Source organism: Oncorhynchus masou, chromosome 26, assembly GCF_036934945.1.
Source record: "Oncorhynchus masou masou isolate Uvic2021 chromosome 26, UVic_Omas_1.1, whole genome shotgun sequence".
Taxonomy (NCBI): domain Eukaryota; kingdom Metazoa; phylum Chordata; class Actinopteri; order Salmoniformes; family Salmonidae; genus Oncorhynchus; species Oncorhynchus masou.
This window is the reverse complement of record NC_088237.1, coordinates 20,771,568-20,841,560: the sequence shown is the minus strand read 5'-3', so window position 1 is coordinate 20,841,560 and position 69,993 is coordinate 20,771,568. Positions and strand designations below refer to the sequence as shown.

Here is a 69,993-nt window from a genome sequence, read left to right as displayed (position 1 = left end):
GATGGTGGAAGGAATTGGAGGAAAATAATAAGGGTAGGGTCAAAGGATCATGACATGAAAGAAAGAGAGAATAGAAAAATGTATGATTTTTAAAAATGTATGTATGAAAATAATAATAGAGGTGTTCCAGGATCAATTCAAAGGTGTGCAGACTCATTTTAGTTAGATTTTTACCAAGAGCTTGGAATCTCCCCAAATCAATATTCATAGGGCATGGGGTGAGTCTAGTACTGTCACAAAGGTTACTGTCACAAAATGGTGAAAACTGAGCATGTTTTATACAAGTGCCAGGTGAAGTGGGACATTAATGCATTTCTAATGACAAAATGTTGTCCCACTTCATCTACTAACTAGCCTGTAGTGTCCCACTGTAAACGCTATGGCCACATAGCCAGGAGTAGCCTACCAGCTTTTCCTATCAGGCCGCCGATACAGATCTGTATAGGGATCTACCTGTAATTTACCAACATCAACATATTCGGTAATTTGGGTACTTAACAGGTAATCTATGGTAACTGGTAATTTAGGACTATACTTGAATAACTATTTAAAAATGTATTCATATGTAGTATTCCATTTTTATTAATTTGTCCATATTGTGGGGCTTCTAGTGGATAGACCATATGTTCAAGAAAATATAGCCTAATTAGGCTAATGAAAAAAGCATGAACAATGGCATTATTTTCTATTAACTCTTCCAAGTGTTGACTTTTTCCACATCTGCCACCAGTTTGGCGCCAAAACATTTACAACAAAGCAATCAAATAATTGTGTAAAAACATATAAAGGATATTTCATGCTAAACCCTCATGTTAAACGCCAATGTTATTAGTAAACTGGTGGTTTATTTAAGTGATAATGCCCGAGAAGCCGGTATTTGAACATTTTTGCAATGAAACGAAATGTCCTCAATTAAATCACTCGCTTTCATTACATCCCAAACTTCGCAAATAGGGGTGATGGCATTTGGTGATAGTGGCATTGCTTTGCTAATAAACAACTACAACTCCCAGAGTCAATTGCTTTAACCTGGCGGTGATTGGCTTGTAAAGAGACAGGAAATTGTGAGGTGAAATTTGGGGACGCGGGAAACTCTTGACAAGTTTACAGGGATGTTGGATATGGGTAATAATTTTACTGCATGAACTCCAACCAGGTAACATTACTCAGTATGCTTGCAGTAACAAAATATGAACTTTCAACAACTAAACACTACCCTTGAGTTTCCACGAGAGCTACACTGTTGTGGTCAGTTGAGTTAGCTAGCACTGCTGCAGAGGAAGGAAGGCAAAGAGACAATTTGCACAATGCACCGCTAACGTTAGTTTGTCAAGAGTCACCTTGTTCTGTAACTGTCTCTTTATCTCTATTACAGGCCAAACTACTTTAAGTCACACACTTTACGGTTCGGTGTGTGTCTAAAAGGAGCCTAAACGATGGCAGCACAACGTCAGCACCTAGGGTATGAGGATGGAAAGTTGCAGCGCGTGATGGAGAGGTTGCCTTGCAGAGATGTCCAGGCGAGCATGCTGCTGGCGTTGATGGGAGAGGTCTGTGTCTGATTTGAAACATTGTAACATCATGTTCCTTACTGTAAACAGTTAAATAAATAAAACAACCACAGAGGGATGCTATGTTAGTTAGCTGGCTATGACTATCCAACACTGGAACTCTTCCAAGTCAAGGTAAGCTTTATGTTTTACTCATTTATTGCCACCGGGGGCATCAGTTTAACTGCTAAACTGCTTAAATTGTACTGCATGATTGTAGCAGGTTTACTAACTTGTTAGTTCTATTAGCTATGTTGACTGTGATGTTACTTAGATAATATGGTGAAACAGATGCAGGCTGTGTGTAGCGGTTATGTCATGGTTTGAATTTTTCTCGGCATGGTCTCAGACAGCTGATTTTTGCATTGAAGTCCACAAGCAAAAGGAAAATGTGAGAGGAGGAGTGCATGTAGATGCAAGAAGGAATACAACGTAGCTGCTATGAAAGTGAACTATGTTTAAGTGTGATCAGGGGTGTATTCATTCCGATGATTCTGTTGAAAAATGTTTCTTAAATGGATGGAAACGGAAGAAACAGGTATAAACATACATGCATTTGTCCAATAGAAACTCTTGTTTGGACTAATGATTACACCCTAGTTCAAAGAGCTAGATGCAATATTGATTGTGTCACTGTCTGTCACCTCAATTTTTTCTCTTGAACTGTGTGCATCTACGTTGTAAACTTTAATTCATAGACTAGATTGTAGCAACCTCATGATGGGTAATGGGATCATTTTAGTATCATGTAGTAGCCTAAACCTATCGATGTTACATTGAACTGGGTAAATGGAATATGAATGACAAACATCCAAAATGCTGTAATAGAAATAAGGCCATGCTCATAAATCGCCCTCCATCTTAAACACCACCCATTGGCGCTATTAAATAATACATTTAAAATGTATTCTTGCCCAAATATGTGAATCATTGTATTGACACTTTAATACATTTTGTGCCTACAGCCAGAGCAATGCAGCTACCCTTCCATTTTCATTTATGGTCATCGTGCCACAGGAAAAAGCCATGTGATACACACATTGCTGAAGGAACTGGAGCTTCCCTATGCCACAGTGAGCTGTGTGGAATGTGTCTCTGTAGGACTGCTGTTTGAGCAGGTTCTCCTCTCCCTTTTTGGCTCCGACTCTGCCTCCCTACTGTCCCGCAGTCCCTCCCTGTCAGACTTCGTACGAGTCTACAAACAACTGTGTGTCCAGGCCTCAGCCAAGCAGACACGATACATTGTGAGTAAAAATCATCCTCACCTGTGATAATCCACTTCTTTTAAAAATTGCATCCTCAGTTACAATGCAGATTCTCTTTCCGATGAAGTATAACGTGAATTGTTATAAAGCATAATTTGTGGTATATTATGTATTATGAAACAGTTACAGTGACCTCTGCTGTGTGTATCTGGGTAGGTGCTGGACCGGGCTGAGCTCCTTAGAGATATGGAAGCCAATCTCCTCCCTGCCTTCTTGCGCCTTCAGGAACTGGTAAGAGTCATGTCACCTGTTGAGCATACTACTTCATTAAGTTGCAGACAGACTGAGTGATGGATGGTGAACTAGTGCAGAACGGTCCCTTTTTGATAGATAACCTTGAATTGAATGTTTCAAGGAGGCACTCGAATAAGTGCTTTGAAAGGCAGAGATAAGGAAGAATTATGTTTTTGTTTAGTTTTTAAAGCTGAATGCCGCCTGTTTTTATCTTGGTAGAAGTGTTTTTAACAGCTGTGTGAGTGGCATGTAGCGAATGCAGTTACGGTGACCGATGCACCTTTTGAGGTGATAATCAGAAGCAGTATTATAATGTGAAGTGTTGGGAGAATGCACTTGGACAGCTGTCTTCATAACTGTCCTCCCTCTTTAGTTTACTCAGGTTTGAAGGAGGACAACACATCCCCTTGCATTGATGTTGTAAAGGTGTTGTTGACTACCAACATAGTTGTATTCTTTGTGAATCCACAATGCAATGTCATAATCTGATATTGTACCTCTACGTAACAGACACACGGTTTCTCTGGCAGGTTGAGGACAATGTGATCTGATCCTGTACCTCTACGTAACAGACACGGTTTCTCTGGCAGGTTGAGGACAATGTGATCTGATCCTGTACCTCTACGTAACAGACACGGTTTCTCTGGCAGGTTGAGGACAATGTGATCTGATCCTGTACCTCTACGTAACAGACACGGTTTCTCTGGCAGGTTGAGGACAATGTGATCTGATCCTGTACCTCTACGTAACAGACACGGTTTCTCTGGCAGGTTGAGGACAATGTGATCTGATCCTGTACCTCTACGTAACAGACACATGGTTTCTCTGGCAGGTTGAGGACAATGTGATCTGATCCTGTACCTCTACGTAACAGACACGGTTTCTCTGGCAGGTTGAGGACAATGTGATCTGATCCTGTACCTCTACGTAACAGACACATGGTTTCTCTGGCAGGTTGAGGACAATGTGATCTGATCCTGATCTGATCCTGTACCTCTACGTAACAGACACTGTTTCTCTGGCAGGTTGAGGACAATGTGATCTGATCCTGTACCTCTACGTAACAGACACTGTTTCTCTGGCAGGTTGAGGACAATGTGATCTGATCCTGTACCTCTACGTAACAGACACTGTTTCTCTGGCAGGTTGAGGACAATGTGATCTGATCCTGTACCTCTACGTAACAGACACATGGTTTCTCTGGCAGGTTGAGGACAATGTGATCTGATCCTGTACCTCTACGTAACAGACACACGGTTTCTCTGGCAGGTTGAGGACAATGTGATCTGATCCTGTACCTCTACGTAACAGACACTGTTTCTCTGGCAGGTTGAGGACAATGTGATCTGATCCTGTACCTCTACGTAACAGACACGGTTTCTCTGGCAGGTTGAGGACAATGTGACCGTGATCATGCTCAGTGAGATAGTATGGGATAAGTTCCGACCCAACACTGGCTGTTTTGAACCACTGCTGCTCCACTTCCCTGACTACAGTAAAGGTACAGCTGTCAACAGACAAGCATCTATGGCCTTAGCATTGAATTAGGTACAGGTGGATTAGTGGCAGTGGAGGCTGCTGAGGGGAGGACGGCTCATAATAATGGCTGGAACGGTGCAAATGGAATGGCATCAAACACCTAGAAACCATGTGTATTTGATGTATTTGATACCATGTATTTGATACCATTCCACCTATTCTGCTCCAGTCATTACCACAAGACTGTTCTCCCCAATTAAAGTGTCACCAACCTCCTCTTTGAACCTGTGGTTTTGCACCAACACATGAGAAGTGACTGACAGAGCACAGCAAACAAAGGCATCCGGTCGAGAAAATTAACACTTAGGATTTAATCAATGTTTGAAAGAATGTCTGTCTGAGTTCCTGTACATAAAATGACTACAATCATGTATGAGGGAATCTTTGTGTGTGACTTCATTTGAGGTAGGCATTGACTGTGTGTATGTTTTCCCTGTGCAGGGGAGCTGCAGCAGATCCTGTCTGAGGACAGCCACCCATCCTACTCCCCAGAGCTCTACTCAGCCTTCATCAACATCCTACTGGGAGTCTTCTACTCCGTCTGCAGGGACCTCCGAGAGCTCAGACACCTGGTCAGTTACACACTGCATAAGTAGTCAGGCACACTCATAGTAACACTGAACTCTAACACACATGCTCACACATTCAGACCACACTCAGTAAGGACACAGACACACTCAAAGTAACTCTCAACTAGCTGTTAACACGCTCCGTCATAATACGCTCTGACAGCCCAGTCAAAGAACTAGCCCTTGCACCTATCTCTAGATGTGTCTTGATGCCCCCTTGTAAGTCTGAAAAAAATGTATGGCTTGCACACTTATCCCAGTCCTATAATATGTATTCTGGGGGCTTAAAGAAGTGCCAATAGGTTGGTGCAAGGGGTTAATTTCAGATTAGGCAACAGTTTGCTCTGAACTTTACACACACTCTCCGTGCTACCCTTTGAGGACTCAGTATGAGTTTGTTTCCAGGCTATCCATCACTATTTTATTTAGTCCACTTGAGTTACTACTTCTAAGGATTGGGATTTTCTTTGATATGCAGAATTGTAATAATGATCCTACCTTGGCTGACATGTTGTTTACAACATGTACAGACATCATAGTCTGTACTTGATGTCCTTTCATATTTTTAATTCTCTTTTCAAACAGGCTGCCCTCAATTTCTCTAAATTCATTGAACCTTTGGAGCAAGGCAAAGGTAATATATTCATATTTCTAGAACAGTAACCACATCAATATTTCAATTACTTTGCTGTCTTCCCTTAGTGTCTCTCTGTACTTTAATTTGACGATGGATTCCTTTCATGTCATCCTCTCTCTAGCTTGTCTCTCAGATTATCAATGTTTAAATTCCAACCTTTATTTTCTCTGCCCTCAGTGAAAGAGAGTGACACTCACAAACTGTGGAGGAACATCGAGCCTCATCTGAAGAAGGCCATGCAGACGGTGTACCTGCGAGAGGTGTCCAGGTCTGTCTGTGTACATCTGCCTCAGCCAAAGATGATCGAGTCCCATTGATTTAGCTTCCGTGACCAACCTCCTCCTCTCATGGACTGACGACAGACTGCCTTAATTCCGTTTGCCGGCTTTTATTACACAACAGTGGCTCAGTGCTGCTGGCTCTGTAATAGTGGTGTCTCCCCTGACTTGGTCATGTCTCTCTTCTTCTCAGTGTGCAGTGGGAGCAACAGCTGCAGATGGGGGAGAAGGAGGCAGGAGCTGTGAGAGGTAGGCAAGGAGAAGTGTGGACACACAGATACGCATGCACTGAGAACAATACCGGTGGAAATAACCTAGTTAGAATCTAGTGACCAAGACCAGTTCACACACTCCCAGACCCCAGCGATCTCTTCATTTGTGTTGCTGCTTGTCCCCAGCCTGAGAGGGAGTTCAGGGGAGTGGACCTTCTAAACTACCCCTATGTTTATCCCTGAATGGAGGGCCCACTCCAGACTCATTGGTACTAGATACCCAGACAGTGAAAACAACAGCAGATGTTTCTCTCATCTCCTATCCACAAGCCATCTGTAGATGATGCTGTTGTACATGTTTCCCAGGTAAAGACATTGAGAGCTTCCTCTGCCTTTCTCAGGTCTGTCTGCTCATGCCCATGTGGAGTTGCCTTACTACTCCAAGTTCCTGCTGATAGCTGCATACCTGGCCTCCTACAACCCTGCTCGCACTGACAAACGCTTCTTCATCAAGGTACCTGTTCTCTCCTCAGCACCGGAACCACCTCCTCACCATCTCAAAAGCTAGACACGTTGGAATAGGAGTCCATTGTTAAACATCAATGCCACCTGCTATTTGCCAACTCTGTTTGCCTGCTATTTTGTTAGTTATTGGTGATTATATGATTCTCTCTTGCCCAACAGCACCATGGCAAAATAAAAAAGACCAACTTTTTGAAGAAACATGAAAAGGTGATTGTCTTTAGCTAAAGCTGTTGTACTATTCTTTAGGTTTGGTCAATGAGATGTTCTACCTAGTGAATTCACCTCCCTCCCATTCAGACCAGTAATCACCTGCTGGGGCCCAAGCCATTCCCTCTGGACCGTCTTCTGGCCATCTTCTACAGTGTGGTGGACAGCAGAGTGGCCCCCACCGCCAGTGTTTTCTGTCAGGTCAGCTGAGACACTCAGGCTTTCTGCAGTGTCATCCAAGGGATAATTAAAAAATATATACAGTGGGGCAAAAAAAGTATTTAGTCAGCCACCAATTGTGCAAGTTCTCCCACTTAAAAATGAGAGAGGCCTGTAATGTTCATCATAGGTACACTTCAACTATGACAGACAAAATGAGAAAAAAAATCCAGAAAATCACATTGTAGGATTTTTAATATTTTATTTGCAAGTTATGGTGGAAAATAAGAATTTGGTCAATAAAGTTAATCTCAACACTTTGTTATATACCCTTTGTTGGCAATGACAGAGGTCAAACGTTTTCTGTAAGTCTTCACAAGGTTTTCATGCACTATTGCTGGTATTTTGGCTCATTCCTCCATGCAGATCTCCTCTAGAGCAGTGATGTGGGCAACACGGACTTTCAACTCCCTCCAAAGATTTTCTATGGGGTTGAGATCTGGAGACTGACTAGGCCACTCCAGGACCTTGAAATGCTTCTTACGAAGCCACTCCTTCGTTGCCCGGGCGGTGTGTTTGGGATCATTGTCATGCTGAACGACCCAGCCTCGTTTCATCTTCAATGCCCTTGCTGATGGAAGGAGGTTTTCACTCAATCTCACGATACATGGCCCCATTCATTCTTTCCGTTACAAGGATCAGTAGTCCTGGTCCCTTTGCAGAAAAACAGCCCCAAAGCATGATGTTTCCACCCCCATGCTTCACAGTAGATATGGTGTTCTTTGGATGCAACTCTGCATTCTTTGTCCTCCAAACACGATGAGTTGAGTTTTTACCAAAAAGTTACATTTTCGTTTCATCTGACCATATGACATTCTCCCAATCTTCTTCTGGATCATTCAAATGCTCTTTTGTAAACTTCAGACGGGCCTGGGCATGTACTGGCTTAAGCAGGGGGACACGTCTGGCACTGCAGGATTTGAGTCCCTGGCGGCGTAGTGTGTTACTGATGGTAGGCTTTGTTACTTTGGTCCCAGCTCTCTGCAGTTCATTCACTAGGTCTCCCCTGTGTGGTTCTGGGATTTTTGCTCACCGTTCTTGTGATAATTTTTACCCCACGGGGTGAGAGCCCCAGATCGAGGGAGATTATCAGTGGTCTTGTATGTCTTCCATTTCCTAATAATTGTTCCCACAGTTGATTTCTTCAAACCAAGCTGCTTACCTATTGCAGATTCAGTCTTCCCAGCCTGGTGCAGGTCTACAATTTTGTTTCTGGTGTCCTTTGACAGCTCTTTGGTCTTGGCCATAGTGGAGTTTGACTGTTTGAGGCTGTGGACAGGTATCTTTTATACTTATAACAAGTTCAAACAGGTGCCATTAATACAGGTAACAAGTGGAGGACAGAGGGGCCTGTGAAAGCCAGAAATCTTGCTTGTTTGTAGGTGACCAAATACTTACTTTCCACCATAATTTGCAAATAAATTCAATAAAAATCCTACAATGTGATTTTCTGGATTTCTTTTTTCATTTTGTCTGTCATAGTTGAAGTGTACCTATGATGAAAAATACAGGCCTCATCTTTTTAAGTGGGAGAACTTGCACAATTGGTGACTGACTAAATACTTTTTTGCCCCACTGTATTTAACCTTTTATTTTGACAGGGAGTCATGCTGAGATCAAGGACTCCTACAAATGAGCCCTGTATCAAACATATACATCAATATACACTATAGACATTAATATTCATGAAAAGTAAAACGCACTCATATATACTGAACAAAAATATAAATGCAACATTCAACGATTTTGCAGAGTTTCAGTTCATATAAGGAAATCAATCAATTGAAATATATTCATTAGGCCCTTATCTATGGATCTCACATGACTGGGAAGGGGAGTGGCCATGGGAGGGCATAAGCCCACCCTCTTGGGAGCTGGGCCCACCCACTGGTGACCCAGGCCTGGCCAATCAGAATGAGTTTTCCCCCAAAAAGGGCTTTATTACATATTGAAATAATCCCCGGTACCCCCCCTCATAATCCTGCAGGTGAAGAAGCCGGATGTGGAGGTCCTGGGCATGAAAGATTTATGGAACATTTCTAGGATCTTTTATTTCAGCTCATGAAACCAACACTTTACATGTTGAGTCTTATATTTTTGTTCAGTATAAAACAAACTCATTCTTCAGTGGAAAAGGTCCTCAATCAGTCCTCTGACTCTGAACTGGGATTATGGAAAATGATGTAGCAATGTTATTTTGTGGAACTCCTGGAATAGTCATGTGATGGTAGTATTAGTGTATGATTGGATGGTTCTTATTCTAATTCACCAGCTGGCCCTTTGGCTAGATTATTTCAACCCCTGAACTGCTCTTGAATTGATGTGTGGTATGGGCTTAATGTGATGTGATTTTAAAATGATTTGATCTCCAGTCAGAAATCTCTATTTGTGTAAAGCCAAATGAAATATGGTTGACAAGCCCGCCCCCCCCCAGATCTCCTCCCTGGTGACCCTTCAGCTGTTGAATCAGGTGGGCCACGATGACCAGCTGGATGCGCCCAAGTACAAATGTGCCGTCTCTCTGGACTTCATCCTCACCATCTCCAGGTGTGTATGTTACTGTTGTCTTTACTGCAGGGCTCTCCAACCCTGTTCCTAGGGACATACCCTCCTGTAGGTGTTCGCTCCAACCCCAGTTGTAACTGACCTCTTTCGGGTCATAAACCAGCTAACTATTAGAACCTGGTGTGCTTGATTGGGGTTGGAGGGAACCTACAGGAGGGTGGCTCTCCAGGAACATGGTTGGAGGGAACCTACAGGAGGGTAGCTCTCCAGGAACATGGTTGGAGGGAACCTACAGGAGGGTAGCTCTCCAGGAACATGGTTGGAGGGAACCTACAGGAGGGTAGCTCACCAGTGACAGGGTTGGAGGGAACCTATAGGAGGGTGGCTCTCCAGAAACAGGGTTGGAGGGAACCCACAGGAGGGTGGCTCTCCAGGAACAGGGTTGGAGGGAACCTACAGGAGGGTGGCTCTCCAGGAACAGGGTTGGAGGGAACCTACAGGAGGGTAGCTCTCCAGGAACAGGGTTGGAGGGAACCTCCAGGAACAGGGTTGGAGGGAACCTATAGGAGGGTGGCTCTCCAGGAACAGGGTTGGAGTGAACCTACAGGAGGGTAGCTCTCCAGGAACAGGGTTGGAGGGAACCTACAGGAGGGTGGCTCTCCAGGAACAGGGTTGGAGGGAACCTACAGGAGGGTGGCTCTCCAGGAACAGGGTTGGAGGGAACCTACAGGAGGGTAGCTCTCCAGGAACAGGGTTGGAGGGAACCTACAGGAGGGTGGCTCTCCAGGAACAGGGTTGGAGGGAACCTACAGGAGGGTGGCTCTCCAGGAACAGGGTCAGAGAGCCCTGCTTTAGTGTATTCACCACAAATCTGTTTTACTGCTAGACATTTCTATTTTTAGAATATCAGATGCTGACTTTTGTGACCCACTGCTCTTAATTTCCAGGACTGTGAGCTTTGACATGGTAAAGTACCTGTATGACTTCCTCTAGCCATGGTGGTTTAAGGGAGAGGAATTCAGCTGGACTCTGATGGAATGGAATGTACTGGTGGACATTGCACAAACATGAGCAGAAAGGTGGGAGATGCCTTGGTTGTCTGGACTCCTCACTGTGTGTGCACTGTGCAGGACCAGAGGACTATGGAATCATTAGGCCTATGCTTTACTGCCCCCTGATGACTGACTGGAACCACTGTCAGACACCAGCATCTGCAGCATTGTGAATGTTCTGCGTTGTGAATGTGCCTATTGATTCCCTAGCTACACCTGTTTGATTGTGGTAAACAAACAATGGAGAACATTCATATTTTACTGGATTCACAGGAGCCCTTGGATACCTTGGGGTTGTGGTGGACTTCAATATTATTTTTCAATTAAATGTCCCAAAATAAAATGGCCCTGTTAACAAAGGTTTCATAATTGTGACAGGATTCTGTTCTCTCCATGGTCTGACAACTACAGCTACGCACAATAAGAACCTGGTAGAATACTTCTTTTAAGGTACAAAATGTAGGGTATATAATCTAATATTTCTACGTTTCCTTCTTTCTGACTCTAGATCTTGCGTTCCCATGAAGTCAAATTGTCCCATGAATTGCTCTGTTGCCGTAAATGGCTGTGCTGATAGTATGAAATAAGGTTGGCACAATAATCGTGTAAATAACAATTATGGATAATAACCATGAACACAAAATAAACATCTTGTAATGTTTATTTTAGGGGGGTCCACTTTATTTAGTAGATATAGACAAGTTTACCCAATAGCAGTTTTTTATTTTTACATGAGGGTAATGTTAGTCATCGTTTTACGAGCAGAACGGCATGGTCGAGAGGAGAATCTTTCCAAATGTTCTAAGTGGTCAAACCCATTCATTTTTGAAACGTGGTTGTCACCAAAGCTGTGTTGTATTCATTAGGTATGTCATGGCTATTTTCAAAGATTTAGTTTAATACATTAAAAGCGCGAAACATTTTTTTTAACAAAGATGACTGACAATATCCATGGCCGTTTTCATGACAATTAATTGTTACCCAAAATTCCATAGTGGTCAAAGCCCCATGTACTACATAGTCTCTCAGATTCCCTTTAAGCTGTATGTGGGAGGGATCTGAGCTGAAGCACTAGATAGTAGCAGTACACTGTCTCATTGGTCCCGTCAAGCTCAGTTGGTAGAGCATGGCACTTGCAACGCCAGGGTTGTGGGTTCAATTCCTGCGGGGGACAACTATGAAAATGTATGGACTCACTAATGTAAGAAGCTCTGGATAAGAGCATCTGCTAAATGACTAAAATGTCAAATGATCAGCTCTCCATGATGGTTGACATCCTTCCTGATAACAGTGGTGCATTGATTTAGTATATGTGGTTAGTGGTGTGTTATAGGCTGCAGTTGTAGATTATTAATGCTTTCTGGGTTGACAGTTTCCATATTCCTGGGTACTTGTTTATTTGTCACTAGCCATTCCTGCCCCAGTGAATCCCATAACTGATGACAATTATCATCATCATCCTGTGAGCAGTGGATCAACCAGTTCAGCACTGTCTGTCTGCAGAGGTAAAGCCAGTATAGTCAGATCCACAGGGGAGTTTTGGTGGTTTTGGTGGTTTTAGGTCCTCACCCTGACTGACTGTGACCTCTACTCCTTTTTATTTGGTTTGGGTGTTTTCTATGTATCAGCCGGCATATTTATTGATATTTTACAAAATGTTCATGTCGTTTTTAAACATCCTGCTGACTGTCAGACTGCCCTGGTCAGTGTCCCTCCTTCCAGATTCGTTCAGATCCATGTAAGTGCTGCGTAACCTTTTTGTAGTGCTTTATGGATGTGTGTTACCATGGAAATGGGTCATGGTTGTCATGGCAACCATACTGGCACAGTCTGCCTTGTGACTCACCTCCCTGTCTCCTTAATTATGCCACAGAGGCTGTAATGTCTGTTAGGCATTTTGATTTCTAAAACAATAGTGAGCAATTAAAGATGTGGAGTGTGATGAAAATACAACAGATTTCAATCTTTATTTGACTACTTTAAACTAGAGCAATTTTTGGGTAAAACAAGGTTAGTGGGCTATGGATCTATATAAAGGTAATTCTAATGCCATCTAGGTGAGCGCATTGGTCATTCATGTATGTCTCACACACTCACAGAAACACAAACAAATGTGCACAATTTATTTTTTACACTTTACTGTCTGGTAGGGAAAACATTAGAATGTAGTTGTGTTAAGATATTCCTTCAAATTAATGTCCTGAAAATGCTGACTTTAATTTCCTAACAACTGGGGCAGTGCAATGTAAAAACATACTGGTCTTATTTTTTTACAAAGTGCATTTTGTGACAAGTATCTAAGTTATTTAGATCCCTAACTTGTGGAAGAACCTGTTTCCTGAGTAACTGGAACGTTTAGTCATGGCACAGAATGAACTTGGGTTCTAGTCATATTTGAGCTGACAACTGACTGTACTGGGAGGAAAGTGGGTGAATTATAACTTCCTCCAATAGAACCCGGATGCACAGTCATAGAGAGGAACCACTCAACTGAATAACTGAGTTTGGTCCAAAAGATCGTTTGAGCCGTCATTATCGATGTGGTTTGGAAATGATAATTTCCCTACAGGAATCTGCCTCTGAGGTGGGTGAGGGATTTAAAAAATATATATTTATTTTTTGTCAGGAATGCATGGGTTATAATGGGTAATCACCACCTTGGGTAGTCACCACTCCCCTCCACCCTCTTTATCCTCCACCCTCCTTATGTTATGACCTAGTTGGGTCTCCGGTTCAGCTGACGGTGTGAGAAATCTCTCATCATGCAGACCTCTCTCAGATTTAGATCATGCACAAGGGCACTAACCAGCCAGCGATGGTTGACTGAGTTATTTGTATGCAGGCAAAGGGAATTTTTCATCGTCATTCAACCTCTTGTGAATTCTGACAAAGAATGCATTCAAAGCATGGCCCTTCAGCATTGCTAAGATAAAGATTGTCTTTATACAAATCTGGGCTAGATCTTTTGAGGGCTCATAGCTCAGTTCCTATGTGGCCCTTCGGAAGTCTATTACGATGGAGGCTTCTGAGGGTAGACTCTAAACACTGTGCCTCCGATTGTGGATCATGGCGACTATGTGAGTGAGATCCAAGGTCTTCATCATTACTTCCATGAAGTCTTCGTCAGTGTGAGCCCCTGCCACAAACTCCTCCAAAGACAGCTCCCCTGATGGGTAGAAGGTAGAAGACAAGGTCAAGAGATTGTTAGCCTGAAATGGAAAGGGACATAACTCGCAACCCTACAAGTCTGTGACAAAAAAAGAAGTGGACACTCGCCATCTCCATTGACGTCTATCTTGTCAAACACCCGGTTGGTGAACTCCTCTGCATCAACTTCCTGGTTTTCGTTCCCATTGATTGCACGGATAGCCTGAAGAAGAGAAAAGGAGCGAGTTAGCCTGCATGTCTTTGTGTGATACAGATTCCATTGCACAGCACTGCCTATCTGGACTGGTCTCTATACCTTTATGATGTTTAGCAGCTCACTTCGATCAATGCACCCGTTGCCGTCCACATCATACAGTTTAAAGTACCAGCGGAGCTTATGTTCCATTTTACCTCGCATCACCAGGCTCAGAGCAGCCACATACTCCAAGAAGTCTATGTAGCCATCCTGTAAAAAGGAAAGCGTGTTAGTTGTAACGTCTCTTTTTACCATCTCAGATTATCTCAGTTATCTCCTCAAGATGTAGGTGATCATGTTCTGCTTAGATGATGCAGGGATGATAACTATGTATAATCGCTGGGGGATTATCTCCACACTGATCTGTGCCAAGGCCGTGGGAAGACATACAGATGTAGGATCTTAATTTGATCACCATGTTGCAGGTTAACTTTCCTGCAATGAAAGACATATTAAAACCTGTAGTGTATTTGAGGTTTAAACATTTCTGACTTGATTTTCTCTTTGTAAAAAATGTATCAACCCCTTCAAAAAATGTCCATTTAATTATAATCCACATAATAATTCACTTTTCCTGTTGCTATAGGATTATTTTCCTGCTGTAGAAAACTGGCTCACATTAAGATCCTACAAAATTACTTGGCAGCATTAGTGCCCTCTGGGTCAACCCAAATGAGTCGCACTTCGCTCAGCTTTACACTGACACCATCACTTCACTATGCCTGCGTTTTCACCGGCAGCCCAATTCTGATCCTTTTTTCACTAATTGGTCTCTGACCAATCAGATCAGTTCTGAAAGAGCTGATGTGATTGGTCTCCGACCAAAAAATAAATAAATGGTCACATACACATGGTTAGAAGATGTTAATGCGAGTGTAGCGAAATGCTTGTGCTTCTAGCTCTGACCATGCAGTAATATCTAATAAGTAATCTAACCTAACAATTTCGCAACACCTACGTTATACACACAAGTGTAAAGGAATGATTTAAGAATATGTACAGATAAATATATGGATGAGCGATGGCCGAACTGCATAGGTAAGATGAAGTAGATGGTATAGAGTTCAGTATATACATATGAGATGAGTAATGTAGGTATGTAAACATATAAAGTGGCATTGTTTTAAAGTGACTAGTGATACATTTTTTACATCCCATTTTGAATTATTAAAGTGGCTAGAGATTTGAGTCAGTATATTGGCTGCAGCCACTCAATGTTAGTGATGGCTGTTTAACAGTCTGATGGCCTTGAGATAGAAGCTGTTTTTCAGTCTCTCGGTCCCCACTTTGATGCACCTGTACTGACCTCGCCTTCTGGATGATAGCGGGGTGAACAGGCAGTGGCTCGGGTGGTTGTTGTCCTTTGATCTTTTTGGCCTTCCTGTGACATCGGGTGGTGTAGGTGTCCTGGAGGGCAGGTAGTTTGCCCCCGGTGATGCGTGTGCAGACCTCACTATCCTCTGGAGCCTTAGATGTGGGCGGAGCAGTTGCCATTCCAGGCGGTGATACAGCCTGACAGGATGCTCTCGATTGTAAAAGTTTGCGTGTTTTTGGTGATAAGCCAAATTTCTTCAGCCTCCTGGGGTTGAAAAGGCGCTGCTGCGCCTTCTTCACCACGCTCTCTGTGTGGGTGGACCATTTCAGTTTGTCCGTGATGTGTACGCAGAGGAACTTCAAACTTTCTACCTTCTCCACTACTCTCCCGTCGATGTGGATAGGGGGGTGCTCCCACTGCTGTTTCCTGAAGTCCACGATCATCTCCTTTGTATTGTTGACATTGAGTGTGAGGTTATTTTCCTGACACCACACTCCTAGGACCCTCGTCTCGTTGTTGTTGGTAATCAAGCCTATCACTGTAGTGTCGTCTGCAAACTTGATGATTGAGTTGGTGTGCATGGTTACGCAGTCATGGGGGAACAGGGAGTACAGGAGAGGGCTGAGAACGCACCCTTGTGGGGCCCCAGTGTTGAGGATTAGCGGGGTGGAGATGTTGTTTCTTACCCTCACCACCTGGGGGCGTCCCGTCAAAGTCCAGGACCTAGTTGTACAGGGCGGGGTCGAGACCCAGGGTCTCGAGCTTAATGACGAGTTTGGAGGGTACTATGGTGTTAAATGCTGAGCTGTAGTCGATGAACAGCATTCTTACATAGGTATTCCTGTTGTCCAGATGGGTATGGGCAGTGTGATTGCGTCGTCTGTGGACCTATTGTGGTGGTAAGCAAATTGGAGTGGGTCTAGGGTGTCAGGTAAGGTGGAGGTGATATGATCCTTGACTAGTCTCTCGAAGCACTTCATGATGACGGAAATGAGTGCTACGGGGTGATAGTCATTTAGCTCAGTTACCTTCGCTTTCTTGGTAACAGAAACAATGGTGGCCCTCTTGAAGCATGTGGGAACAGCAGACTGTGATAAGGATTGATTGAATATGTCCGTAAACACACCAGCCAGCTGGTCTTCTCATGCTCTGAGGACGCGGCTAGGGACGCCGTATGGGCCGGCAGCCTTGCGAGAGTTAACACGTTTAAATGATTTACTCACGTTGGCTGCGGTGAAGGAGAGCCCGCAGGTTTTGGTAGCGGGCCATGCCAGTGGCACTGTATTGTCCTCAAAGCGAGCAAAGAAGCTGTTTAGTTTGTCTGGGAGCAAGACATCGTGGTCCGCCTGACAGGGTTGGTTTTCTTTTTGTAGTCCGTGATTGACTGTAGACCCTGCCACATACCTCTCGTGTCTGAGCCTTTGAATTGCGACTCTACAATCAGATCAGCTCTGAAAAAGAGCTGATGTAATTGGTCAAAAAAATACCAGTTAGTGGAAAAAAGATCAGAAATGGTTAAAGCCAGCTGACGTGCACAATCTAAGATTGTCATACTGCACTTCTTAATTAGCATCCAGGATTCTAACAACCCGTTTTGTAACATAATTGCCAGCCTTGTTCACTGCACTGTCCTGAAGATCTGAAAATAGTAGTTAGTCACTTAGTTCTGTCCCCAGGGAATAGTACCATGGTTTCCAACCTCCCCAGCTACACCCAGAAAACTACTAGCTACTGACAAAAATGGGAAACTCAAAACACATAAAAGTCTAATCTGGCACACAGCTCTTGAGATCTGGACATTCCTTAGGGTTCAATGTGATAAAATGGAGATTCAAGTAATTTCTTTGAAGTGAACATTCAATATTCTGATCAGTGTAACCAACTGTTCACATGCATCATGTTCTGTCATTAAACTTTCACATAAGCTATCACTAATTAAAATCAGCTGTCTCTGATGCTGAAATAATTTAAAAGAGAAAAATAGTAGATAAACTCAGACCGCAGAGATATTGACAACTTGTCTCAAAATAATCCTCGTACTAAATCGCATATGAATCCAATCCCAGCCTATTATAATATTATAATCAAAGGTGACAGGGTTACTAAATATAGTTGTGTAAATTGAGCCTTAGTACTTGTGAGATGATTAGCTTCTTCAAACTCATCTGGAAGACTAGTCTAAACAAAACCCGTGTATTCAAGAGATTCCCTATGTTTAACTGGATTTTTTTTTGGTTTAAGATGCACACTTTTTAAAATGTACTTTAGCTTTTGGAAAATGGAGAACTAGGGGTCTTATTTGAGTAGAGGCATTATGGCATTACTATATATTTCGGTGCACTTGTAATTAGTGCATATATTTTTTACAATGCAGCCAATCATATCCTTATACATACCTCTGTTGGTAAGGTGTCCCCTTTACCATTTTGAGTGTGCCTGAGGCGTTCCTACTTTGACATATACATGTAAAGCCCATTTTAGCCTATAGCATCCCCTTTGCAAGCAGCCTCGGTTCAATGAATGCCGCATCGTCTTACCTTGTTCATATCGAACGTGCGGAACATCTGCTCGATGTAGGCGTTGGCTTCAGCATCCAGTCCCCGGAGCCCAAAGAACTGCTTGAACTCATGCAGGGTGAGCTGACCCGAAGGACACTCAGTCATGAACTTCTTATACCAGAGGTGCTTCTCCACAGCCTGGAGATCTTCCACGGTGGATCCTGTAGAGTTACCCATGTCTGTACAGTCGACTGACTTTTGATGGCTGGAGCCTATAGAAGTGTCGAAAGACGGGGTTAGCGGTCGCCTTAAGAGCCCTATTGGTCTACTGTGAAGCGAGGGTATCGCTCTTCACAGTCACACAACGATGGGACCTGGGGAGGAGGTGGGCACAGGCTGGGGCTTTTGAATCAGGTCGGACTGGCCACACCCTATTGTGTTTTCCCTGTCTCTAATTGGCTGTAACCCAGGAGCAGCAGCTGATAAAGGGCTTAAGGTCCCATTGGAGGAAAGGAGGACTGTACACTGTCCACCAACCATGGGGACAGGGACGCTGACTTACACCTTGGTATTCTCCTCTCAAACTGATAAGTACCATTTAAAGGCCCAGTGCAATCAAAACGTGATATATACATATATTTCCACACTGAAGTTGGAATAATACTGTGAAAATGATAATGCCTTTTTAGTGTAAGAGCTGTTTGAAAAGGCTGCCTGAAATTTCAGCCTGTTTTGGCGGGATGTTTTGGCCTGCCTGGTAACATCACCAAGCTGTAAATTATTTAATAGACCAATAAGAAAGAGTTGAAAATCTTATTTTCAGTTTTCCCCTCCCCACTCAGGCCACTCCCAGACAGTCTTGCTTGAGAGCGATTTTTGTTTATTTTTGACAACTTTAATTGAAAACAGTCACAGTAAGGTACTTAATTGTTACTTAGAAATTATTTGATATTGAGATACTAATTGCAGATTGGACCTTTCAATTTTTGGGGGATGTCTGTACTAAACTACTTATATTTCGAATGCGAAGGCAGGACAGCAATATGGTCCAATTTACGTACCTATCACTATAAAGCGCTGTCATCCCTGCTGCCTCTGATCAGGCAGACTCACTAAGCAAATGCTGTTTCTAAATTATGTCTGAGTGTTGGCATGTGCCATCTGGTTTTCTTAACCGAAGGAATTTGATATATAGCATTTACTTTCACTCAAGAATGACACTTTTAGTACTTTTTCCACCACTGTAAATGCACTGCAGCATCATTAGTCATACATATGAACATATGCATTGCTTCTCTGGATCAGCAATTGTAAAGTAAATGCAACTGCTTCTGGAAACTGTTTTCATTGAAGACTGAGCTCTTCTTAGGGCTGCAATCCCGTTACTGGGATTGATATGACAACAGCCAGTGAAAGTGCAGAGCGCCAAATTCAAACAGAAATCTCATAATTAAAATTCCTCAAAAGTAATCTTGTTGTTAATCCCACCAAAGTGTCCGATTTGAAATAGGCTTTACAGCAAAAGCACCACAAACGATTGTTAGGTCACCATCAAGTCATAGAAAAATTCAGCCATTTTTCCAGCCAAAGAGAGGAGTCACAAAAAGCACAAATAGAGATGAAAATTAATCACTAACCTTTTGATGATCTTCATCAGATGACACTCATAGGACTTCATGTTACACAATACATATGTTTTGTTCGATAAAGTGCATATTTATATAAAAAAATCTCAGTATACATTGGCATGTTACGTTCACTAGTTCCAAAAACATCTGGTGATATTGCAGAGAGCCACATCATTTTACAGAAATACTCATAAATGTCGATGAAAATACAATTGTTAGACATGGAAATATAGATACACTTCTCCTTAATGCCACCGCGGTGTCAGATTTCTAAAATACCGTACGGAAAAAGCAAACCATGCAATAATCTGAGTATAGCTTTCAGACAACAAAGCAGCCAAAAAGATATCCGCCATATTGGGTGGTCAACATTATTCATAAATAGCATTATAAATATTCCCTTACCTTTGATCTTCATCAGAATGCACTCCCAGGAATCCCAGTTCCACATTAAATGTTTGATTTAGTTCGATAATGTCCATTTATTTCCAAAGAGCTACTTTTGTTAGCATGTAGGTAGTTCCGGTTGGAGCGAGCGGCCGCATCTACACTTCGGTCCTCAGGTAGTATAACTTTTTATAACTTTTCATTACATTTCGTTATAGTACAACGGTTTGATTTGTCTAATCTTAGCAACTTCTTCTTAGCCAGCTACATAGCCGTCTTTGTATCAACGACAATTGCATAATTATCGTATTTCGTCGTCCTAACGTATCTGCCCAGCAGCTAGCTAAGCAGCTAGCTAACATCCACTGTCCACTAGCACTGTAGAAACTATTACACTCAACTGAACGACTCGATTAGCGTAGTGTCAGCTAGCTACATAGTTGTCTTCGTATCCAAGATAATTGTGCAGTTTAGAGTGTGTAGACTTAGAGTGATTATTTTAATTTACCGAGGTTAGCTAGCCAGCTATTTGTCGTCCTTAACGTAGGAAATGCTGCTAGCTAGCTAGCCAACAGCTAGCCAACCTCTACCGAATTGAACTCCAACTACCCGGTCAACATTCCGCGTCGTTCCACAGGTAGTATCACATTTTCATTTCACTTCATTACAGTACAACGGTTTGATTTGTTTGATCGTAGCTAGCCAGCTACATAGCCGTCTTTGTATCTAAGACAATTGTGTAGTCTAGAGCGATTTTCTAGGTTAGCTGGCCAGCTATTGTCGTTCTTCTAACGTAGCTAGCCAGCTAGCCCCGAATAGCAGCACTGTAGTAACTATTACAGTACAACGGTTTGTTTTGTTTGATCGTAGCTAGCTAGCTACATAGCCGTCTTTGTATCTAAGACAATTGTGTAGCCTAGAGCGATTTTCTAGGTTAGCTGGCCAGCTATTGTCGTTCTTCTAACGTAGCTAGCCAGCTAGCCCCCGAATAGCAGCACTGTAGTAACTATTACAGTACAACGGTTTGTTTTGTTTGATCGTAGCTAGCTAGCTACATAGCCGTCTTTGTATCTAAGACAATTGTGTAGCCTAGAGCGATTTTCTAGGTTAGCCAGCCAGCTATTGTCGTTCTTTTAAAGTAACGGAACGCAATCAACCTTGCTAGCTAGCCAGCTAGCCCCCGAATAGCAGCACTGTAGAAACTATTACACTCGACGGAACGACTTGATTAGTGTAGTGTCAACATCGCAGCCACTACCAGCTAGCCTACTCCAGCAGTACTGTTTCTTTTCAATCATTTTAGTCAATAAGATTCTTGCTACGTAAGCTTAACTTTCTGAACATTCGAGACGTGTAGTCCACTTGTCATTCCAATCTCCTTTGCATTAGCGTAGCCTCTTCTGTACCCTGTTAACTATGTGTCTATCTATCCCTGTTCTCTCCTCTCTGCACAGACCATACAAACGCTCCACACCGCGTACATATGGCCGCGGCCACCTAATCTGGTGGTCCCAGCGCGCACGACCCACGTGGAGTTCCTGGTCTCCGGTAGCCTCTGGAACTGCCGATCTGCGGCCAACAAGGCAGAGTTCATCTCAGCCTATGCCTCCCTCCAGTCCCTCGACTTCCTGGCACTGACGGAAACATGGATCACCACAGATAACACTGCTACTCCTACTGCTCTCTCTTCGTCCGCCCACGTGTTCTCGCACACCCCGAGAGCTTCTGGTCAGCGGGGTGGTGGCACCGGGATCCTCATCTCTCCCAAGTGGTCATTCTCTCTCTCTCCCCTTACCCATCTATCTATCGCCTCCTTTGAATTCCATGCTGTCACAGTTACCAGCCCTTTCAAGCTTAACATTCTTATCATTTATCGCCCTCCAGGTTCCCTCGGAGAGTTCATCAATGAGCTTGATGCCTTGATAAGCTCCTTTCCTGAGGACGGCTCACCTCTCACAGTCCTGGGCGACTTTAACCTCCCCACGTCTACCTTTGACTCATTCCTCTCTGCCTCCTTCTTTCCACTCCTCTCCTCTTTTGACCTCACCCTCTCACCTTCCCCCCCTACTCACAAGGCAGGCAATACGCTCGACCTCATCTTTACTAGATGCTGTTCTTCCACTAACCTCACTGCAACTCCCCTCCAAGTCTGCAACTCAACTCCCCTCCACTGCCCCTACTCGGATGGTATCGCGCCGTCCCAACCTTCGCTCTCTCTCCCCCGCTACTCTTTCCTCTTCCATCCTTTCATCTCTTCCCTCTGCTCATACCTTCTCCAACCTTTCTCCTGACTCTGCCTCCTCAACCCTCCTCTCTTCCCTTTCTGCATCCTTTGACTCTCTATGTCCCCTATCCTCCAGGCCGGCTCGGTCCTCCCCTCCCGCTCCGTGGCTCGATGACTCATTGCGAGCTCACAGAACAGAGCTCCGGGCAGCCGAGCGGAAATGGAGGAAAACTCGCCTCCCTGCGGACCTGGCATCCTTTCACTCCCTCCTCTCTACATTTTCCTCCTCTGTCTCTGCTGCTAAAGCCACTTTCTACCACTCTAAATTCCAAGCATCTGCCTCTAACCCTAGGAAGCTCTTTGCCACCTTCTCCTCCCTCCTGAATCCTCCTCCCCCTCCCCCCTCCTCCCTCTCTGCAGATGACTTCGTCAACCATTTTGAAAAGAAGGTCGACGACATCCGATCCTCGTTTGCTAAGTCAAACGACACCGCTGGTTCTGCTCACACTGCCCTACCCTGTGCTCTGACCTCTTTCTCCCCTCTCTCTCCAGATGAAATCTCGCTTCTTGTGACGGCCGGCCGCCCAACAACCTGCCCGCTCGACCCTATCCCCTCCTCTCTCCTCCAGACCATTTCCGGGGACCTTCTCCCTTACCTCACCTCGCTCATCAACTCATCCCTGACCGCTGGCTACGTCCCTTCCGTCTTCAAGAGAGCGAGAGTTGCACCCCTTCTGAAGAAACCTACACTCGATCCCTCCGATGTCAACAACTACAGACCAGTATCCCTTCTTTCTTTTCTCTCCAAAACTCTTGAACGTGCCGTCCTTGGCCAGCTCTCCCGCTATCTCTCTCAGAATGACCTTCTTGATCCAAATCAGTCAGGTTTCAAGACTAGTCATTCAACTGAGACTGCTCTTCTCTGCATCACGGAGGCGCTCCGCACTGCTAAAGCTAACTCTCTCTCCTCTGCTCTCATCCTTCTAGACCTATCGGCTGCCTTCGATACTGTGAACCATCAGATCCTCCTCTCCACCCTATCCGAGTTGGGCATCTCCGGCGCGGCCCACGCTTGGATTGCGTCCTACCTGACAGGTCGCTCCTACCAGGTGGCGTGGCGAGAATCTGTCTCCTCGCCACGCGCTCTCACCACTGGTGTCCCCCAGGGCTCTGTTCTAGGCCCTCTCCTATTCTCGCTATACACCAAGTCACTTGGCTCTGTCATAACCTCACATGGTCTCTCCTATCATTGCTATGCAGACGACACACAATTAATCTTCTCCTTTCCCCCTTCTGATGACCAGGTGGCGAATCGCATCTCTGCATGTCTGGCAGACATATCAGTGTGGATGACGGATCACCACCTCAAGCTGAACCTCGGCAAGACGGAGCTGCTCTTCCTCCCGGGGAAGGACTGCCCGTTCCATGATCTCGCCATCACGGTTGACAACTCCATTGTGTCCTCCTCCCAGAGCGCTAAGAACCTTGGCGTGATCCTGGACAACACCCTGTCGTTCTCAACCAACATCATGGCGGTGGCCCGTTCCTGTAGGTTCATGCTCTACAACATCCGCAGAGTACGACCCTGCCTCACACAGGAAGCGGCGCAGGTCCTAATCCAGGCACTTGTCATCTCCCGTCTGGATTACTGCAACTCGCTGCTGGCTGGGCTCCCTGCCTGTGCCATTAAACCCCTACAACTCATCCAGAACGCCGCAGCCCGTCTGGTGTTCAACCTTCCCAAGTTCTCTCACGTCACCCCGCTCCTCCGCTCTCTCCACTGGCTTCCAGTTGAAGCTCGCATCCGCTACAAGACCATGGTGCTTGCCTACGGAGCTGTGAGGGGAACGGCACCGCAGTACCTCCAGGCTCTGATCAGGCCCTACACCCAAGCAAGGGCACTGCGTTCATCCACCTCTGGCCTGCTCGCCTCCCTACCATTGAGGAAGTACAGTTCCCGCTCAGCCCAGTCAAAACTGTTCGCTGCTCTGGCCCCCAATGGTGGAACAAACTCCCTCACGACGCCAGGACAGCGGAGTCAATCACCACCTTCCGGAGACACCTGAAACCCCACCTCTTCAAGGAATACCTAGGATAGGATAAGTAATCCTTCTCACCCCCCCTTAATGATTTAGATGCACTATTGTAAAGTGGCTGTTCCACTGGATGTCAGAAGGTGAATTCACCAATTTGTAAGTCGCTCTGGATAAGAGCGTCTGCTAAATGACTTAAATGTAAATGTAAATGTTTGGTAAACAAATCCAAGGTCATGAAGCGCGTTCCCTAGTTGCAGACGAAATGTCAAAAAGTTCCGTTCCTGTCTGTAGAAACATGTCAAACAATGTATGGAATCAATCTTTAGGATGTTTTTAACATAAAACGTTAATAATGTTCCAACCGGAGAATTCCATTGTCTTCAGAAGTGCGATGGAACAGAGCTCTCTCTCATGTGAACGTACATGGTCAGAGCATGGTCAGCTCATGGCAGACCTGACTCATTCCTCTCATTCGGTCCCACTTCACAGTAGAATCCTCAAAGTTTCTAAATACGGTTGACATCTAGTGGAAGCCTTAGGAAGTGCAACAACCAATATCCCACTGTGTATTCAATTGGGGCTGGGTTATAAATCGACCAACCTCAGATTTCCCACTTCCTGTTTGGATTTCTTCTCAGGTTTTTGCCTGACATATGAGTTCTGTTATACTCACAGACATCATTCAAACAGTTTTAGAATCTTCAGAGTGTTTTCTATCCAATATTACTAATAACATGCATATATTAGCAACTGGGACTGAGGAGCAGGCAATTTACTCTGGGCACCTTTCATCCAAGCTACTCATTACTGCCCCTGCAGCCATAAGAAGATTTATTAAAACAGCAACGACAGACTGTAGTTCTTAGGGGGACAAAGTTCTCTAACAATCTGGAATCATTTCATGTTATCTCACATATTTGCAAGCCTACATCAATCATGATCATGTGTCTATGTGGCATTTGACTGGAAAGGGAAGAAAATAGTGAAGAATGTCACAGTTCTGTTTTTAGTTTGGTTTATTGAGATTCCTTCACATTCATAGACCAAGTAGGACCAGGTCATTAATCAGTTCATTGTGACCACAAGACAATGCTTTCTGCAAGCATAAACTATCTGTATTACAGTGCCAGACTTTGATTCTCCATACAGTGCAACAGTAACATTGACACCAGACAAGAAGTGAATTTAGCATAATGCACAATAAAGTACTTCAACTGTGGTGCTTAGGCCCACATAGAACATTGTGGCACATCCTACAGTCAGAAGTGTCTGACTTAGACTACAGTACAGAGTACTGGCAGTACATTCAACAAGCCTCGTAACCACGCCAGCCCAGGACTTCCAAATCCGGCTTCTTCAACTGTGAGATCGTCTGAGACCAGCCACCCGGACAGCTGATGAAACTGAGTATTTCTGTCTGGAATAAAGCCTTTTTGTGAGGAAAAACTCATTCTGATTGGTTGGGCCTGGCTCCGCCCCTGCCCACTCATGTGAAATCCATAGATTAGAGCCTAATTTATTTAAATTGCCTGATTTCCTTATGAACTGTAACTCATTAAAATGGTTAATTGTTACATTTTGCATTCATATTTTTGTTCAGTATACAACAAAGAAGTTACTGCAAATACTTTTTTCCCCTCACACATCATTGCATGTGAGATAGAACAGCAGAATGTGTACTGCAATTTTGTTTATCACGCTGCTCACCTCTGGAACACAGGAACTGTGGTGCCGTTTCCCCTAACGCGGATTCCATCTTTAAAGGCTGTATCTAGACCAGGGGTGTCAAACTCATTCCATGGGTGGCCGAGTGTCTGCAGGTTTCTGTTTTTTCCTTTCAATAGAGCCGTAAACAACCAGGTGAGGGGAGTTTGTTACTCGCTGGTGACCTTAATTCCTCTATTGAGTACAAGGGAGGAGCGAAAACCCGCAGACACTCATTCATCCATGGAATGAGTTTGACACCTGTGGTATACACTGAGTATACAAAACATTAAGGATACCTGCTTTTTCCATGACATAGACTGACAAGGTGAATCCTGGTGAAAGCTATGATCCCTAATTGATGTCACTTGTTAAATCCCCTTCAATCAATGTAGATTAAGGGGAGGAGACCAGTTAAAGAAGTATTTTTAAGCCTTGAGATGGATTGTGTATGTGTGCCATTCAGAGGGCGAATGGGCAAGACAAAATATTTAAGTGCCTTTGAATGGGGTATGGTCGTAGGTGCCAGGCACACCAGTTTGTGTCAAGAACTGCAACGCTGCTGGGTTTTTCACACTACAGTTTTCTGTGTAACAAGAAGGATCCACCCAAAGGACATCCAGCTAACTTGACACAACTGTGCGAAGCGTTGGCATCCCTGTGGATGTTTTCAACACCTTGAAGAGTCCATGCCCCGGCGAATTAAGTCTGTTCTGAGGTCAAAAGGGGGGGGGGTGCAACTCAATATTAGGAAGGTGTTCCTAATGTTTGGTATACTCGGTGTATATGAGTGATTAAAATAGTGATTTAAGTACAGACAACCAACACATTTCCAACTGTAGGGATTATTGTTGGCATGATTTTGAACACAATGCACAAATAATACAATAATAAAAGGAAACACGCACATAGATAAAGACAATTCTGTATCCGTTCAACTCAATAGTGGTTAGAATTACTGATAGACAGTATAATGCAGGAATGGGAATAGTCTTGAGACCGACTGAACATAAATGTAATCGATTAGATTTGGTTCTGGGTGCCGAGATTAGAATGTGAAAGACCCATTCCCTGTCCGGTGGCCCTGGAAGCATACTTCTCAGTTATTTACAGTCACATGAATAGCTGGCTGTGGGACAAAATAGCTGCTTAGTTAGACCCCTATCCTGTGCATCCTATACATGTTACAAATGAAGGTTCATAGGTGGGTAGTGTAGTTGAATTGACGTTATCCCCTTTAGAAAAGTGTTATAATACCAGAGATGTCTTTAATGAGTGAGAGTGTGTTTAATGCCCAATTCTTCCCCTCCTGTTAGTTGTTTTGGAGAAGCTTTCCTTGAACATTATTCTAGCAGTTTATGATATGAAAATTCAAACATGTAACTTTCATATTGTCATTACAGTACAAGGAATACACATGCAACAGATACATGCATATACTGTAAAACACTAGACTGTTAGTAAGGAATTAAACAATGAAATGAATGACCTCAGTCAGGTGCTATTTCCATTCTACTTCAACTCTCACCACTGTTGGACTTCATTTTCCCAAAAGAGCAGTGAGATCTTCCGATTTGATGTATTGAGCAGGCTGTCCGGTTAGTGCTAAGGTTAAAACCCTCAATTAAATCATTAAGACTTCTTCAAGTTTAAAGAGACTTGACATGTTTACTCTGGTCACCCTGATTTTGTGTCAGGGCTGGGGCAGATCTGCTTGGCAACCCCTCCACCGCCCCTTCTACGCCACCAATGCAGGTGTCTGTAGATAGAGTCAAAGACGGACACGGTGTACCGTGCAAACAGCGTGGTCCACTTTAGCATCTGCACGAACCAGTTCACAGAGCGACTCACAAAGGTCACAAACACTGTGGTGTAGTGTGCAAGTAGGAGAAGGCTTCGTCCAAGTTGTCTTCCATTGTTGATAATCAGATTGACTCGTGGGTCATGACCCGGCCCCATACTATTAAATTCAGTTGTGTGGTTACAAATGAAAATGGTTAAGAAGGTTAATCATGGTATAAAAAGACCAAAACATTATCTTGTAAAAAAAAAAGAGCGTTTTGGCGCATGTTGCACACATCTCTTGAAAAATGGTAAACGGTCGGAATTTACAGACATCCCCTTACTGTTGTGCAATCCTCCACTGGCCAATCGATGCTCTGCAAGTTTTGTTTCCGGGATGTTTGGTGATGTGGCTATGCACAGAAATACAGCAGAGGATATTCTTCAAATAAAAAGCAGAAACCGGTACTGAGAAGCACTCATACAGGTTTGTCCCTCGTTCTTTCAACTATCAGTACACCATTCCCAGAGTTGCAGTTTAGAACAGCTGCCACACGCTCCAAAAAAACAAGGCACAGCGATATATTTAGCCAATTACTGTTATCCTTGTTAGCCAGCTAGCTAGCTGCTTGTCTACGTGCACTGAAAAGCTAACTCGTTCGCTGTTTTTATACAAGCGCAACCAATACAGCATCATAATTCCGATTTATGTATATACATCAAATACTCTTACTATGGTTGGAGACAGCACTGTCAAACTGTTCAGAAAGTAAGCCATCCATTTCTCCCTATAATCTTTGCTGTTCAGGAGTAGTGGGCAAAACGAAATGACGCAGCCGCAGTCGAATGGCCCTATTGTTCGGTAGAGTTCGGCTCTTCCGGTGACACTCGAACCTCGAGACCCTCTGCACGAACTATCTGGGTCACAAAACAATAACAGTAATGCCCGTTAATGTATGTTGCCACAGGTATATTATTGGCACAAAGGATGATTGAATGCAGTGGCGGTCGGTGCCGTGTAAAACGAGGGAGGATGATACTTTTTTTATGAGCATGGCCTTATTTCTATTACAGCATATTGGATGACTGTCATTCACATTCCGTTCACCCAGCTCAAATCAAATTGTATTTGTCACATACACATGGTTAGCAGATGTTAATGCAAGTGTAGCGTAATGCTTGTGCTTAGTTAGTTCCGACCATGCAGTAATATCTAATAAGTAATAGAACCTAACAATTTCACAACAACTAATAAGAATATGTACACATACATTTATGAATGAGTGATGGCCGAACGGCATAGGCAAGATGCAGTAGATGGTATAGAGTACAGTATATACATATGAGATGAGTAATGTAGGGTATGTAAACATATAAAGTGGCTAATGATACATTTATTACATACATTTTTCCATTATTAAAGTGGCTGGAGTTGAGTCAGTATGTTGGCAGCAGCCACTCAATGTTAGTGATGGCTGTTTAACAGTCTGATGGCCTTGAGATAGAAGCTGTTTTTCAGTCACTCGGTCCCCGCTTTGATGCACCTGTACTGACCTCGCCTTCTGGATGATAGTGGGGTGAACAGGCAGTGGCTCGGGTGGTTGTTGTCCTTGATGATGGCAGGTAGTTTGCCCCCAGTGATGCGTTGTGCAGACCTCACTACCCCCTGGAGAGCCTTACGGTTGTGGGCGGAGCAGTTGCCGTACCAGGCGGTGATACAGCCCGACAGGATTCTCTCGATTGTGCATCTGTAAAAGTTTGTGAGTGCTTTTGGTGACAAGCCTAATTTCTTCAGCCTCCTGAGGTTGAAGAGGCCCTGCTGCGCCTTCTGCGCCACGCTGTCTGTGCGGGTGGACCAATTCAGTTTGTCCGTGATGTGTACTCCGGGGAACTTAACTTACTACACTCTCCACTACTGTCCGGTCGATGTGGATAGGGGGGTGCTCCCTCTGCTGTTTCCTGAAGTCCACAATCATCTCCTTTGTTTTGTTGACATCGAGTGTGAGGTTATTGTCAACAAAACAAAGGAGGCTGAAGACATTTTACAGATGCACAATCTAGAGCATCCTGTCAGGCTGTATCACCGCAATGCAACATCTATAGGTTTAGGCTACTACATGATACTCTAATTTTCCCGATACCCATTGTGAGGTTGCTACAACCTAGCTTACGAATGAAAGTTTACAAGGTAGAGAATCAAGGTGACAGACAGTGACACATTCAATACCGCCTTCCATACTTTTGCCTGCCTCGAGCTAATCTAGGGAGTAATCATTATTCCAACAGTTAAAAATGTGAATTTTATTGGACAAATTCAGGTATTCCTATCCAAGTTTTGCTCCATTTAAGAACCGGTGGGCCCGGTGGCAATTAATAATTATATATATAAAAAAATATTTTAAAAAGCTTACCTTGACTTGGAAGAAATCCAGTGTTGGTTAGCCATAGCCAGCTAGCTAACATAGCATCCCTCTTTGTTTGAGCTAGGTGTTTGAGTACATTAAACTAGCTAGCTGCATGCGCTAGCTTAGTAAATGAAAGTAACAAAATAAAATACAACAAAATATCTCTCTCGCTTTTCCTTATTTTTTTAATAAATTATTTTGTTCAACTATTGTCTTTCTCTATGGTCTTTCTCTCTCTTTGAGTCAACTACTCACCACATTTTATGCAGTGCTAGCTAGCGGTAGCTTATGCTTTTAGTACTAGATTCATTCTCTGATCCTTTGATTGCATGGACAACATGTCAGTAATGCTGTGATAGGTTTCTAGGATGTCCTCTGGAAGTTGTCATTATTACTGTGTAAGTATGGAAGGGGGTGAGAACCATTAGCCTCCTAGGTTTTGTATTGAAGTCAATGTACCCAGAGGAGGACAGAAGCTAGCTGTCCTCCAGCTACACCATGGTGCTAACATACAGAGTGCTGCTGAGGCTACTGTCGACCTTCATTGCAAATGGTGTGTTTTCATCAATTATTGGTGACGTGAATATATTTAGTATAGTTTGATCGAAAAGGGATAACTTTTTTTATATTTCACTACTTTTTATGAAATTCACTGAGGATGGTCCTCCGAGGGGCCTCCACTGATTGACTGTCTAGGAACCCTCATTCTATGATTTCACTGGTCTCAATTGTTCTCTTCCACTGCACTTATTGACATTATTTGAGTCAATCTATGTTTTTGTCTTAAAATAAATTCTTTACACAGAAATGTGAATCATAACATAAAAGAGGCGCTAACGTTGTAAATGCATCATAATGCAAACTCCATGGAGATTTTTTTTGATCCAGTTTCTGTATAATCACTTTGTGACAACTGCTGATGTAAAAATGCCTTTATAAATAATGATTGATTGAGATAGAACCCTCAATGTCAAAACTCTGTCTTGTACCACCAGTTTCGGCTACATGCTCAGCCGGCTGTCCCAGGGCTTTACCAACGTCCTGCAGGAGCTGTCTGGGGACGAGCCCCCCGATGGAGCCCCTCAGGTAAGAGAGACTCCCTCAACCCCTCACAAGCTTACATAACATGGCACATGTTTTCTGTCCTGGGCCCATATTTATCAATTGTGTGAGTTGTCGTGCTTAACTAGGATCAGCTCCTCTCTGTCCATAATAATCGGTCCATTGTGATCTAAAAGGCAAAACTGATCAGCACTCTAACACATGGTCCCCCAAACTCGGTTCTAGGGTCCCCCTGGGTGCACGTTTTGGTTTTTGTTCTAGCACTACACAGCTGATTCAAATAACCAATCACCATCATCACCAGTTTACAATTGGCTCATTCATCCCCCACCTTTCCCCTGTAACTATTCCGCAGGTTGTTGCTGTAAATGAGAACGTGTTCTCAGTCAACTTACCTGGTAAAATAACGGATACATTTATAAAAAAAAAATATATTTTTAAAAATCATCATGCTTTGATTATTTGAATCAGCTGTGTTGTGCTAGGGTAAAAACCTAAATGTGCACCCAGGGGGAGGGGGACCCCAGGACCCAGTTTTATAAACCCTGCTCTAACGGATCACCGTTGCAGGCCTTAATGTTCTCCAAGTCCCCATATTTGTGTCCACTCTTCTTCTTTGTGGCCCTTTTGCAGGATATGTTGGTCCCCCAACTCCCCCCTGGAGATGCCCCCGGAGCCCCTGAGGAGTCTGGGCCTGGGGTGGAGGAGGAGCCCCTGGAAAGGCTGGCCCATCTGGAGCAGCTGACAGTGCATCTCAAGGAGGTGGTCAGAGATAAGGACAGCCAGCTGACCACCTTCGAAAAGCAGCTCAAGGTGAGGCCTGAGTACAGGTGGGTGTGTTGGCCTGCATGTGTTGTTTTGACTGTGTGTGTGTGTGTGTGTGTGTGTGTGTGTGTGTGTGTGTGTGTGTGTGTGTGTGTGTGTGTGTGTGTGTGTGTGTGTGTGCGTGTGCGTGCGCCTATGTGTATTGCTATGACTTTGTATGCGTGTGTGTGAGACATGAATGCAGTGGTTTTATATCGATGTGCCCTCAATGTATAGCTTAGATTTTCTTTCTGTCCTGTGTGGGTTGGGATCATGAAATATTCATATTTGATGCACTTCTTGTCAAATAAAGATTGTCGTCAGAAATCTACTGAGATTATGCTGTTGTTGCTGGACCACAAGTTTCGATGCTGCCTTTGTTGGTGTGTTTACAGAGTGAAAGGGAGACAGCGGAGGCACGCTTCACTAAACTGAAGCTGCAAGCCAAAACCAAGATGGCTGCTCTGAACAAACAAATTGCTGACCTCAAAGGGCTGGAGGGAACAGCAGTAAGTCCTTTAGCTGAGTTCAAATAAATCCATGTTCAATAAGCATAGTTCTGATGTGTATTTTAGCTGTAATGTATAGAGTTAAAATGTTGTAGATTCTTTACAGCCAGTTTGGTCTACACTAGACTATTTTGTCATCAATAACATTTTGAAATGCTTGTCTATTTCCTGAAGAGCTCTCCAGACAGCTCCTTCACCAGCTCAGCTCCTGCTGTGGAGGAGGAACTCCAGGAGCTGAGGAAGCAGCTCAGTGAGGTCTCGACCTCAGCGAAGAACCTCGAGGAGCGTCTCCAGATGTCCGAACAGGCCCTGTGTGAAAAGGAAGCCGTACACACGGAGCAGGTGCCAGTATCGTTGTCACTCAAACCATTTTCAATGAAAATGTTCCAGATTGTTTAAAAGGGGCCCGTCAGCTCACTGCAGAGATGTGTCATGCATCTAGGTTCGTGTGCTTCAGGCAGTTGTCTGTGAAAAGGACGTGCGTTTCCAGGAGCAGATCCAGAAGCATGAGGACGAGCTGCTGAGGGTCACAGTACAGAGCCAGAACGACGCTGAGCTGCAGCAGGTACAAACTTCATTCTCTGACTCTACACTCCCTCACACAGGCCAGGTCCTATACACTGTTTTTAGCCTGTACCCAAGCCTTTAGTGTGTGTGTGTTGCTAGGCTCTACGTGCAGCCCAGCGGCGTTGTGAGGAGCAGGAGGAAGCCATGCGGTCACGCTGCCAGGTGCTGGAGATGCTGCAGGGGGAGCTGAACAATGCCGACCAGCAGAAACAGGTACAGACACGCTCTACTGTCCTGGTCAGTGTAGAGCCATAGTGGGAATGGTGTTTTCTCAATGAAGGCCCCACATTAGAATAACAATGCAACCTGACTGACCCTTTGTGCAAAATGATCCCATCTGAAGAGACTGACACAGAGTACTGTATTACATTATTCACCAAGGTACTAGTGTGACAGCAGAGTGACACTGACTGAATAAGTACATTTGTTGATTGACAAATTGCATGTTACATAAGGGCTGAGGAGTAGACGCATTTCTCATCTAAATGCAAAATCACTGCTTTACTGGCACAGCCGAGCAGTTCTCATTGTAGACTCTACCGTCCCCGCCTTCATCTGTCTTTATTCTCTCTCTCTCTCCTTATCTCTCTCTTTCTCTCTGTCTCTCTATCTTTCTGCCTCTCTGTCCCTCTCTGCCTCTCTCTCTCTTCCTCGCTTTCTCTCTCTTCCTCGCTTTCTCTCTCTTCCTCTCTCTCGCTGCCTCTCTATCTCGTTCCCTCTCACTCTGCCTCCTTCTCTCTCTCTCTCTGCCTCCTTCTCTCTGCAGATCCTCACGGCTCAGTTCCGCCAGATGGAGCAGGAGCTGGCTGAGGCTAGCAGGCAGAGGGAGGAGGAGAGACAGCAGTGGGCTGGGTGGTCCAGCCAGGCCCAGGCAGAGCTGGTGGCCCTTCGAGCCAACCTGGAGGCCTCCGAGCGGGACAGAGTAGCCCAGCTAGCCAACCTGGAGGCCTCCGAGCGGGACAGAGCAGCCCAGCTAGCCAGTCTGGAGGCCTCCGAGCGGGACAGAGCAGCCCAGCTAGCCATTCTGGAGGCTTCAGAGAGAGACAGATCAACCCAGATGGAGGACCTGACAGTGAAACTGGAGTGGGCCACTCGAGAGCGGGAGGAAGTGACCAACAGAGAAGTAGCCAGGTTGGAGAAGGAGCTTGCTGCCTTAAGAGAGGAGTATGGAGAGGGGCAAAGGGCAGGAGAGGCCCTGGCTGAGTTGTTGACAGGCCTGCGCTCTCTGGCTGGAGAGGGGGCCGAGGAGGACATCCCTGTTCCCACCGACCCGGCCCTGTGCCTGGGTACACTGGAGGCCCAGCTGGAGAGGCTGAGGGTGGAGCAGAGGGAGAGCGAGGAACGCTGCGCCCAGGTCACCCACACCATGGAGACATTGCAAGGTAAGGGAACCGAATCCACTATCAAGCATTCATGATACCCTAACAAGCGGCTTGCTTGCAGCATATTTAATAATTTTGTTTTTCTTTCAGAACAACTGGATAAGCGCACCGCAGAAGGCGAAGAGGCAGTTGCTAGGATACAACAGCTGGAGCAGCAAATTGGAATGGTGAGTAGTCAGACGCACTAAATTAATTTAGGAGATTGTTACAACTACTAAATGAATGAAGGTAACACATGTTGTAAGCTTGTTTTGAATCCTGTAATAACAAGAAAATAAACATGAAAATGTACTTTGGGAGAAATAGCTTAAATGGTTTATTATCTGTGAACCCCAAATTACCAGACTCTTCAGTCTGTTGTACCCATTGCTAGATTCTCTAATGTTCTTTGTCTATTCTGTCTAACAGAAATCTCATAATTAAATTTTCTCAAACATACAAGTATTAAGCACCATTTTAAAGATAAAATTCCCGTTAATCCAACCACAGTGTCCGATTTCAAAAATGCTTTTCGGCGAAAGCAGAACATATCATTTTGTTAGGTCAGAAACTAGTCACAGAAAGCATACAGCGATTTTCCAAGCAAAGAGAGGAGTCACAAAAAGCAGAATATTGATAAAATGAATCAGTCACCTTTGATATTCTTCATCAGATGACACTCCCTGGACAACATGTTACACAATACATGTATGTTTTGTTCAATCAAGTTCATATTTATATCCAAAAACCTCAGTATACATTTGGCTTTGCCTCCAAAACATCCCGTGAATTTGCACAGAGCCACATCAAATCATAGAAATACTCAAAATAAACATTAATAAAAGACACAAGTGTTAGTCACAGATTTAAAGATATACTTCTCCTTAATGCAACCGCTGTGTCAGATTTTTAAACAACTTTACGGAAAAAGCAAACCATGCAATAGTCTGAGTACGGCGCTCAGACGACATACACAACCTAAGAATATATCCGCCATGTTGGAGTCAACATAAGTCAGAAATAGCATTATAAATATTCACTTACCTTTGATCTTCATCAGAATGCACTCCCAGGAATCCCAGTTCCCCAATAAATGTTTGATTTGTTCCATAAAGTCCATCATTTATGTCCAAATTCCTCCTTTTGTTAGGGTGTTTAGTAAACAAATCGAAACTAACGAGGCGCGGGCAAGTCCAGTGGAAATGTCGGATGAAAATTCCAAAAAGTTATATTACTGGTCGTAGAAACAAATCAAACAATGTATATAATAAATCTTTAGGATGTTTTATCATAAATGTTTAATAATGTACCAACCAGAAAATTAATTTGTCTATAGAAAAGCAATGGAACGAGAGGTAATTTTCTCATGACTGCACGTCACGAGACCGAGGCTGCTGGCAAACCTCTGACTCATTCCCATTCTCATTCCCCCTTTACAGTTGATGGCTGAAACAATGTTCTAAAGACTGTTGACATCTAGTGGAAGCCTTAGGAAGTGCAAGATGGCCCATATCCCACTGTATATTCAATAGGGGCTGAGTTGAAAACCTACAAACCTCAGATTTCACACATCCTGGTTTGGATTTTTCTCTTAGGTTTTTGCCTGTCATATGAGTTCTGTTATACTCACAGATATCATTCAAACAGTTTTAGAAACTTCAGAGTGTTTTCTATCCAATACTACTAATAATATGCATATATTAGCATCTGGGACTGAGTAGGAGGCAGTTTACTCTGGGCACGCTTTTCATCCAAACGTGAAAATGCCCCCTATCCATAAGAAGTTAGGGATGTCCTTTTGGTGATGGACCATTCTTCGTGCACATGTTAAACTGTTGAGTGTGAAAAACCCAGCAGCGTTGCAGTTTTTGACACAAACCGCTGTGTCTGACACCTACTACCATATCCTGTTCAAAGGCACTTAAATATTTTGTCTTGCCCATTCACCCTCTGAATGGTACACATACACAATCCATGTCTCAATTGCCTCAAGGCTTAAAAATCCTTCTTGAACCTGTTTCCTCCTTGTCCTCTACACTGATTGAAGTGGATTTAACAAGAGACATCAATAAGGGATCTTTCACCTGGAATCACCTGGTCAGTCTCTGTCATGGAAAGAGCATGTTCTTAATGTTTTGTACACTCAGTGTATATTTAAGCAATAAGGCATGCGGAGGTGTGGTATTTGGCCAATATACCACGACTAAGGGCTGTTCTTATGCACGACTCAACGCGGAGTGCCTCGACACAGCCCTTAGCCGTGGTATATTGGCCATATATCACCAACCCCTGAGGTGGCTTATTGCTATTAAAACCTGGTTACCAATGTAATTAGAGCAGTAAAATTAAATGTTTTGTCATAGCCATGGTATAAGGTCTGATATACCACGGCTGTCATCCAATCAGCATTCAGGGCTCGACCCACCCAGTTTATAATTGGCATTGTGTTTTAGGTTATTGTCCTGCTGAAAGGTGAATCTGTCTCTGTTGGAAAGAAGACTGAACCAGGTTTTCTTCTTGGATTTTACCAGTGCTTAGCTCTCTTCCATTTTTATCCTAAAATACTCCCTTGTCCTTGCTCATGACAAGCATACACATAAGATGATGCCACCATGTTTGAAAATATGAAGAGAGGTACTCAGTGATGTGTTGTGTTTGATTTGCCCCAAACGCAACCATTTGTATTCAGGACAAAAAGTTCATTTACTTTGCCACAATTTTTGCAGTTTTACTTTAATGCCTTATTGCAAACAGACATGTTTTGAAATATTTGTATTCTGTACAGGATTCCTTCTTTTCACTCTGTTATATAGGTTAGTATTGTGGAGTAACTACAATGTTGTTGATCCATCCTCAGTTTTCTCCTATCACAGCCATTAAACTTTAACTGTTTTAAAGTCACCATTGGCCTCATGGTGAAATCCCTGAGTGGTTTCCTTCCTCTGCGGCAACTAAGTTAGGAAGGATGCCTAAATCTTTGTAGTGACTGGGTGTATTGATTCACCATCCAAAGTGTAATTAATAACTTCACCATGCTGAAAGGGATATTCAATGTCTGCTTTTACAATGTTTATCCATCTACCAATAGGTTCCCTTCTCTGCAAGGCATTGGAAAGCTCTCTGGTCTTTGTAATTGAATCTGTGTTTGAAATTCAATGCTTGGCTGAGGGGTAATTATATGTGTGGGATACAGCGATGAGGTAATCATTCAAAGACCATGTTAACCACTATTATTGCACACAGAGTGAGTCCATGATAACTTATTATGTGACTTGTTAAGCACATTTTTACTCCTGAACTTAGTTAGGCTTGCCATAACAAAGGGGTTGAATACTTATTGACTCAAGACTTTTCAGCTCTTAATTTTTAAATAATTAGAAAAATGTCTAAAAACATAATTCCACTTTGACATGATGGGGTATTGTGTGTCATCCTGTGACACAACATTTCCATTTGAATAAATGTTTAATTCAGGCTGTATCACAACAAAATGTGGAATAAATCAAGGGGTGTGAATACATTTCTGAAGGCACTGTATGTTCAATCTAATTGTTAGACAATCCCCTTTCCAATCAGAATTGCTGACAGTGCGTAGTCACAATAGAAAATGACAAACCCCCCAATAGACATTTGTGCTGTATGTGTGTACAGTCTGATAAAAAACTATCTATTGGTGTGCTGTTATTTCACTGTGCTGTGAGGATTTCCCAGTCAGCACATTGAGTGTCACACATGCTTATTCATGTGGGGAAGTCTCTCTGGTCTCTGCCCTGACTACTGGGGCAGGTCAGTCGGCCACGATCGATCTCAGAGGGGACAGCCTGAGGCACAGAGACAGCGGTTGGGTTTAATAATGCTGAGGCAGAATGTCCTCCTGTCATTTGGGTCAAGGCAATGCTAATCGCCTCTCCACTGATCCTCTGTTATGACTGCAGCCGTGGGCTGACCTTCACACCCAGGCTCATCATAACTACAGTGTAACTATTGTGTAACTACACTACAGCTGTGTGGAACTGTTAACTCACTTCATTTTGAATGTAGTCCCACTTCAATGGGATTTATCTATTATTAAGTCATAAGGTTTACACCCTCTGTGTGTTCAGAAATAACTCTGGCGTTTGTTTTTCACGCCTAGGCTGCTCGCGAGTCATTGGTCCAGTGTGTGACTGACCCGGCTGTGGAAGACGTAACTGATGCTGAAAAGGGTAAGGAGACCTATTTTAAGATGTGTGTTTTTATTCTCTGAATCTGAAAGCCAACCACCAGGACCAGTCATACATCTGAAAGCCAACCACCAGGACCAGTCATACATCTGAAAGCCAACCACCAGGACCAGTCATACATCTGAAAGCCAACCACCAGGACCAGTCATACATCTGAAAGCCAACCACCAGGACCAGTCATACATCTGAAAGCCAACCACCAGGACCAGTCATACATCTGAAAGCCAACCACCAGGACCAGTCATACATCTGAAAGTCAACCGCCAGGACTTTGACCAGTCATACATCTGAAAGCCAACCGCCAGGACCAGTCATACATCTGAAAGCCAACCACCAGGACCAGTCATGCATCCTGCCAGCACCACACACACCCTCTATTGATGTGTTTGCATAGGATTGGACACTGTGCTGTCACAGGCCTCGCTGACAAGAGTTTGGCATAGTGCCGCAGATGCGGTTACAGGATTACCCATTTCACTGTCTGTGACTAAACCTGAAAGACTGGTGGTTTAGTAGACATGTTAACTCTATTGACAGTATGTTGACAGTATGTCAATAATCATCTCAATTGTTAACATTTAGAAGGAAAAATCTGAATGAATCCATAATATATTGGTCTTGTCATGAACTACTGGGAGGTGCCAGTGGTAGGATCGAATTTTAGTTCCTGCACGGGGTACATGACAAATATCTGTTTTAATTGTGCATTGTGTGATTATTAGGCTGGCTATTAATTTTAATCTTTATTGATTTCCCCAGCCCAAATATTGGCTCTGGAGCAGCAGCTATTGGAGAAAGACCATGAGTTGGCTGCCCTGCGAGAGAGTCTTGTGCTGGCTGAAGAGCGGGGCTCAAATGATGCATTCAAGGTAATCTCTGATCAGATTCTAGACCAGCGTGAGGACACTGCCATGGCCCCCTGCAACAGTCCTACAGTGCTGCCAGACCTAGAAGACACGCGAGAGGAGGATACCACCCTGGTGGCAGAGGATAGGTCAAGCCTGTCAGTCTCCGCTGATAACGAGAGCAGTCCAGAGCTCATTGAATCCCAGTCTGACTCTCCCGGAGAATCTAAGGGGGCCTCCTCTGATGAGATGGTCACGAGCAGTGACTCCGAGGTGGCCCACAGCAGCTGGACCCTCCTAGAGGCTGTGAACCAAGATGAAGGTCAGCAGTCACCTCCTATACTGCAGGGCTTTGGCCAGCTCCAGATGCAATCCTGGGAAGAGAACAGCTCTGAGCAGGAAACATCCACAGTCCAGGTGGAGTCCTCATCAGTCATCATCCGTGAGACTGTGCAGGTGCACCTCAGACAGCAGGGGGCGACCCTCTCTGACTCTGCCCCTGGACAGGTGTTTGCCCAGGCCCTGGCAGATGAGATGCAGAACAGGTACAGTGAGCTCATGGCTGAGCTCCAGAGATTGAGAGAGGCTGCCTCAGAGTCACAGGAGAGAACCCAAGGCCTTGAGGAAGAGATTTGGTTCCTGGCAGCTGCCAAGGATGAGGCAGAGTCCCAGGCCCAGAGATATGAGGAAGAGCTCCAGGCAGCCAGGTCAGAGATGGACACGGTGACCCAGCACAGTGGCTCTGAGTTGGAGAGGCAGAGCATGGAGATGCATCTCCTGGAGGAGCAGCTGGACAGCCTGCAGACAGAAGGCCGCTCCAAAGAGCAGAAGATCCATGCCCTGCAGGCAGACCTGGACAAGGCTCAGCGCTCTCTCTCTGAGCAGGAGGGCCAGGCCAGGATGCTGAGCACCCAGCTGGAAGAAGGGGAGATCACCTCCTCTGAGCTGGAGCAGAAGCTCCAAGACATGGAGGCCAGCCTGCTGGAGTTCTCTCAGGCTAGGGACATGGCCAAAGCTGTACTGTCTGAGAGGGACACTGAGATTAACGAGCTGCAACTGCGTATTACCCAGAAAGAGCAGGAGATGATGGAGCTGAGCAACGGCTTGTCTGCCAAACTGCTCCAGACCAGTGAGGAGATGTTCCTGATGAGCACTGAGGTCAAGAAACTGAAGAAGCAGATAATTGAGCTTGAGAAAGCTGGAGAAAATGAGAAAGCGACAGGGGAGAGTCATGTAGAGGATGGTGATGAGCTCACTAGTTTGCGAAAGGACAAAGAGGATCTGACAACCCAAGTGGCCACCATTAAAAAGAGGTTGCAGGCAGCCCTGGTGCAGCGCAAAGAGCTGATGAAAAAAGTTGCGGCGTTTGAGAAAGAGGCAGATCAAAGGAAAGGACGAGTAGGGAAAGCAACGGAGGATGCCCCTGCAAGTGTACCAGCTTTAGAAAAAGACAGAAAACAAGAGGATATGGCAATTGAAACTACTCTCGAAGAGTTCAGACAAGACTTGAGGTCCAAAGAAGAGGTCATGGAGGTTTTGGAACAGAAAATCAGCCAGCAGGATCAGGTTCTGGAAGAGACACTTGAAATGACCAGAAGGCTAAGTGAGGGAGCTCAGCAGACTCCAGAGGCTGACACCTCATCTGAAATCACTGGGTTGCAGTCCCAGGTGGCCTCACCGGAGTCAGATTGCGAAACACTGCAAAAGAAACTCCAGGAGGCCCAGGACTCTCGCAAAGAAACCATCCGCATGGCCAAAGAAAAGGACAGGAACCACCGCGAACAGCTTAAACAACAAAAGGAAGAGTACAATGGGCTGTTGGAGCGTTTGGAGGAGCAGGTTGGTGAACGAGATGGGCTGTTGACTAGACTGAGCGAGCTCGAGGAACTGCAGGCACAGAAAGAGGTGAGCACAGAGAAGGAAGTACATGCCGAGCTGGAGACCAACGCTGCAGTGGAGAAGATTGAGAAGCCAGCTGCAGGAGATTGGGTCCAGGAAGACTGGGTGGAATTTTCAGCCCCTGAGAATGAAGCACAACAACAACAAGGTGATAAACCCATTACCAGTGCCGAGGAACCCTCTCAGCTACTTTCAGCTGACATTCAGCTGACATGTAATGAGGCCTCATTACAAGCTCCAAAAGAAGAGGGCCAGGCTGAGAAGGCATCTTGTACAGAGTTGGAGGGCCAACTGCAGGAGAGCCAGGCTAGCCTGTCACTCAGGGAAAGTGAGCTTCTAGAGCTGGGCAAAGAGCTGCAGGCCCTGAGAGAGAAGGAGAGCCAGATTGAACATGTCTATGAGGAGTCGGAGGCTCTGAGGGAGAAGTGTCTCCAGGCTCAGACCTATGCAGAAGCTGTGAAAGCAGAGTTGGAGGCTGCGGCCAAGGGAGCCGCCTCAGACTCCGCTGAGTCCACCATTGCCGTCCTGCAGACAGAGGTGGAGGACTTCAAGCAGTTCCTGAGCAACAAGAACGATAAGATCAAGGAGCTTAGCCAGCAGCTGGGTGAGCAAAGCTCCCTCCTCCAGTCTATGCAAGAGACAGTATATGAGAAGGACCAGTCGATCGCCTCCCTGCAGGAAGGCCTGAGAGCAGAGAAGGAAAAGAGCCAGAGACTGGAGGCCGAGGTCCCCCAGAAGCAGGAGGAAGTGAAGGGCAGCGAGGCCAAGATCCTGCAGCTTCAGCAGAAGCTCAAAGCTGCCCTTATCTCCCGCAAAGAGGCCCTCAAAGAGAACAAAAGCCAGAAAGAAGAGTTGGCCTCCACTGAGAAAGTCATCACTGAACTGCAGCAGAGGATGGAGGCTAGAGAAGTCGAGCTGGAGAAGCTGAGAGCAGAAAGAGAGAGGCTGATAGAGGAGGTTGATCGGACCTTGGTGGAGAACCAGAGCCTTGGGGGGTCCTGCGAGAGCCTCAAGCTGGCCATGGAGGGTATGCTGACAGAGAAAGACTTCTGTAAAAGAGAGGCCGAGTCTGCCAAGGAGGAGGCTGCCCGGGCATGCAGAGAATGGGAGGAGAAGGTGCATGGGATGAAGGATGAGTATGAGACTCTGCTGAAGTCCTATGAGAACGTGAGTGATGAGGCAGAGCGTGTGAGACGTGTGCTGGAAGCTGCTAAGCAGGAGAGGAAGGAGCTTGTTGCTAGAGCCAGGACCCACGAGGCAGCCAAGCAGGAGGCTGAACGGCAGAAAGAAGAGGCCCAGAAAGAGGTGGACACTGTCAAAGACAAGATGAGGAAGTTTGCCAAGACCAAGCAGCAGAAAATCATGGATTTAGAGGAGGAGAATGAGAGACTCCGAGAGATGGATGAAAAGAAAGGAATAAGAAGGGAGGACAAGGCACTCAAAGGAGAACTTGAAAGACTCAAAGAAGAGTTTGAGGCTCTGAAAGCTGATTTGAATGCCACTACGGCACAGAGGGACTCCTTAGAACAGCAGGGTGTTGAGTTAAGGGAGCAACTAGCCCAAGAGCTAGAGAAAGGGGACAGATTAGCCCCAGATAAAACCCCCAGCTCTGATGATGTAGTGGAGGAGACTATTGTTGCCCAGCAGTCTAGTACAGTCATGACTAAAACTACCCAAGAGCCAGTTAAGAGCCAGCCTCAGGACATAGAGCCACATAGTCAGGCCATAGAGTCTGAGGTAGCTGCACCTGAAACGCCCTCTGTTGAGGAGATGGTGAAGACCGAAATAACTGAAAATACACAGGCCCTAATTGATGAGAAATTGAGCAAAATGGAGGAAGCCCTACAGTCAGAGAGGGAACTGAGGCAACAGCGCGAGGCTGAACTCACTGCTGAGCTGGCCTCTTTGGAACAGCGTCTTCAGGAGAGTAAAGAAAAGGAACAGACCCAGAGAGAGGAGCCAGTGAAGACGGACATGTCTGAAAGTGAACAGACCGTAATTGAGGGAAAACGGAGGGAAATGGAGGCAGCCCTACATACAGAGAGGGAACCGTGGCAAGAGAGTGAGGCTGAACTCAAGGCTGGACTCGCCTCTCTGGAGCAGCTCCTTCAGGAGAGTAAAGATAAGGAACAGAGCCTGATGGAGGAGAGCTCTAAAAGGGAAGCCCAACTCCAGGAGCTCCACAGCAGCCTGGAGGTAGAGAAGGACGACCTAGAGGAGCGTCTGATGAACCAGCTGGCCCAGCTGAATGGCAGCATCGCCGGCTACCAGCAGGACGCGGCAGACAGCCGGGAGCGACTTGCGGAGCTGCAGCGGGAGGTGGAGAGACTGGAGAGGGAGCGGGCCGAACTGGAAGCCCTGGCCGAGAGCGAGAGGGACCGGGCAGCCAGGCTGGAGAAGGACAAGAGGCAGGCCCAGAGAGAGAGGGCTGAGGCAGAGGCCGAGTCAGGGAAACAGAGGGAGCTGGAGCAGCAGCTGAAGTCCGCCCAGAGGGTGAAAGAGGGCAGCCAGAGCCGGGCAAAGCAGCTGGAGGAGCTGCTGAGAGAGAAGCAGCTGGAGGTGCGCCAGATGCAGAAGGACTGCATCCAGTACCAGGAAAGGATCAGTGAGATGGCCAGGGAGGGCAAGGCTTTGCAACTGGGCAGCAACGAGGTCCACAAAGAGCTTGGGCAAGCCTATCTGGAGAGGACCAACGTCACAGACGCTTTGAAGAAGACTGAGGCTGAGCTATCTAGCTGCAAAGCCCAGCTGGTTGAGGCCCAGACAGAGGCCAGCCAGGCCCAAGCTGAGAGGAGAGCCTGTGAGCAGACCGCTCTACAGAGAGAGGCTGAGTTGAAAGCAGAAGCAGAGCAGAGCCTAGACTCTGTGAGGTTCAGGCTGGGAGCTGAGCTGAAGCAGATTGAGCTGAGGTTGGAGGAGTCTTACCGGGAGAGGGAGAGAGAGGAGGATGCCACCCGGGAGGCAAAAGAGCTGGCTGACACCGCTGAGAGACAGGCCCAGCAGATGCAGGCCCGCCTGGATGAGTCTCTGGCCCGACTGGCTGCCTTCTCGCGCTGTATGTCCTCCCTGCAGGACGACAGGGACCGCGTGCTGGATGAGACCCGGCAGTGGGAGAGTCGCTTCAACAGCACCCTCCAGGGGAAGGAGGCCGAGGTGCGGGAGGGAGAGACCCGCTCCAGAGATCTGGCTGAAAAGCTGCAGAAAGAGACCGCACAGAGAGAAGAGCTACAGCTTACAGTGGACAGGTAAAAATGGCTACTGTTCCTGAAAAAGTAAATTAATTAAATTGCCCCAATTTCCTGCCAGGTTTGTGATACACTATGCTGTGTTATGTAATGTGTTTATTTCTTATTCTTTGTCCAGACTGCAGAAAGCAGACGAGCAGTGGCAGCTGAAATGGGAGCAGGAAGAGAAGAAGCTCCGTGAGAACCAAGCTGCCCTGGAGCAGGAGAGGGGAGAGCTTCAGAAGTCCCTAGCCCAGACCGTGACCTCCCTGGCTGACGCTCGCGCCCAGCTGGCCTCCCTAGAGAGCGAGGCGGAGGGGCTCCGCCACAGAACCCAGGCCCTGGAAGAGGCAGTTGGGAAGCTGCAGGGAGAGACCAATGAGGTCAGGTCCCAGCTGAAGGAGACGGAAGCAGAGGGGAGGAGGCTGGGCCTGAGCGTGGAACAACTGGAGACAGACCTGCGTTCCTCCAAGACCCTGACAGAGAGCCTGCAGACAGAGCTGAGTGAGAAGGAGAGGAGAGAGGTGGAGCTGCTGGGGGAGAAGGAGCAGGCTGTGACACAGGTACGCATCACTTTTATTTCATCTCTGCTTTATGACAATGAAAATGTTTAAACCCATTCCCCTGCATCTTCTTGACTGTTTACATGCTTGCTCCACCCAGGCTGCAGAGGAGGCCAGGAGGGAGGCTGACACCAGGGCCCAGGAGGCTGAGAAGGAGCTGGAGGAGAGGAGAGAGGAGGTGCGGGGTCTGGAGGACCGGCTGCGGAAGGCAGAGGAGGAGAGCAGCCACAGCAAAGCCAGGCTGGACGCCTTCACCAAGGCCATGGGCTCTTTACAGGACGACAGAGATAGAGTACTTGGCATGTACAAACAGCTGGAGGAGAAACATCTGCAGGTTAAAAAAAACAATGTTAACACTCATGTGTACAGAGGCATAAATGACAGGTCAAGAAGAGATTCTGTAAACCGTTAGTAAATGTTTATGTATTTATGTACACGCATGTCATCGACATGCTGAAACTGTATGTAGTGATAGTACTGTAGAATGTCTTCCTCGTGCTCCAGTTGTATAACCCATCCCTCTACGTAATGGGTCTGTTGTCCCAGGTGATGATGGAAAAAGACGCTCTGATCCAGGAGGCTGCTGCGGAGAATAACAGTCTGAAGGAGGAGCTGCGCTCCCTATTGGTGCAGAGGGACGACCTCCACGCAGAGAAGGCCAAGCTATCTGCCCAGCTTCACGGCTACAGGGACGACCTTACCCAGGTCCTCACCATGAAGGAATCCCAGCACAAGCAGCTCTTGTCCGGCCAGCTGGAGCGCATCGCTACCCTGGAGAAGGAGAGAGCTGAGCTAGAGGCTAAGATCAAGAGCCTGGAGGGAGGGGAGGCTTTTGTTCAGGCGGTGGAGAGGGAAACACTCAGCCAGGCTGGTGATAGTGGAAACAGGCAGGTGAGAAACGCTCCCGGGGCGGAGGTAGAGAAGCTGAGGGAGCAGCTGCAGGCTGTCAGGGCCCAGGTGGAGAGCCTGGAGGAGAGTCTTGCCAAGGAAAGAGAGGTGCAGGAGGCTCGGCAGAAGGAGCTGAAAGAACTGCGTTGGGAGGGAGGGGTGACGCGCACGGAATCGGAGACAGCGGCCGAGAGGGTGGCTGAGCTGGCCCGAGACCTGCTGAGCATGGAGCAGAGACTGCTGGAGGAGAGGGAGGTGGCCAGCCAGCTCCGGGCCCAGAACCAGGCGTTCGGCCAGGCCATGGCGTCACTGCAGGGCAGCAGGGACCAGGCACTCAGCCAGGCCCAGGAGCTCAGCCTCAGACTGGAGGAGATGAGCAGGGCAGGGGGCCAGCAGACACCCACCACAGGCCATGGAGGATCCACTGCGGAGGTGTGGGGACTGAAGAACGCTCTGTCAGCCCTGCAGAACGACAGGGAGAGACTGGTAATCAACCAGAGTTATCTCCATTTAACACAAAGTATTCCATAAAAGCATTATGTCGTGTCTTTGGCTATGCCAGATCAAGTGATATGACATGCTATTCTATAAAATAATGTCTCTGTAATTAATATTACCTGATTTTATCTAATCATGTAAGTGTAATTAACTAGAAAATCGGGGCATAATGTTTATAGAGCTGTTATCTTCTGAATAAACTCTTAAAGACCTGGTAATCTTTTACCTCAATATCAGTCAATATTTAATCGTCACCTTATTCAGTCTCATCTGAAAGTTGTAAATTCTTGCTTATCTTCACGAACGCTGGCTAACAAGTTGAATCAGCAATACATAATTTGGTTTAATTATTTATTTACAAAATACCTAAATAACACAGAATTACATCTAATGGATCATACATTGATTACAAATTATGTCATAAAGGAAAACGTCCCTTGCGGATGGAACACATATGATTGCTGGTTACACAGAGAAAGGGGGTTGGGTTTTGAATGAAAGTGCGGGAAGACTGAGTAACAAAGGGAGAAGCTAATCTATCATAAATACAGAATCTTATGCATTCTAAATAACCGCCCATTTGGAAAAAGAAAATGCAAGGAATATTTACTCTGAGCTGCGCTTCAGGGAATCCCAGCAGGGATCTCTTGTTCTCTGAAGAATGTCTCTGGTGGTAAACTGGATACGTTGTAGTATCGTTCTGTGTGTTAGACTGGATACGTCGTCCGTCCTTTCCTAGTTCACGTTTACAGCGGCTGCTGCTAACTCAACGGCTAGGAGTGAATAAGAGTTCAAAGTTCATACCAAGTTGCTATAATTCTGTCTGGTATGGTCGAAATTCATCCTTTCGGTGTGTTGATCTTCACCTTGAACACGATGCTAATTTCGTTAGGTTATTATCTGAGCCCTTTTAATGTAGGACCGTCGTCCTCGGAACAGAAAGTTGGATTTTCGTCAACGGACTTATATCGGGGTGGCGAGAAGGGCGTGTTTCATAGTTTATAACCAATGTCTGTTCACTTGGGCGGGGCCTCTAAGTGAGCAGAGTTTCTCTATGACAAGCCATTCTCTCATTTAAGCTAAAATTACATTTAATCTTTTCACAAATAGTTTCAAGTCCATGTGAATCTGATAACTAGAATGTGTCGACTTTCCAAGATACAGTTTGTCATCCTGTCATTAGTAGTAATGTCTCAGACAACAACTGATCTGAGCTCATATTCGTCAAACACATATTTCCAACTGGTTGGATTACCGAAATATGGTTCCGTTTCCCACCTTTAGATGTTACCAGACTCTCTATGTTACAAAGGCTTTACAAGAGTCAACTCTATAAAGTAGAGAGAGAAAAGGGGAAAGGTATTTATGGGGTCATAAACCTCCCCAACAGGCCAACGTCATGACAACTACTAACACAACCACAATGGTAGTGATGTCATAACTTATCTGTATATAGTGTTTTCATATACCAGTATCCACAGCAACACAAGCTTTGTTTCTCCCTGTCCTGTAGTTGGAACAGCTCCAGCGGCAGCACTCAGAGCTCACTCGACTGGGAGGTGGAGAGCTGTCTAGACTCAGCCAGGAGCTAGAGGAGGAGAGGAGGAGGGCTGAGGAGATGGTGGACAGGATGAGGGAGCTAGACAACCTGAGGCAGAGGGAGAACCAGGAACTAGAAATTCTCAGGTGAGACATACTTCATAAAGAGCTGCTTATGTTATTTAAAATCCAAACATTCTTAATCAGAGGTATATGAGTGTCTATGCCTTGGCTACATAGGTATATCTGTCTCTCTAGGCTGGAGCAGGTTGACTGGCAGGCCCAGGCAGAGCTCCTGAAGCAGCAGACCCTGGCCACCCTCTCAGACCGTGACCAGCAGGTGCGCCAGCTCGGTGCCATGTTGGAGGAGGCCCGCGCCACTAGGCCCAAAACACCGGAGGAACATCACCAGAGACAGGTGAGGAGGAGGACACCTCTAAATCTGAAACTGATAACGACTGTACTTGGACCAGGCATTAGTGAGATGGCAGACTGCTGTTTATGTCCAAATCAAATTGTATTTGTCACGTACACAGTTTACGGCGGGTATAAAAGGTGCAGTGAAATCACCTTTTTCTGGACCATTCTGACAACTACCTTTGATCACCCTCTGACTTACAATACTAAATGACATGGTTGGATGAAAGTTACTTAATTTCATGAATCTGGATTAGATGATTACATATTCCATCTCTGTGTCTCCCTCTGGCTCTTTCCTCTTCATTTCTCTTGCATGCCTCTTGTCCATTTTCTTTCATCGTTTCCTCTCTGCTTCTTCTTTGTTCTTCTGTCTTTTGGTTGTGTGTGTGTGTGTGTGTGTGTGTGTGTGTGTGTGTGTGTGTGTGTGTGTGTGTGTGTGTGTGTGTGTGTGTACAGTCTGCTGAGCCCGTTGCTGTCCCTCCCTCTCCTCAGCTCTCACATGTGTTTGAGGAGAACCACCATCTCTCCTCCCAGTTCCAAGGCAGTTCCCAGAGGCTAGACGAGGCAGAGAGCCGCTGCACTGCCCTCCAGAGGCAGCTTCAGGAACTGCATGAAGACAAGCGCAAGGTCAGCACGCCCTTGGATATCACTCTGCTCTGATTCATTCACTGTCCCTAGTTGATACATACTGAACATATGTTTTTAAAGATAATGTGTCCACTATGGCACAGAGGAACTAGATTTACACATTGACATCTCTGGAGCGATTTAAGACTCTACTATAGGGATTTCTACAATGTTTAGTGATTTTTACTATTTCTTGTGGCCCCCAGGGGACAAGGGAAGTGGACAGTGCCCCCGGAGCTCCTCAGCAGCACAGTGGCCCTTCAGAGAGCGAGAGCCTCAGGGTGGATTTTAAAGAGCTCCAATGCAGGTACCAGTTCTCAACCCCACGACATCCCCCTTTAAAAACGCATACAGTACACACACACACGTTCTCTCTACCAATGACCAAAACACACACGTATACAGTACACACACACGGTCTCTCTACCAATGACCAAAACACACACGTATACAGTACACACACACGGTCTCTCTACCAATGACCAAAACACACACGTATACAGTACACACACACGGTCTCTCTACCAATGACCAAAACACACACGTATACAGTACACACACACGTTCTCTCTACCAATGACCAAAACACACACGTATACAGTACACACACACGGTCTCTCTACCAATGACCAAAACACACACGTATACAGTACACACACATGTTCTCTCTACCAATGACTAAAACACACACGCATACAGTACACACACACGTTCTCTCTACCAATGACCAAAACACACACGTATACAGTACACACACACGGTCTCTCTACCAATGACCAAAACACACACGCATACAGTACACACACACGTTCTCTCTACCATTGACCAAAACACACACGCAAAAAATGAACAATAACAAACAGAACAGACACAACAAACCCATTCAACACCACACAGCCCCAGCCCATTATAACGCAAGCATGTCTGACATGCTAATGTGTCCTTTCTTTGTGCCTGTCAGGCTGGATGAGGAGCAGCAGTATAGGGTGGTTGTGGAGGAGCAGCTAATGGCCGCCCAGGACCGCCTCAAACTGTAAGAGAGTTATCACAGCTTAGTTTCTCCCGTCACATGACAGAGGTCATCCTCTGCCTTCCCTACAGCTCTACACTCACTGACACAGTATGATTCTAATGAGGAATGAGCATGTCAGCTCGCTGCTGTGACTGTCAGGCTCTATAGAGATGCTCTGCTCTGTGATTTGTAGAGATACAGTGCCGATATTGGGATTATTGGCCTCAAGTCATCGTTTGGCATATTTGTGTTGGAACTTGTCTGTGTGCTTTCTTGTGTGTGTCAGACAGTATTTACTCAGTATCTCTCTCCTCGCTTACCTGCCATAGGATCAACCAGGGTGAATGGCAGTCGGCCCATGAAGGGCAGTTCTCTGCTTCTGAGACAGCTGTCCTCATTGAGCCACCAGGAGGCTCTGTCACCCGGGTAAGTACCAACCAACACCCTGGATTATTTACACAGGATACATATCTGAAGATGAAATGTCCATTCACCATTGTCATGTAAGAATGGTCTGTTCCTCCTCCTCCTACTACTACTACTACTGCCTCCTGTAACTGTCTATACTTCTCTCTCCTCCCTCTCTCTCTCTCTCCCTTTCTCTCTCTCTCTCTCTCTCTCTCTCTCTCTCTCTCTCTCTCTCTCTCTCTCTCTCTCTCTCTCTCTCTCTCTCTCTCCCACTCTCTCTCTCTCCCACTCTCTCTCTCTCTCTCTCTCTCTCTCTCCTCTCTCTCTCTCTCTCTCTCTCTCTCTCTCTCTCTCTCTCTCCCTCTCCCTCTCTCCCCCTCCATCAGATTCGGGGGAGCAAAAGGCCAGGCCTGATGAGAATGCTGCGCGTGTCCTTCTGCTCTCGCCAGCGCACACCCCTGCTGGTGTCCCTCTACCTGCTCACCGTGCACGTGCTGCTACTGCTCTGCCTGGGGGGTTACGTTTAGGGCCCCCTCGACCCCTTAGAGACTGGGAGAGGAGAGAGATGGAGAGATAACAGACATGTGACACAGACCCTCCCTCCCCCTCTCCAAGAGCGGTATCATATTACTGTTACATTCAATACCGTAGAATAGGAGAGGACTCGTCACACACACCCACACGGACCATGCACTTTTGATACAACAAAAAAATAACGGAAGTGTGTCTTAGCCTGTTAACCAAAGTGAAGTTTTTTTATATACTGGGAGTCAAAAACATCCTCTGCCATCATTGATTTTATTCAATATTTAATATGTTACCATTAGCGTACATGATCAGTCAAATGTTATTGTAGAGGAAATGAGAAGCAGTATTGCACTACCTCAGAACTGTTGTTTGTTAGACTTCTATAAAGGGACGTGGATATTATGCATCTTTAAATATACCTGGGGGAACTAACATGAAATGACACTATACAGTAGATTTACACGGTGTTTAGTTTTTCAGTCTGTTTTATATTAGTGGTGGTTTAGGTGCCTTTAAATGAGGAGAATAAAGGATCACTTCATGTCTGGATGGAGTGAGGGTTAGGATCTGTTGATCTGTTCAGATCTCTCTCTCTCTCCTATGTTCTCACGTACAATGGACACCAACTGAAACGTGTACAATCTGCTATGACTACATTCCCACAAACATCTATTTATTTAATTTTTCTTTTTCCTCTCGTTTTCTCTTTAATTAAAGAGAGAGCACCGTCATTGGCATATTTAACTCCTGTAGTATTTGTATGTCGTATGTACTGGATGTGGGTTATCCAATCAATTCCCCAATTTCTGCCATTGATGCACAGATGAGGGTTTTATTCTATTGATTTTATGGCAGATTAATTTGCCATTCTGGTGTAATGTTGTCCATTCCAAATGAAAACGTGTTGGTGTTTTTTCTGTGGCACTACAAATAATGTCCATCCAATCTATGATTCCTATAATTTAGCATTATTTATTGCTTACGCATTCAAACCGCATAATCTACTACAATGTATGGTGAACACAATACTGCTAGGGAAAATGACTACTCAACTTATTCTTGGTGTCTGTTGTCCCACTACACATCTTGTGACTCACTTGTCCTCTGTTAACTTCTATTGTTAATGACCTTGTACTGTGCTGTACAGATTGAAATGTGATGATGATGATGATACGTGTTTTTCAGCACAGCACACTGAGAAGTATAGGGCAAGATGTGTACCAGTTATTTGCAAAAGGGACCAGTTAGAATATAACGGGTGGAAAGATAAGACAAAAAATGGGAATTACACATGATTTATGACCTTATGAAAACAACTGGTGAAAAGTCAATCTGGTGTCAAATCTCTGTATGATAAGTGTTGGTTACTATTACTATTTTTTAAAATTAAATATATTGGGAAAACAAATGGATGTTTATTACGGAATGAGAGTGTTTGTTTTTTTAAACTAATTAACAAACAGTATTGTTTTGACTACAATTGTGTCCAACTTTGATACAGTAGCAAGCCCGTAGCTACTTGCATGGTATCGGCCACGCGCATTTATTTCCCATATCAACAGTTTGCGTGACTATCCTCGTTCTGGTCGAGACTTGTGAAAATATACATTTGTGATATTATTGCATCAAAGAAATTTGTCCGGCAACGCAAAGGTACGTATAATTACCATGAAATAATGTTTTTGTTTGAATTAAGTATGTATCACGGTGATATTAGAAGTTCTTAACGTGTCTATCTTTCAGGAAGTTGCAGATAAGTTATGTACTGATCTCATAGGCTAACGTTATATTGTTTCAAAGTTGGAGGAAGGAAGGAAAGGAGGGTCTAGTCTACTTGGAAGATATAAATAGTTACTGTGTAAATATTAGCCAACTTACGTTTAGTTTTACTACTATTTTGGGTAAATGCAGACAAAAAGCACGCATCAAACAGGTGACTTTATATAAGCCAGATCCTTTTATAACCGTTATATTTTTTTTATTAAATATGTTGTATTACCTTGTTACTAAACCAAAATACCAAACGCATGTCCTCAAATTTACAACCTTTTAGATATATGCACAAATACCAGACTTTGATAGTATGTGTAGCTGACGGTAACTGACTGCAGTTTGTGCATCAGGTAGCCGCACTACATTACATTGACATCAGGCTGGACAGCTGTGACCAGCTGTAAGATACCCACCACTTCCATCAGGTTACTTTGTGTTTTGTTAAACTATTCATGAATGATGATAGTGTGTTATTTTATGATGAGACAGGTGATTGTCCACAAGGTACATACAGTGTTTACTAAAGCAGTGTTTCTCAACTTGTTTTTACACCAGGGACCAACAAGCTGTGGTCCCTCTTGTGTTTACACAGACACTATGCTTAGACTGACAGTACAAATCTTCTGTTTTGTTTCTCTTCCTAGATGTGGAAGTCAGTGGTGGGACACAACGTGAGCATAAAGGTTGCAGAGGGGGACGACTGGGAGACAGACCCTGACTTTGAGGTTAGCTACTGGGATGGAGGGAGCGAGGGTCCTTATGGAGCTAGTGTATTTACTAAAGCACTCTAATCAATATTTTCTCCCAGTGGAATTAACGTTTTGTTTACGCTTGGTCCGTAACCGCCTCAGTCCTGCTTTTCCATGACACCTTGGTCTTCAGACTACAGTTAGGTGATGAGAAGGACTTGGGTTCTGTGTTTCAGAATGATGTGTCAGAACAGGAACAGAGATGGGGGGCCAAGACCATTGAGGGGTCTGGTCGAAAAGAACACATCAGGTAACCATTGAAGACAGATCACAGTATGATTGGTGTTATGCTGTTGAAGAGCTATGGGGGATGGTTAGCTCAGCTGTGTATTGCAGCTTTACCTCTGTAGAAACAGGAAAAGGAAGTGAAAAACAGTGTGTAGGCTGTCAAGCATTTAGTCTTCCCTAATATGGGTTGAGTAAATCTAAGGGTTAGCCACAGACTAGTGTAACTATGTAGTCCCGAGGTCAGCCGATAATTTAAAATGGGAATAAAGTTATGCAAAAAAGTTCTGGTGTGTGTGTGTGTGTGTGTGTGTGTACGCATGTGTGTATGATCCCTCCATCTCCCCAGTGTATCAGAGCTGAGACAGAAGGTGTCCCAGGAGCATGAGGTGGGGAAGCAGAAGGAGCGAGCGGAGGCTCCCAAGGCCTCTTACGGTTACGGAGGGAAGTTTGGAGTGGAGAAAGACCGCATGGACAAGGTTAGGTTATAACATGTCATCATGTGATGTTCATACACTACATGACCATAAGTATGTGGACACCTGCTCGTCGAACACCTCATTCCAGAATCATGGACATTAAAATGGGGTTAGTCCCCTCTTTGCTGCTGTAACAGTCTCCACTCTTCTTGGAATGCTTTCCACTAGATCTTGGAACAATCATGGGGCGGCAGGGTAGCCTAGTGGTTAGAGTGTTGGACTAGGAACCGAAAGGTTGCCAGATCGAATCCCGGAGCTTAAAGGTTCAAATCTGTCGTTCTGCCCCTGAACAAGGCAGTTGTTCCAAGGCACTGTTCCTAGGCCGTCATTGAAAATAAGAATTTGTTCTTAACTGACTTTCCTGGTTAAATAAAGGTAAAATAAAAAAATAAAAATTGCTGCAGGGACTTGCTTCCATTCAGACAAAACAGCATTAGTGAGGTTGGGCACTGATATTGGGTGATTAGGCCTGGCTCGCAGTCAGTGTTCCAATTCATCCCAAAGGTGTTCGATGGGGTTGAGATCAGGGCTCTGTGCAGGGCAGTCAAGTTCACAGAATCGTCTGGAATGTCATATGCTGTAGTGTTAAGATTTCCCTTCACTGATTTTCCCTAGCCCGAACCATTAAAAACAGCCCCAGACCATTCCTCATCCACCAAACTTTACAGTTGGCGCGATGTATTGTGGCAGGTAGCGTTCTCCTGGCATCTGCAAACCCAGATTCTTCCGTCAGACTGCCAGATGGTGAAGCGTGATTCATCACTACAGAGAACGTGTTTCCACTGCTCCAGAGTCCAATGGCGGCGAGATTTACACCACTCTAGCCAATGCTTGGCATGGTGATCTTAGCTTGTGTGCGGTTTCTCGGCCATGGAAACCCATTTCATGAAGCTGATGTACTGATGTTTGGAACTCTGCGGTCCCATTCTGTGAGCTTTTGTGGCTTACCACTTTGCGGCAGAGATGTTGTTGCTCCTAGAAGTTTACACATTCACTTTATCAGCACTTACAGTTGACCGGGGCAGCTCTAGCAGGGCAGAAATTGAACAGACAAACTTGTTGGAAAGGTGGCATCCTATGATGGTGCCACATTGAAAGTCACTGAGCTCTTCAGTAAGGCCATTCGACTGCCAGTGTTTGTCTATGGAGATTGCATGGTTGTGTGCTTGATTTTATACACCTTGCAGCAACAGTTGTGGCTGAAATAGCTGAATCCACAAATCTGAATGGGTGTCCACATACTTTTGTATAAATAGTGTATTTCGCTCATAAAGTCTTCAGTCAAGTCCAAATAACGCATCAAGCACAAGGCTTCCTCTAATGCAGTGCTGCTCACCCCAAAACATATGTTGTCAGACAGTACAGTTGTGTGTTCTGACTTATTGCAACTTTTATGGACTTCAACAGTTTATCTAAGATCGTTTCCGGTGTTGATGTATTATATGTGTGTAATTACCCAGGGGGCAGTGGGGCATGGCTACGTGGCGCAGGTGGAGCAGCACTCATCCCAGACCGATGCAAAGAGAGGATTCGGGGGGAAATTTGGAGTGCAGAAAGACCGTGTGGATAAGGTGAGGAAACTATACTCTTACTGACAAAGATATCACAGGATTTGATGAAAAGGATGAGGGATCATCCTGGTGATGAACATTCCTTCTCTCTCCCTGTAGTCTGCCATGGGTTTTGAATACAAGGGTGAGGTGGAGCAGCATACATCTCAGAAAGGTACAGCCTTCAGGACGTCTAATACACATACGTTCTGATTTCCAATAAGTTGACTGCATGTTGTTATCCTACCCAGCTACTCCTGGCATACCTCTCACCCTGCTTTTATCTTCAGACTATTCAAAGGGTTTTGGAGGGAAGTATGGGGTGGAGAAGGAGAAAGTGGACAAGGCTGCCTTGGGATACGACTACAAGGGAGAAACCGAGAAGCACCAGTCTCAGAAAGGTTAGAGGGGAACTGTACTGTGGGCTGTTTGTAGGTAGAAACGTTTCATGGTCAATTATTCATATTAGATTTCTTGTTCATATTTGTTACCTCATCCCTCACTCTCCCTCACCAGACTATTCAAAGGGTTTTGGAGGGAAGTTTGGGGTGGAGAAGGAGAAAGTGGACAAGGCTGCTTTGGGTTACGACTACAAGGGAGAGACAGAGAAGCATGAGTCACAGAAAGGTCAGTTACTCACAGTTGTAACCACAGTTGTGTTTGTAAAAGTCAAGGACCATGTCCACATTAAACTGACCTTTGATCTCCACGTTCAGACTATGCCAAGGGCTTTGGGGGACGCTATGGAGTCCAGACAGACCGCATGGATAAAGTGAGTCTTTCTTGACCCTGAAGGCTCAGGATGACAGTAATTCTTGACGCATTTTACATTGACCTGTACAAACACTCAGGCTATGACGCTTACCCATTGATTGGAATTATGGTTCCCCATTTGCTCTATAGAGTGCAGTGGCCTTCACAGACATGGAATCCCCTACCTCTGCCTATGAGAAGACACTACCATTGGAGGCATGTAAGTATGCGCTTTATAGTTCCTCATAAACATTTAGTTCTCAAGTTCAAAGAGGAAAATATGTTTTTTGCTTTTCCGTTCTGTCTGCAGCAAGTGCAGGGGCAGGCAACCTGAAGGCTCGCTTTGAGAACTTGGCTCGGTCATCAGACGAGCAGAACAGAAAGCGAGCGGAGGAGGAGAGAGCCAGGAGACAGGCTAGAGAGGAGAGAGAGCAGGAGGAGGCACGACGCAGACAACAGGTACTGCAATAAACATGTTACTCCAATAAACATGCACACTGACACAGCGGTATGTATCTCTTGTAGGAACAGAACAGCAGGGAGGAGGAAGCAGAGCAGCATCAGCCTCAACCTGTTGAAGAGCAGAGACCTCCACTTGTTGAAGAGCAGAGACCTCCACCTGTTGAAGAGACCGACAGGAAGCCCCAACCACCACAGCTGCCTCAGATACCAAGAGATGAGCCAGTGGTAGATATCTCTGATTTAATTCAATACAACTCACTGATGACCTAACAACTGTCATTTCTTCTTCACCATGTTATAAAATGAATTGCTGAAATTCACACCTAGTCATTTTCTGTGGTCTCGGGAGGAAGAGGAGCCAGTCTATGACCAGCCCCCGTGCCTGCCCCCACGGTCAAGTGACCTGCTGGAGGCGGAGCCACCTCAGGAGCAGACCCCATCAGAACCAGAGCAGGAGGATGAGGGAGAGTATCAGGATATCTCACCAATACCTTTCCCAGAACCTGTTCCAGGTCAGTGTGCCACACCCAGTGGGGTAGTGGGGTTTGGTAACCCATTACTGTGTCATATCAAAGACTGACCCTTCCATGTGTTCCCTCTACAGCAGTGGATAATGACTATGAGGACCTGACATGCGGTCAGACCGCAGTGGCCATTTATGACTACCAAGGAGGTAGGTAGCCTACTGTATCAATGACTGCGTTGTGATATCATGTCACAATTCTCATCTATTTCTTAGTCATACTGTGATGTTGTTACTTCCATTGTGGATGAATACAGAAATCAATGCTAAACATTGCTCAACACCGAAGTCTATAAACCCTTTCGGAGACAATGTTAAAATAATGTTATTCTCACACATGAAGAGGCAGATGATGAGATCTCCTTCAACCCGGATGATGTCATCACCAACATAGAGATGGTGGACGAAGGCTGGTGGAAGGGACACTGTCACGGACGCATTGGACTTTTCCCTGCTACATTCGTGAAAATGATGTAGTGAGCATGCCGATACAGTCTCCAACACAGACATATACCTGAGCCCATAGGACCTGTGGGTCTTTTCACAGGGGGGACATCAGCATATTGATCCTATCGGACAGGTATAGGTAGATTGTACCGTGGTAGAATCTCAATTGTATACGCCTCTATCCTCACTTTCTCAATACCCATTGGAGAAGGAACCTCTGGCTTTCTCATCCAATGGGCTTTGAGGTGAGGAGGACGCAAGGAGTATACAATTGAGATTCTCCCCATGTTTTCTAATCAATTAATTTATATCTGGTCAGTAGTCATGACATATAATGGATAGTAATTGTGCTTCATATTGCTCAGGGTGGGGATGCATAAAAGCTGATTGCTAAATGTTCCAGTGAAATTCTCATACACTTATGGAATGTTTTGTTTAAAAACCGCGTGTCATCAATAAAATGTCTTAATGTACAGAAACACATTTATTTACTCCAACGTGACAGCCAGATGATATGGACAGTTTGTTACATGTATAATGAATGTCTTTGTAATGATGGGCGAGGCTACAGGAAGAGCAAATCAAACAGGAATGGAGCTACCAACAACAGCATTATTGGGATAAAATGTAAAGAATATACCATCTTCTGTATACCACAGCAATAAGAAAACATGGCTTTCATTCTAATGAAATATGTAAATGCAGTACTATACCATTGTGCCCAAAAATACAACTCTGTTGATTCCTTTCATACATGGGCTTACAGACAATGTGTTGCACAATATAGATAATTTGCCTCATATCACCATTTAATTTGAACATAAGGCAACTCAAGTTCAAAGATCATGTATTCAATCTCCGATACATGACATTCAAGGATCATGTGTGTCACAGGTTCTAAGTCAGAAGTCCTTTGGTTTTCTCCAGGCTACCAGGCAATGCCCTTCTTTTTTTTGTTGGCCTTTCCTCCCGATTTCTTTGTCATCCGTTTGCCTTTCAGTTTCTTGGCCTGTCGTTGGCTCATCCATGTTGGGTACTGTCCGTGCTCGTCCAATTGGGTCGTCTTACTGCGCTTGCTGTCCATGTCCATCTTTCCATCTGAAAAGCAAAAAACAAAAGGTGTCAAAACTCAGACATTGGAAACGATACAAAATGCTTGATCTACGGGTGTGTTCTCACCATCAACTTCCTCTCCCTCCATGTCTACATCCACTTTCTTCTCCTTTATCTTCCCAGCTGGCACCACTGTAGCTATGTCCTGAATGTCCTTCATGGAGATCTCTCCTGTGCCACCGTGGGCCAAGGCTAGCTTCAGCCGAGCCAGTTCCTTAGGGGCGTTCTTCGCTCTCTTCACAGCACGCATCTTCCGCTTCCATTTGCTTCGCAGACTTTTGGCCATTGTAAGGTTCTGAAAGACAGGGTTACATAATGGAAACACAGATCCACTTGCATAAGACATCTTGACTGTCTTTAACTCTAGTTCAGTGACAGTCTCTGCAGAGCCTAGCCATACTTTGCACATGTACACAGCCCATCTGTAAATAACCCATCCAACTACCTCATCCCCATATTTTTGTATTTATTATTATTTCGTCACTATGGCCTATTTATTGCCTTACCTCCCTAATCTGACTACATTTGCACACACTGTATATAGACTTTTCTATTGTGTTCTTGGCTGTACGTTTGTTTATCCCATGTGTAATTCTATTGTTTGTGTCGCACTGCTTTGCTTTATCTTGGCCATGTCATAGTTGTAAATGAGAACTTGTTCTCAACTAGCCTACCTGGTTAAATAAAATAAAACATACGATTGAGTTCTTGGCTCATGTAAACAACACTCATGCCATCAACTCCCATCATGCCACGTCAGCAAGCCAGCAAAGACATTCGTCGAGCCCAAATACCCCTCAATCATAAATCGAGGTTCTTGTATAATTAATCATGATGAATTGCCGTTAAACTGTCCATGATTTTACTGTCCTTGCAAGCCTCCACATAAACAGTCAAGTTAGCTAGCTGGAGTACTTAGCTAGCGTTTAGCTAACGTGGCTAATAGCTACCTTGCTATTACCATTCGATGTTTTTGTACTTCAATAACTATTATTCGGTGTATTCAATTTACTCGTATGTATGGTATTGTAAAAAATGAAAGCACGTTAACATACATAAACGTAGACGTATTCTCCGTACAGTTGATGCGCAGGCAGTACACACGTGTTTGTATTTTCGACAACCGTAAAGCACGTCAGACGGTCGTTAGGTTGGACACATTTGCGACAACTTACGTCCCCTTAATTTACTATCATACTGTGAACTCGTATTTATTTATTCGAAAACCTATAACCTACACATTTAGTGTGATACATTATCAGTGGTGGATAACCGACGAACTTACTGATGCACTTTATTCTCAATTTATCGATACGTATTATCAGCTATTCTGGTGCAGTTCACAGTTAATTCAGGAGATGGTGAGCTCATTCTATACTGCAAGCCAAAGCCACCCGAGTCTCATTACTGATCATCCAATTATCCACAAATTCACATCTGCTCCAGAACAAATGTGTTGAACCACTTTGACCTCTGTCTGCAACAACAAAGGGCAAACAAAAAGCAAAGTATGTGAGTACAGTAAATTAGAAATTATATGTTATACCATCACAACAATTGAATGATCTACAACCATTCAAGAAAAATACATTATTTTTGGCATGGTTGAATATTCTTTGTACTATTTCAATAGAAGAATTTTCAAGTCTGCAGTTTCTTCTGGGACTACAGGTCATCTAGCTGGTCGGTCATAAAATAATAGAGACAGTAGATCTAGCTGGTCTGTCATAATATAATAGAGACAGTAGATCTAGCTGGTCTGTCATAATATAATAGAGACAGTAGATGTAGCTGGTCTGCCATAATATAATAGAGACAGTAGCTCTATCTGGTCTGTCATAATATAATAGAGACAGTAGATCTAGCTGGTCTGTCATAATATAATAGAGACAGTAGATCTATCTGGTCTGTTATAATATAAAAGACAGATCTAGCTGGTCTATCATAATATAATAGAGATGGTAGATCTAGCTGGTCTCTCATAATATAATAGAGACAGTAGATCTAGCTGGTCTGTCATAATATAACAGAGACAGTAGATCTTGTTGGTCTGTCATAATATAATAGACACAGTAGATCTAGCTGGTCTGTCATAATATAATAGAGACAGTATATCTAGCTTGACTGTCATATTATAATAGAGCTAGTAGATCTAGCTGGTCTGTCATAATATAATAGAGACATTAGATCTAGCTGGTCTGTCATAATATAATAGAGACAGTAGATCTACCTGGTCTGTCATATTATAATAGAGACAGTAGATCTACCTGGTCTGTCATAATACAATAGAGACAGTAGATCTACCTGGTATGTCATAATATAATAGAGACATTAGATCTAGCTGGTCTGTCATAACATAATAGAGACAGTAGATCTAGCTGGTCTGCCATAATATAATAGAGATGGTAGATCTAGCTGGTCTCTCATAATATAATAGAGACAGTAGATCTAGCTGGTCTGTCATAATATAACAGAGACATAGAGACAGTCGATCTAGCTGGTCTGTCATAATATAATAGAGACAGTAGATCTACCTGGTCTGTCATAATACAATAGAGACAGTAGATCTAGCTGGTCTGTCATAATATAACAGAGACATAGAGACAGTCGATCTAGCTGGTCTGTCATAATATAATAGAGACATTAGATCTAGCTGGTCTGTCATAACATAATAGAGACAGTAGATCTAGCTGGTCTGCCATAATATAATAGAGATGGTAGATCTAGCTGGTCTCTCATAATATAATAGAGACAGTAGATCTAGCTGGTCTGTCATAATATAACAGAGACATAGAGACAGTCGATCTAGCTGGTCTGTCAAAATATAATAGAGACAGTATATCTAGCTGGTCTGTCATAATATAATAGAGACAGTAGATCTAGCTGGTCTGTCATAATATAACAGAGACAGTAGATCGAGCTGGTCTGTTATAATATAATAGAGACAGTAGATCTAGCTGGTCTGTCATAATACAATAGAGACAGTAGATCTACCTGGTGTGTCATAATATTTTAGAGACAGTAGATCTAGCTGGTCTGTCATACAATAGAGACAGTAGATCTAGCTGGTCAGTCATAAAATAATAGAGACAGTAGATCTAGCTGGTCTGTCATAATATAATAGAGACAGTAGATCTAGCTGGTCTGTCATAGTACAAAAGAGACAGTAGGTCTAGCCGGTCTGTCAAATTATAGTAGAGACAATAGATCTAGCTGGTCTGTCATAATATAATAGAGACAGTAGACGTATCTGGTATGTCATAATATAATAGAGACTGTAGATCTAGCTGGTCTGTCATAATATTATAGAGACAGTAGATCTAGCTGATCTGTCATAATATAATAGAGACAGTAGATCTAGCTGGTCTGTCATAATATAATAGAGACATAGAGACAGTAGATCTAGCTGGTCCGCCATAATATAATAGAGACGGTAGATCTAGCTGGTCTGTCATAATATTATAGAGACAGTAGATCTAGCTGGTCTGTCATAATACAATAGAGACAGTAGATCTAGCTGGTCTGTCATAATATAATAGAGACAGTAGATCTAGCTGGTCTGTCATAATATTATAGAGACAGTAGATCTAGCTGGTCTGTCATAATACAATAGAGACAGTAGATCTACCTGGTCTGTCATAATATTTCAGAGACAGTAGATCTAGCTGGTCTGTCATAATATAATAGAGACAGTAGATCTAGCTGATCTGTCATAATACAATTGAGACAGTAGTTCTAGCTGGTCTGTCATAATATAATAGAGACAGTAGATCTATCTGGTATGTCATAATATAATAGAGACAGTAGATCTAGCTGGTCTGTCATAATATTATAGAGACAGTAGATCTAGCTGGTCGGTCATAAAATAATAGAGACAGTAGATCTAGCTGATCTGTCATAATATAATAGAGACAGTAGATCTACCTGGTCTGTCAAAGTATAATAGAGACAGTAGATCTAGCTGGTCTGTTATAATATAACAGAGACAGTAGATCTAGCTGGTCTGTCATAATATAATAGAGACGGTAGATCTAGCTGGTCTGTCATATTATAATAGAGACAGTAGATCTAGCTGGTCTGTCATAATACAATAGAGACACTAGATTTAGCTGGTCTGTCATAATATAACAGAGACAGTAGATCTAGCTGGTCTGTCATAATATAATAGAGACATAGAGACAGTAGATCTAGCTGGTCCGCCATCATATAATAGAGACGGTAGATCTAGCTGGTCCGCCATCATATAATAGAGACGGTAGATCTAGCTGGTCTCTCATAATATAATAGAGACAGTAGATCTAGCTGGTCTGTCATAATATAACAGAGACATAGAGACAGTCGATCTAGCTGGTCTGTCATAATATAATAGAGACAGTAGATCTAGCTGGTCTGTCATAATATAATAGAGACAGTAGATCTAGCTGGTCTGTCATAATACAATAGAGACGGTAGATCTAGCTGGTCTCTCATAATATAATAGAGACAGTAGATCTAGCTGGTCTGTCATAATACAATAGAGACGGTAGATCTAGCTGGTCTCTCATAATATAATAGAGACAGTAGATCTAGCTGGTCTGTCATAATATTTTAGAGACAGTAGATCTAGCTGGTCTGTCATAATATAATAGAGACAGTAGATGTCGCTGGTCTGCCATAATATAATAGAGACAGTAGCTCTATCTGGTCTGTCATAATATAATAGAGACAGTAGATCTACCTGGTCTGTCAAAGTATAATAGAGACAGTAGATCTATCTGGTCTGTTATAATATAAAAGACAGATCTAGCTGGTCTATCATAATATAATAGAGATGGTAGATCTAGCTGGTCTCTCATAATATAATAGAGACAGTAGATCTAGCTGGTCTGACATAATATAACAGAGTTAGTAGATCTAGCTGGTCTGTCATAATATAATAGAGACAGTAGATCTAGCTGGTCTGTCATAATATAATAGAGACAGTATATCTAGCTTGACTGTCATATTATAATAGAGCTAGTAGATCTAGCTGGTCTGTCATAATATAATAGAGACATTAGATCTAGCTGGTCTGTCATAATATAATAGAGACAGTAGATCTACCTGGTCTGTCATAATACAATAGAGACAGTAGATCTACCTGGTCTGTCATAATACAATAGAGACAGTAGATCTACCTGGTATGTCATAATATAATAGAGACATTAGATCTAGCTGGTCTGTCATAACATAATAGAGACAGTAGATCTAGCTGGTCTGCCATAATATAATAGAGATGGTAGATCTAGCTGGTCTCTCATAATATAATAGAGACAGTAGATCTACCTGGTCTGTCATAATACAATAGAGACAGTAGATCTACCTGGTCTGTCATAATACAATAGAGACAGTAGATCTACCTGGTATGTCATAATATAATAGAGACATTAGATCTAGCTGGTCTGTCATAATATAACAGAGACATAGAGACAGTCGATCTAGCTGGTCTGTCATAATATAATAGAGACATTAGATCTAGCTGGTCTGTCATAACATAATAGAGACAGTAGATCTAGCTGGTCTGCCATAATATAATAGAGATGGTAGATCTAGCTGGTCTCTCATAATATAATAGAGACAGTAGATCTAGCTGGTCTGTCATAATATAACAGAGACATAGAGACAGTCGATCTAGCTGGTCTGTCATAATATAATAGAGACAGTATATCTAGCTGGTCTGTCATAATATAATAGAGACAGTAGATCTAGCTGGTCTGTCATAATATAACAGAGACAGTAGATCGGGCTGGTCTGTTATAATATAATAGAGACAGTAGATCTAGCTGGTCTGTCATAATATAATAGAGACAGTAGATCTACCTGGTGTGTCATAATATTTTAGAGACAGTAGATCTAGCTGGTATGTCATACAATAGAGACAGTAGATCTAGCTGGTCAGTCATAAAATAATAGAGACAGTAGATCTAGCTGGTCTGTCATAATATAATAGAGACAGTAGATCTAGCTGGTCTGTCATAGTACAAAAGAGACAGTAGGTCTAGCTGGTCTGTCAAATTATAATAGAGACAATAGATCTACCTGATCTGTCATAACATAGTAGAGACAGTAGATCTAGCTGGTCTGTCATAATATAATAGAGACAGTAGATCTAGCTGGTCTGTCATAATATTATAGAGACAGTAGATCTAGCTGATCTGTCATAATATTATAGAGACAGTAGATCTAGCTGATCTGTCATAATATAATAGAGACATAGAGACAGTAGATCTAGCTGGTCCGCCATAATATAATAGAGACGGTAGATCTAGCTGGTCTGTCATAATATAATAGAGACAGTAGATCTAGCTGGTCTGTCATAATACAATAGAGACAGTAGATCTAGCTGGTCTGTCATAATATAATAGAGACAGTAGATCTAGCTGGTCTGTCATAATATTATAGAGACAGTAGATCTAGCTGGTCTGTCATAATACAATAGAGACAGTAGATCTAGCTGGTCTGTCATAATATTTCAGAGACAGTAGATCTAGCTGGTCTGTCATAATATAATAGAGACAGTAGATCTAGCTGGTCTGTCATAATATAATAGAGACAGTAGATCTAGCTGGTCTGTCATAATATAATAGAGACAGTAGATCTATCTGGTATGTCATAATATAATAGAGACAGTAGATCTAGCTGGTCTGTCATAATATTATAGAGACAGTAGATCTAGCTGGTCTGTCATAAAATAATAGAGACAGTAGATCTAGCTGGTCTGTCATAATATAATAGAGACAGTAGATCTACCTGGTCTGTCATAATATAATAGAGACAGTAGATCTAGCTGGTCTGTCATAATATAACAGAGACAGTAGATCTAGCTGGTCTGTCATAATATAATAGAGACAGTAGATCTAGCTGGTCTGTCATATTATAATAGAGACAGTAGATCTAGCTGGTCTGTCATAATATAATAGAGACAGTAGATAAAGCTGGTCTGTCATAATATAACAGAGACAGTAGATCTACCTGGTCTGTCATAGTACAATAGAGACTTAGAGACAGTAGATCTAGCTGGACGGCCATCATATAGAGACAGTAGATCTAGCTGCTCTGTCATAATATAATAGAGACAGTAGATCTAGCTGGTCTGTCATAATATAATAGAGAAAGTAGATCTAGCTGAACTGTAATAATATAATAGAGACAGTAGATCTAGCTGGTCTGTCATAATATAATAGAGACAGTAGATCTAGCTGGTCTGTCATAATATAATAGAGACAGTAGATCTAGCTGGTCTGTCATAATACAATAGAGACAGTAGATCTAGCTGGTCTCTCATAATATAATAGAGACAGTAGATCTAGCTGGTCTGTCATAATATAATAGAGACAGTAGATCTAGCTGGTCTGTCATAATATAATAGAGACAGTAGATCTAGCTGGTCTGTCATAATATAATAGAGACAGTAGATCTAGCTGGTCTGTCATAATATAATAGAGACAGTAGATCTAGCTGGTCTGTCATAATATAATAGAGACAGTAGATCTAGCTGGTCTGTCATAATATATAAGAGACAGTAGATCTAGCTGGTCTGTCATAATATAGATAGAGACAGCAGATCTAGCTGGTCTGTCATAATATAATAGAGACAGTAGATCTAGCTGGTCTGTCATAATATAATAGAGACAGTAGATCTATCTGGTCTGTCATAATATAATAGAGACAGTAGATCTAGCTGGTCTGTCATAATATAATAGAGACAGTAGATCTAGCTGGTCTGTCATAATATAATAGAGACAGTAGATCTAGCTGGTCTGTCATAAAATAATAGAGACAGTAGATCTAGCTGGTCTTTGTCATAATTTAATAGAGACAGTAGATCTAGCTGGTCTGTCATAATATAATAGAGACAGTAGATCTAGCTGGTCTGTCATAATATAATAGAGACAGTAGATCTAGCTGGTCTGTCATAATATAATAGAGACAGTAGATCTAGCTGGTCTGTCATAATATAATAGAGACAGTAGATCTAGCTGGTCTGTCATAATATAATAGAGACAGTAGATCTAGCTGGTCTGTCATAATATAATAGAGACAGTAGATCTAGCTGGTCTGTCATAATATAATAGAGACAGTAGATCTAGCTGGTCTGTCATAATATAATAGAGACAGTAGATCTAGCTGGTCTGTCATAATATAATAGAGACAGTAGATCTAGCTGGTCTGTCATAATATAATAGAGACAGTAGATCTAGCTGGTCTGTCATAAAATAATAGAGACAGTAGATCTATCTGGTCTGTCATAATATAATAGAGACAGTAGATCTAGCTGGTCTGTCATAATATAATAGAGACAGTAGATTAGCTGGTCTGTCATAATATATAATAGAGACAGTAGATCTAGCTGGTCTGTCATAATATAATAGAGACAGTAGATCTAGCTGGTCTGTCATAATATAATAGAGACAGTAGATCTAGCTGGTCTGTCATAATATAATAGAGACAGTATATTTACCTGGTATGTCATAATATAATAGAGACAGTATATCTAGCTGGTCTGTCATAATATAATAGAGACAGTAGATCTAGCTGGTCTGTCATAATATAATAGAGACAGTAGATCTAGATTGGTCTGTCAAAATATAATAGAGACAGTATATCTAGCTGGTCTGTCATAATATATACAGACACAGTAGATCTACTGTCTCTATTATAATTTGACAGACCAGATAGATCTACTGGTCTGTCTATAATATAATACAGACAGTAGATCTACTGTCTCTCATAATATAATAGAGACCAGTAGATCTACTGTCTCTCATTATATTATGACAGACAGCTAGATCTACTGTCTCTATTATATTATGACAGACCAGCTAGATCTACTATCTATATTATATTATGAGAGCAGCTAGATCTACTGTCTCTATTATAATATGACAGACCAGCTAGATCTACTGTCTCTATTATATTATGACAGACCAGCTAGATCTACTGTCTCTATTATATTATGACAGACCAGCTAGATCTACTGTCTCTATTATATTATGACAGACCAGCTATATCTACTGTCTCTATTATATATTATGACAGACCAGCTAGATCTACTGTCTCTATTATATTATGACAGACCAGCTAGATCTACTGTCTCCATGTCTCTATTATATTATGACAGACCAGCTACATCTACTGTCTCTAGTGTATTATGACAGACCAGCTAGATCTACTGTCTCTATTATAATATGACAGACCAGCTAGATCTACTGTCTCTATTATATTATGACAGACCAGCTAGATCTACTGTCTCTATTATATTATGACAGACCAGCTATATCTACTGTCTCTATATTATATTATGACAGACCAGCTAGATCTACTGTCTCTATTATATTATGACAGACCAGCTAGATCTACTGTCTCTATTATATTATGACAGACCAGCTAGATCTACTGTCTCTATTATATTATGACAGACCAGCTAGATCTACTGTCTCTATTATATTATGACAGACCAGCGAGATCTACTGTCTCTATTATATTATGACAGACCAGCTAGATCTACTGTCTCTATTATATTATGACAGACCAGCTAGATCTACTGTCTCTATTATATTATGACAGACCAGCTAGATCTACTGTCTCTATTATATTATGACAGACCAGCTAGATCTACTGTCTCTATTATATTATGACAGACCAGCAAGATCTACTGTCTCTATTATATTATGACAGACCAGCTAGATCTACTGTCTCTATTATATTATGACAGACCAGCTAGATCTACTGTCTCTATTATATTATGACAGACCAGCTAGATCTACTGTCTCTATTATATTATGACAGACCAGCTATATCTACTGTCTATATTATATTATGACAGACCAGCTAGATCTAGTGTCTCTATTATATTATGACAGACCAGCTAGATATACTGTCTCTATTATATTATGACAGACCAGCTAGATCTACTGTCTCTATGTCTCTATTATATTATGACAGACCAGCTAGATCTACTGTCTCTATTATATTATGACAGACCAGCTAGATCTACTGTCTCTATTATATTATGACAGACCAGCTAGATCTACTGTCTCTATTATATTATGACAGACCAGATCTACTGTCTCTATTGATCTACTGTCTCTATTATATTATGACAGACCAGCTAGATCTACTGTCTCTATTATATTATGACAGACCAGCTAGATCTACTGTCTCTATTATATTATGACAGACCAGCTAGATCTACTGTCTCTATTATATTATGACAGACCAGCTAGATCTACTGTCTCTATTATATTATGACAGACCAGCTAGATCTACTGTCTCTATGTCTCTATTATATTATGACAGACCAGCTAGATCTACTGTCTCTATTATATTATGACAGACCAGCTAGATCTACTGTCTCTATTATATTATGACAGACCAGCTAGATCTACTGTCTCTATTATATTATGACAGACCAGCTAGATCTACTGTCTCTATGTCTCTATTATATTATGACAGACCAGCTAGATCTACTGTCTCTATTATATTATGACAGACCAGATAGATCTACTGTTTCTATTATATTATGACAGACCAGCTAGATCTACTGTCTCTATGTCTCTATTATATTATGACAGACCAGCTAGATCTACTGTCTCTATTATATTATGACAGACCAGCTAGATCTACTGTCTCTATTATATTATGACAGACCAGCTAGATCTACTGTCTCTATTATATTATAACAGACCAGCTAGATCTACTGTCTCTGTTATACTTTGACAGACCAGGTAGATCTACTGTCTCTATTATA

The 69,993-nt window shown here is 43.8% G+C and overlaps 5 protein-coding genes across 7 annotated transcripts; 3 read left to right on the top strand and 2 right to left on the bottom strand.

Moving 5' to 3' along the window:
- Positions 1 to 1,069: 1,069 nt before the first annotated feature.
- On the top strand, positions 1,070 to 11,167 carry LOC135515006 (origin recognition complex subunit 5-like). The gene is made up of 14 exons (XM_064938799.1): positions 1,070 to 1,156; positions 1,376 to 1,550; positions 2,516 to 2,794; positions 2,972 to 3,046; positions 4,439 to 4,550; positions 5,030 to 5,160; positions 5,743 to 5,791; positions 5,972 to 6,062; positions 6,266 to 6,321; positions 6,686 to 6,798; positions 6,969 to 7,016; positions 7,107 to 7,217; positions 9,670 to 9,782; positions 10,688 to 11,167. Exons 2-14 carry the CDS (start codon positions 1,437 to 1,439, stop codon positions 10,731 to 10,733), a joined length of 1,338 nt encoding a protein of 445 aa, XP_064794871.1. The 5' UTR covers positions 1,070 to 1,156; positions 1,376 to 1,436; the 3' UTR covers positions 10,734 to 11,167.
- Positions 11,168 to 13,518: 2,351 nt separating this feature from the next.
- On the bottom strand, positions 13,519 to 18,282 carry LOC135514567 (guanylyl cyclase-activating protein 1-like). Its single transcript, XM_064938000.1, has 4 exons — positions 18,048 to 18,282; positions 14,256 to 14,405; positions 14,069 to 14,162; positions 13,519 to 13,958 (listed from the first exon to the last, which is right to left on the bottom strand). The coding sequence occupies exons 1-4, from the start codon at positions 18,243 to 18,245 to the stop codon at positions 13,831 to 13,833; spliced, it is 570 nt and encodes a 189-aa protein (XP_064794072.1). The 5' UTR covers positions 18,246 to 18,282; the 3' UTR covers positions 13,519 to 13,830.
- Positions 18,283 to 28,162: 9,880 nt separating this feature from the next.
- On the top strand, positions 28,163 to 52,563 carry LOC135515005 (golgin subfamily B member 1-like). Of its 2 annotated transcripts, none has more exons than XM_064938798.1 (21): positions 28,163 to 28,256; positions 31,170 to 31,260; positions 31,870 to 32,049; positions 32,436 to 32,549; positions 32,724 to 32,891; positions 32,992 to 33,114; positions 33,216 to 33,329; positions 33,883 to 34,498; positions 34,589 to 34,665; positions 38,613 to 38,682; positions 39,460 to 44,689; positions 44,808 to 45,231; positions 45,332 to 45,565; positions 45,778 to 46,605; positions 48,131 to 48,303; positions 48,415 to 48,574; positions 49,069 to 49,203; positions 49,410 to 49,510; positions 50,165 to 50,236; positions 50,545 to 50,641; positions 51,010 to 52,563. In XM_064938798.1, exons 2-21 carry the CDS (start codon positions 31,180 to 31,182, stop codon positions 51,148 to 51,150), a joined length of 9,138 nt encoding a protein of 3,045 aa, XP_064794870.1. In that variant the 5' UTR covers positions 28,163 to 28,256; positions 31,170 to 31,179; the 3' UTR covers positions 51,151 to 52,563. The 2 variants fall into 2 exon arrangements, with proteins under 2 accessions (XP_064794870.1, XP_064794869.1); XM_064938797.1 differs by having other exon boundaries at positions 49,033 to 49,203.
- A 126-nt stretch (positions 52,564 to 52,689) lies between these two features.
- Positions 52,690 to 58,824, top strand: LOC135515003 (hematopoietic lineage cell-specific protein-like). 2 transcript variants are annotated; one of them, XM_064938793.1, is made up of 15 exons: positions 52,690 to 52,804; positions 53,569 to 53,649; positions 53,850 to 53,923; positions 54,248 to 54,377; positions 55,838 to 55,948; positions 56,048 to 56,102; positions 56,218 to 56,328; positions 56,444 to 56,554; positions 56,644 to 56,699; positions 56,831 to 56,900; positions 56,991 to 57,139; positions 57,206 to 57,367; positions 57,492 to 57,654; positions 57,747 to 57,815; positions 58,009 to 58,824. In XM_064938793.1, exons 2-15 carry the CDS (start codon positions 53,569 to 53,571, stop codon positions 58,140 to 58,142), a joined length of 1,476 nt encoding a protein of 491 aa, XP_064794865.1. In that variant the 5' UTR covers positions 52,690 to 52,804; the 3' UTR covers positions 58,143 to 58,824. The 2 variants fall into 2 exon arrangements, with proteins under 2 accessions (XP_064794865.1, XP_064794866.1); XM_064938794.1 differs by lacking the exon at positions 56,218 to 56,328.
- Positions 58,584 to 60,376, bottom strand: LOC135515004 (protein LLP homolog). The gene is made up of 3 exons (XM_064938796.1): positions 60,281 to 60,376; positions 59,292 to 59,520; positions 58,584 to 59,210 (listed from the first exon to the last, which is right to left on the bottom strand). Exons 2-3 carry the CDS (start codon positions 59,509 to 59,511, stop codon positions 59,041 to 59,043), a joined length of 390 nt encoding a protein of 129 aa, XP_064794868.1. The 5' UTR covers positions 59,512 to 59,520; positions 60,281 to 60,376; the 3' UTR covers positions 58,584 to 59,040.
- Positions 60,377 to 69,993: the final 9,617 nt, after the last annotated feature.

What these genes read in the sequence shown, in the direction of transcription:
- LOC135515006 (XM_064938799.1), top strand. Translation starts at nt 1,437, where the DNA reads ATGGCAGCACAACGTCAGCACCTAGGGTATGAGGATGGAAAGTTGCAG. An exon ending in TGCTGGCGTTGATGGGAGAG is followed by an intron (nt 1,551 to 2,515) that starts GTCTGTGTCTGA and finishes TTGTGCCTACAG; the next exon opens with CCAGAGCAATGCAGCTACCC. An exon ending in ACAAACGCTTCTTCATCAAG is followed by an intron (nt 6,799 to 6,968) that starts GTACCTGTTCTC and finishes CTTGCCCAACAG; the next exon opens with CACCATGGCAAAATAAAAAA.
- LOC135514567 (XM_064938000.1), bottom strand. Translation starts at nt 18,245, where the DNA reads ATGGGTAACTCTACAGGATCCACCGTGGAAGATCTCCAGGCTGTGGAG. An exon ending in GCACGTTCGATATGAACAAG is followed by an intron (nt 14,406 to 18,047) that starts GTAAGACGATGC and finishes TCCTTTTTACAG; the next exon opens with GATGGCTACATAGACTTCTT. An exon ending in GATAGACGTCAATGGAGATG is followed by an intron (nt 13,959 to 14,068) that starts GCGAGTGTCCAC and finishes TCTACCCATCAG; the next exon opens with GGGAGCTGTCTTTGGAGGAG.
- LOC135515005 (XM_064938797.1), top strand. Translation starts at nt 31,180, where the DNA reads ATGCTCAGCCGGCTGTCCCAGGGCTTTACCAACGTCCTGCAGGAGCTG. An exon ending in CCTTCGAAAAGCAGCTCAAG is followed by an intron (nt 32,050 to 32,435) that starts GTGAGGCCTGAG and finishes GTGTGTTTACAG; the next exon opens with AGTGAAAGGGAGACAGCGGA. An exon ending in CGTAACTGATGCTGAAAAGG is followed by an intron (nt 38,683 to 39,459) that starts GTAAGGAGACCT and finishes TGATTTCCCCAG; the next exon opens with CCCAAATATTGGCTCTGGAG.
- LOC135515003 (XM_064938793.1), top strand. Translation starts at nt 53,569, where the DNA reads ATGTGGAAGTCAGTGGTGGGACACAACGTGAGCATAAAGGTTGCAGAG. An exon ending in GGTCGAAAAGAACACATCAG is followed by an intron (nt 53,924 to 54,247) that starts GTAACCATTGAA and finishes CCATCTCCCCAG; the next exon opens with TGTATCAGAGCTGAGACAGA. An exon ending in TACCAAGAGATGAGCCAGTG is followed by an intron (nt 57,368 to 57,491) that starts GTAGATATCTCT and finishes TGGTCTCGGGAG; the next exon opens with GAAGAGGAGCCAGTCTATGA.
- LOC135515004 (XM_064938796.1), bottom strand. Translation starts at nt 59,511, where the DNA reads ATGGCCAAAAGTCTGCGAAGCAAATGGAAGCGGAAGATGCGTGCTGTG. An exon ending in GGAGGGAGAGGAAGTTGATG is followed by an intron (nt 59,211 to 59,291) that starts GTGAGAACACAC and finishes TTTGCTTTTCAG; the next exon opens with ATGGAAAGATGGACATGGAC.